General features: G+C 40.8%; 2 protein-coding genes across 3 annotated transcripts; one reads left to right on the top strand and one right to left on the bottom strand.

The window, feature by feature from the left end:
* Positions 1-29,411: 29,411 nt before the first annotated feature.
* Positions 29,412-46,557, bottom strand: ftcdnl1 (formiminotransferase cyclodeaminase N-terminal like 1). 2 transcript variants are annotated; one of them, XM_048535115.2, is made up of 6 exons: positions 45,572-46,454; positions 40,968-41,090; positions 40,782-40,877; positions 37,159-37,314; positions 36,260-36,451; positions 29,412-32,716 (listed from the first exon to the last, which is right to left on the bottom strand). In XM_048535115.2, exons 2-6 carry the CDS (start codon positions 41,080-41,082, stop codon positions 32,277-32,279), a joined length of 999 nt encoding a protein of 332 aa, XP_048391072.2. In that variant the 5' UTR covers positions 41,083-41,090; positions 45,572-46,454; the 3' UTR covers positions 29,412-32,276. The 2 variants fall into 2 exon arrangements, with proteins under 2 accessions (XP_048391072.2, XP_048391071.2); XM_048535114.2 differs by lacking the exon at positions 45,572-46,454 and adding an exon at positions 46,462-46,557 and having other exon boundaries at positions 29,413-32,716.
* A 7,927-nt stretch (positions 46,558-54,484) lies between these two features.
* c7h2orf69 (chromosome 7 C2orf69 homolog) lies at positions 54,485-57,235 on the top strand. Its single transcript, XM_048533711.2, has 2 exons — positions 54,485-54,800; positions 56,063-57,235. The coding sequence occupies exons 1-2, from the start codon at positions 54,615-54,617 to the stop codon at positions 56,930-56,932; spliced, it is 1,056 nt and encodes a 351-aa protein (XP_048389668.1). The 5' UTR covers positions 54,485-54,614; the 3' UTR covers positions 56,933-57,235.
* The last annotated feature ends 14,854 nt before the right edge of the window (positions 57,236-72,089 follow it).

The raw sequence follows: 72,089 nt of genomic DNA, 5'->3' as shown, positions 1-72,089 counted from the left end.
GTGAGCAAATGCAAGGTCTTGCACTTTGGAAAAAAGAATACAGGCATGGACTATTTTCTAAACGGTGAGAAAATTCATAAAGCCGAAGTACAAAGGGATCTGGGAGTGCTAGTCCAGGATTCTCTAAAGGTTAATTTGCAGGTTGAGTCCGTGATTAAGAAAGTGATTGTAATGCTGTCGTTTATCTCAAGCGGGTTGGAATATAAAAGCAGCGATGTGCTTCTGAGGCTTTATAAAGATCTAATTAGGCCCCATTTAGAATACTGTGTCCAATTTTGGGCCCCACACCTCAGGAAGGACATACTGGCGCTGGAGCGTGTCCGGCGAAGATTCACATGGATGATCCCTGGAATGGTAGGCCTAACATATGACGAATGGCTGAGGATCCTGGGATTGTATTAATTAGAGTTTAGAAGGTTGAGGGGAGACCTAACAGAAGCTTACAAGATAATGCATGGCTTAGAAAGGATGGACGCTGGGAAGCTGTTTCCGTTAAGCGGGGAGACTAGGGCCTGTGGGCACAAGCCTTAGATTTAGAGGGGGTCAATTTAGAACGGAAGTGAGGAGACATTTCTTCAGCCAGAGAGTGGTGGGCCTGTGGAATTCATTGCCACGGAGTGCAGTGGAGGCTGGGACGTTAAATGTCTTCAAGGCAGAGATTGATAAATTCTTGATCTCGCAAGGAATTAAGGGCTACGGGTACAGTGCGGGGAAGTGGAGTTGAAATGCCCTTCAGCCAAGATTAAATGGCGGAGTGGACTCAATGGGCTGAATGGCCTTACTTCCACTCCTGTGTCTTATGGTCTTATATGCTATTGGATATGTTAACAATGTGTATCATATCCCTTCATGAAATTCAATTATAACTGATCAGATCTTACTTCTGCACGCCAAAGCAGAATATTTTTGAGTTCATAGCAGCCAAACAGTGGTCTTTACCCGATCTTTGGAGGGTGCCAGGCAAAAGTAAGTTTCAAGTTTGTTACACAACTTTCTGTGAATCCCTTCCCAACACTATTAAAATGATGGCGCCAATTCCACCTCCCATGTGCCTCTAGTATCATGAGGGAATGATTATCATACTTTGAAATGTTCAATGACTCCTTCTATATACTATTCTTTTGAGATTGGAAATGTAGAACGCCCTATAGTTACGTGATAATTGCTTCACCAGCTGTTGTCACCTTCAAATTCAACTATTTCAATGCTCCCGTAGCTCCCTTAGCGAATTCCATAAACTTGAACTCACCTGAAACCCTGCTACTTACATTCACACTCGCATAAAATATCTTCAGCCCGTGTTCATTGACTCCATATTGGCCCTTCGTCTGGCAATACCTCAATTTTAAAATTTGTATTCTTGCAACGAACTCCCTCTGTTGCCTCACAGATCCCCACCTCTGCAATCTCCTCCAATCGTCTGTGACCTGTATGTCCAACTCTGGCAATTTGCTCAGCCTGAGGTTGATGCTTCACTCTGGCTAGTTGTGTCTTCAGCTGCACAATCACTAAGTTTTGGAATTCCTTCACTTATACTCTGTTTCGTCACTTTTCTTTCCACCTTTATGTCGCTACTTTAAAACCTCTCTCTTCAATTCAGCATTTGTCCTAATATCTCTGGATGTAGTTCAGAGTAAGTGCAAATTGTTGTTATTGCATGGAAATAAGCAAGCCATCATTTTGATTCATGAATAAGACGATCCTGGAAGAAGTGTCAAACCAGAAACATAACATTAGAGATAATAAAATGTGAAGCTGGATGAACACAGCAGGCCAAGCAGCATCTCAGGAGCATAAAAGCTGACATTTTGGGCATAGACGCTTCATCAGAAACAAAACATTAGCCCTGTTTCTTTCTCCACAGATGCTGCCACACTTGCTGAGTCTCTCCAGCATCTTCTGTTTTGTTTCCGTTACAGAACTTCAATTAGGAATTGCAATGCTGTGGCAAAGGAAGGCAAACAGATGACAGTGCACTCTCACCTTCGACAGCACATTGGAAAATCAGGTTAGAACATAACTCGGCCTGATTATTAAGGCCTTGGTCTAATACTGCCTGCCAAGTCATATACACGAAGCATGGTCAGTTGAGTCGCAGAAAGCTGGAAAACTAGTCCTCAGCAGAAGTCAGCACCTTCAGAAGAGGAGAGCAAGGGGATGAGATAAGGGAAAAGATGCAAGATTTTTGCTAAAACATTTCAGAACAAAGAACAAATCGCTCATAACAAAGATACAGTCTGGAGCAAGATGATGTTCTTCTGCTCCCTCGTGTGCCCATTGTTAGGCATTAGAAGTGTGTGTGGTGATGTACTAAAGACAACATGCTGGCTAGTTTTAAAATATCTATCGCATCAGGCACAGCACTGCTTGTTCTTAACATTTGGTGCTCCTGTCTTTTGAGCAAGGTAGCAATTGTTTCAAAGGGTCAACATAACGCTAATTGAAAATAATACCTGAGGAAATTCAAAGTAATATTCATCAAATGTGTGAATTATAAGTGTCTAAACATACCTAATCACCATAACAATTACACCTTTCAAAATAGAATATGAACATAAGCTGTATTGAATATCTCCTGCCATTGGGAACTATTGTCCTACAGTAACATACCTCAAATCCGGAAATCTCTAGACTGAGACCTTGCTGGATTTCAGAATTTGCCTGTTTCCTGGAAAATAACATGGGATCACTTTAATTCAAATCAAAAAGAGTCATATTTGTCTGTGAACGTCGTCAAACCAGAAGCTTCAACTTTCCTAGTATAAAGAAACATTTAAGATGAATGGCTCCTGGGCTTTGGGATTCCATTTGATTGTAATGTGTACATGTGTTTCTTTTTCTGTGTAATTCAGATAAAATAAGTGCGACTGCCAGAAAAAGTTTAACATTTGATGTCCAAGTTGCATTCAATACAATATGATTTTCTATGATCTGTTTAAAAACATTGCAAATCGACAGACTTTGTCGAGTCCTGTGTGGAATGCATCAGCATTATGAGCTTCTGTGAATTGCATTAAGGCCTCAAAGATGATTGAAAAGCTAAACTGCTGCTTTGTGGGTTTTGCTTTTGGTATCCATAACTCAGCAGCTTCTCCAACTTCCCTCAACTGAGTCTAGTAAAAGTTGGATACTGTAGTAATTGGAACAAAATCAGTCAGGTGGACTTCACAGAATATGAGTTCCCTGTTTGAGGTAGTTAATCAGGGAGCCCTGGCTGATGGATACACACAGGAGTGTTTGAGGTTCTGTTTCTGTAAGAAGTGGCTCTGAGGGAGCTGGACCAGCATCAAGTACTATGCACGTGTAAATAAAAGATGACTAAGTGACAGGATATCGGCCTACGTCGTGTTATTTCTGATGCAGCACAGACAACAGCAAAAATACTGTCCAGTTTCAGAAGAGTCCAGTTTATAGGGAGAGTATCTGGATTTGAGATACTCCACCTGTTTTAGTATAAACATTATTTTTAAGATGGCCACAAAATACAAAATTTCTTCCTTTTTGCAGTATTTGTCTGGATAAAATTTCAAGTGTCCTTAAACCTCTCACTTACACAATAAAACTTATAACATCCTGAAAGGGTTATTGCTGGGAAAACATTTCTCTGGGCTAGGGCGAACCTGGAGCTCAGGACCATAGTCACATAATTCGAAGTCAGGTCTTTAGGACTGAGGGTGACATTTTGTTTTTCACTCAGTGGGTTGTAAATCTTTGGAATTTTCTGTACCAAGGTGAGGTAAATGATCAATCATTGAGCACATTTAACTAGAGGTTGATCAATTCTTGAAGGTAATTAGAATTGCAGCTGCTGCAAGATGTTACCCAGGAACTTAGATAGAAGTATCTTTGAGGAAAGCCATACTGGATTCCAAATATTATCTCTGTTTCTCTCTCCACAAATGCTACCAGGCCTGCTGAGCCTCTCCAGCATTTTCTATGTTGGTGTCTGCTGAACATTTTGATCTTCATCCATCCTGCAACTAAGTTGACAATGATGGCCCATTTCTGTAAATATCTTAGCCTTGTATTTGTTCACATTCTTCACTTGGAGTTGGCATTGCAACAGATTGGTATTGCCTGAGGTGCGCCTAGCCCAGTGGTAGCTCATAGTGCAAATTTAAAGAACACACTGATCTGGATGGTGGGTGAGGCCTATTTTTAGAATAGCCCCTGTTCCAGTATGTGTGACATGAAGTTACAAAAGCAAGATCAATGAAATTTTATTATCTTTTAATTACTGGCAAGAAAAAACTGAGTGTTCTATTTGTACACATTATACCTAGCTGTGTGGGAAGAATCGACTGTAGTTTACTCGACTGTAGATATCAGAAGTTCTTCATGACTGACCTATTCAGCAGGACAACTCAACATTCTGCTATCAAACCAAATAGCTTCTTTCCCCAGGGTAGGAGTGACTAAAACTGGAGGCACAAGTTTAAGACGAAAGGAGAAAAATCTAAAAGGGACCTAAGGGGCAACTTTATCATGCAGAGTCGTAGTTGAAATGATATTTCATGTTCCCAAAAACAGAGGCATATTAGAAACATTTTCTTTGGGATCATAAGAATCAGAAAATCAAACTGTTTGGATGGCATTGGGTTGGTTAATGATGCATTTATCAAGTGATTTCTTGGAAAATGTCGAGTCAATGTTCTATGTTCTATGTTCAAGAACAACTGTTGAATTATTCCCTGCTTACTAAGAAAGCAAATCAATTTGAAAAAGAGAGACAATGCAGAGTTCATTGTGGCATTCAAAACTAGGGGGCATACGTTTAAGTTGAAATGTGAACGATTGGAAAGAGACCTAAGGGACACCTTTTCCACACAGACGGTGGTGCATTCATGGAATGAACTGCCAGAGGGAATGGTAAATGCAGGTATAGTTATAACATTTGAAAGACGTTCCGACAAGTGCCTGCATTGGAAAGGTTTAGAGGGTTCCAGCCTTAATACAGACAAATGGGACTAGCTTGGGAAGTTTGGTTGGCATGGATGAGTTGGGCCAAAGGGTCTGCTTCTGTTCTATATGACTCTATTTATGGACTTAATAACTTGACAAAGAGTGTGGCGCGTGTATGGAATGAACTGTAAAGTCAGTGGTGAAGGCTGGTACAATTACAACATTTATAAGGCATCTGGATGGGTACATGAATAGGAAGGGTTGAGAGGGATACAGGCCAAATGCTGGCAAATGGGACTAGACTAATTTAGGATATCTGGTCGGCATTGATGAGTTGGACTGAAGTGTCTGTTTCTGCGCTGTACAGCTCTTTGACTCTAAATGTGTGAGTGGATTGCCATTGCCCTTCTGACCTCAGCATAGATATACATAAATTCAAGTACACTTGTGTAATGATTACTGCTGTAGTGTTCCTGAAAATATGAGTTAAAATACTGCTCTGGCAGTTTGGAAAATTATAATTCTGTAAAAATGTGTGGAAATTGAAATTCAAAGCTGCAAGCAATATTCCTGACAAGAAACAAAAGTTGTTGTAGAAAACAAAAATTGTTCATTGATGTCTTAAGGGATGAATGAGCTGTTTTCACTTAGTCTGGCCTATATGTCTTTCAAGTCCCACACCATAGTAGTGAACCCTTCACTGCCTTCTCAATTGACCTCACAAACGATTCTGTTGTATCAAACCTCAACAAGCACGGATTGCAGTGGTTCAAGAAAGAGGCTTTCATCATCCAAAACCTTCTCAGCGGAATTGGGGACGTGTAATAAATGACTGCTTTGCCATCAACAACCATGTGTTGAAACAGCACCATGATGCAGAGATTTTAATTTTTAGAAATGTAGATCTTCAGCAGACGTCATTTAATTCCCTGCAGATCAATGATCCTTAAGAAGTAATTCTCAATAAATGATCACGCATTCTTCTCTCTATGTTGGAAGGACTTAGTCAGTGTAGATTGCATTAGGCTTACTGCCTAATGCTCTCACCCAATGACAAGTACTAAGGTAACCACTGAATTAGGTCCTTAAGTGATAGATTTAGATAAAGGCTAATGTCTAACGTGCCCTCCAGAGATCTTTTGGCCTACCTGTAGCTAGTTGATATGACTTGAGGCTCATCAGCACAAGAATCAGGGCTCTGGAGAAGAGTAGATCCTATGGCCAATTCCTTCTTTCAGTCACTGTTTTCATCTGGAAAAACGTAAAGGCATTAAACCATCATTTATGCACATTAGGCATGGCATTTTTTTTAGCAAAATGCAACAGGGAAGGCTTTCTTTATTTAATTGACTAATACTTATACCATTAAAATACTTTCAAAATTAAGTTGTAGGTTTTCATGAGGAGAGAAGAAAGAAATTGTTTGGAAATATTATCATAAAACACTGGAAATAAGAAATTCAATTCTTCTGCACCTAAAATTTTAGATGTAAATTTACAAAGCTGACAGAGATTCAGCTCTCTGATGAAGGGTCTAGGTCCGAAACGTCAGCTTTTGTGCTCCTGAGATGCTGCTGGGCCTGCTGTGTTCATCCAGCCTCACATTTTATTATCAGAGATTCAGGAACCTTCGGTTCTTATACATGCAGGCAGAACTGTGTGACTGATAATCTCATTTTGCTGAACCAATCGACTGAGGAAAGTTGAGCATGGTCCAAAAGCAGTCCTCTGTGTCTTATACCTGAAGATCTTTAATCTTTTGCATAGGAATTTGTGTAGCCTTCTTAAATCGGTTCTGTTACTCATGAAATCTTGGCAGTTGTTTATTCAAACTCATTTATCCATGTTGACAGATTATCCCTTAATTTACTTGGCTAGCAAAAAAAACTATGTATCTCAAACGTAAAATAAATCATTTGGGCTAGCATACACTGCTTTTCATTGGACAGAGTTCTACACGTAGATATATATTTCCTAACTCCTTTCCTGAATAACCTAATTCCGATTTTAAGCTAATGTTCCATCATCCTAGATATACTTGCCAGTGGGGAAAAGAAATTCACTCCACCTATCCTATCAAATTCCTGTCAAAATTCCTTTTAAATTGAATTTGTAAAATATATTCCAGGGAACACCAGTCTAATTTATGTAATCTCTTCTTGTATTCTAATCCTGGTGAGTTTTTACTATACGGGTAGAACATAGAACATAGAACATAGAACAGTACAGCACAGAACAGGCCTTTCAGCCCACGATGTTGTGCCGACCATTGATCCTCATGTATGCACCCTAAAATTTCTGTGACCATATGCATGTCCAGCAGTCTCTTAAATGACCCCAATGACCTTGCTTCCACAACTGCTGCTGGCAACGCATTCCATGCTCTCACAACTCTCTGTGTAAAGAACCCGCCTCTGACATGCCCTCTATACTTTCCTCCAACCAGCTTAAAACTATGACCCCTCGTGCTAGCCATTTCTGCCCTGGGAAATAGTCTCTGGCTATCAACTCTATCTATGCCTCTCATTATCTTGTATACCTCAATTAGGTCCCCTCTCCTCCTCCTTTTCTCCAATGAAAAAAGTCCGAGCTCAAAGGGTAGTTCTGCTATAATGCATGTTTCGTTAACACGAATTGGCTATAACGCAATCAATGAATAGCAGATGCTGTTTGGATAATGCAAACTTTCTGCCGTACAGATATCGTGATTTTCTATAGCAATGTCCCTATAATGTGATTTTCTATGGCGTGATATCCTATAGCGCGAGGTCACACAAAAGTGTAACTATCACGTGATAGGAGAACTACCTGTATGTGATCCAATTCCTAAGGTTCAATGTCAAGAACTATACACAGTATACCAAATCACATCTAACCAGGGCATGGCATAGCTGTTGCATTATTTCATCCCTTTTATGTTCTGGCACACGAGTTATAAAGATGATCATTCCATCAGGCTTTTGTCTGCAGGTGTGTTACGTTGAATGGGGAGGGATACTATCCCTTTGTCAGTCATGTAGGATGTCATTCATGATTACAGGAAGAACCATTTCAGTCATGTACCAAGGACTGGCTGGAGGAATTCTAGCATGTGTTCTAAGAAAGATGGGCAAGAATTTGGGAGCCTCAAATATTTCATACCTCAGTCAGAATCAATTCTGGCAGACTGTTAGCAACAGATCCAAACTGGTCTCTCATTGTACTCAATCAGAGATAGTAAGAACCGCAGATGCTGGAGTCAGAGATAACACAGTGTGGAGTTGGAGGAACACAGCAGGTCAGGCAGCATCAGAGGAGCAGGAAAGTTGATGATTCAGGTTAGGACCCATTTCTGAAGGAGGGTCCCAACCTGAAACGTCAGCCTGCTTCTCTGATGTTGCCTGGCCTATTGTGTTCCTCCAGCTCCACACTGCGTTATCTCATTTTTCCCAAATCAGTTATGAGCAGTTCTTAAAAATTCTTGATGAGTGCTATTCATGCCTGCTGCTCCACTATTAATTAGTTACATAAATCAGAGTGGAGTTCACTGGTTTGAAGCAAATCTCAACAGAGAATTGATAAGATGCCCGGGGTGTCTGACGCCAGCTGCTTTGCTCAGCTGGATACAGCATGCTAGTATTCAGTCCACATGTTCCATTCATGCTGAGCCTTTCGGCGTTAAATGGCTGTGAGTTAAGTCATTTCTTTGTTTCAGACTCGCATGCTGAGAAATAGACAATCTGGAGAGGAAATGCGAAAGTGGAGCTATAACAGATGGAGAAAGTCACATTATGTTATCCATTCCTCTGAGAGACTTGGGGTGCAACTTGCTTTTTTCCACATAGAACATAATTGTCCAGACAACTGGACAAAAAGGAGCTTCCAGCACCAGAAACCTGTATTCATTCAAATATTGCTTCTCTCTGCGCAACCCAATTTTATTGCATTATCACCTTCGGTAGAATCTCCTCAAAGAATGACCTGTAATGTCATAGAATGGCCTATTTATTCTAAAATCTGTTGATTTTAAAGGACATTTGTTTCTTCAATTGAAATAATGTAGTTATATTGTTTAGGGTGTTGCACGGATGTGAGTGAATGAAATTATTCTGAAGCGACAGCGCAGACAATTCTTCGCTCTGCATGTTATTGCATTCTGTTGTGGGTTTTTCTATATGTGTTATTTTAAGGGGCAGGATAATTTTCCACTTAAAATTAATTTTGAAGTACATATGATGATGTTACCTGAAGATATAGATTAAAGTAATTGAAATGGGTCTTTTACTTTCTAAGTATGGCTTTGAAACCAAAACCTTCAGACTTGCTGCTGTATCTTCTAGAAACAAACACTGTTGACTTGTAGTTAGGGCAAGGTGCTAACATCAATTTTCCTTTCTATTCTAAGTCTAACAGTCTATAGAACATAGAACATAGAACAGTATAGCACAGTAGAGAACCTTTGGCCCGTGATGTTGTGCCAAACTTTTACCCTAAACCTAAAGTCTATCTAACCTCCACCGCTACCTTATACTATCATCCATATGCCCATCTAACAGCCACTTAAATGCCCCTAATGAGGCCAACACCACTACCCTTTCCAGCAATGCATTCCACGCCCCTACCACTCTCTGAGTAAAGAACCTACCTCTGACGTCTCCCCAATATCTACCTCCACTCGCTTTAAAACTATATCCCCTCGTAAAAGCTACCTCCACCCGAGGAAAAAGTGCAATTATAGAAGATAAATAACTTTTGAGTTTAACAAGAAGCGACACTTGTCTTAACAACAATGTCAAAAACACGCAAGTAATAAATACAAATTATATTGACCAGTTAGGCATAATTACGAAAGTGGTTAGGAGCTAGGGACGATGGGTCTGTCTCCAACAAGGCCTCATGCTTGAATGCCACTTCTTGATCCAAAGACTGTGATAACATCAGATTGGGTGCAGTTTCAGCATAAACACTTTATTTTTAACTGAACAAATGTCTTACACAACATCTATTCTTCGTCCCCCTATCTGGCAAAGATATTCCTCTTTAAATAACATGAATGCATTCTGGTCAACTTCATTGACATTTACCACTACCTAATCTTCCCAAGTCTTTGTGTTCACAAATTCAGATGATTTGGAGATTTCAAAATTCTTTCAGAACACATTCTCTTCAGACTTGAAAACTTGGTCATCTTTGGCTTGAGAACGTCTGACCACGATTTTGATCCAAAAATCATTTATCTGCTGAAAGATATACATTTCTTTGATGTCCTTCATTGAGGATGTTGTCACTGCTAAAGGTGGTTTTTTGTCAATTGGTTTATGTAAAGGATCCTTGATCATCTGACTTCCCTTTGCAGAGGAGACCTTCCCTTCTACCACAGATAGTTGCCCCATACATTAATTAAGCTCATATGAACATGTACACAATGAAGAAGAGGGGGCCACTTGGCCCATCTCTCCTGCTTTGTAATTCAATCGGATCATGGCTGATCTGATTTTTTTCTATTCATTGGTGGGATGTGGGCGTCACTGGCTGGCCAGCATTTCTTGACCATCCCTAGTTGCCCTTTCTGTACAAAGTGAATAGGTTCTGCTGGGCTCCTTGTAGAATGATTGACCTTCTCCTTTCAGGATTTGCATATGAGCCTTTCAGTTTTCTGTTTCCAGTATGATTTTGAACAGCCTTTTCCATTGTCAATAAATCTGACAAAGACTTATCCATCATTCAAATGATTCTGTCTCATGAATTCTGATTCCAAAGCTCCATTGACACAATTTACTAATAATCTGAAGAGGTTATTAATTAAGTTATCTGCGCATTCCCCTGGATTCTGAACCCTTTTGTTAAATCTTACTCTTTCAAGGATCTGGTTTGTTCTCAGTTTAAGATAGTTATAAAAGCTGTTAGAACTGCTTAAAATGTGTCTATGCATTTTATATTTTGCCAATTTATGACATCATCTGCTGTGGAATTTTGTGAATGCATTACTAAGTTCCATGTTCAGCTTGAGATTTCATATTTAACTTTGAAGTAATTCTGTATATTAAGAACAGTTTTCTCCAAGATAGCCCATCTTTTGCATTGTTTGATCCATATCCGACATTAGATCTTGCTTGAAATAGTTTTTCTCCTGATATTTATTCTTAACATTGTTTTCTTATTATAACTTTAAAGCAGATATAAATCAATCGCATCTCAATGCATTTTGTGATATTTACCTAAAAAAGAGAGTGATTCATCAATAATTAAATGTGTGATGGCTGTAAAGCATATGAGCTTGCTTTATATCAACTATGGTTTTATTCTCCTATCTTAAAAGTCCCTTCAAATTTACACACTGAGCATAAGAGCAATGTTGCAGCATTTTTAAGTCTTCCAGATTTAAAACCCTATAGTAAGCAATGTATTCTAGTAATGCTTCAAATTTTGTAGCATCTAATCCTGCAGTGTTTTATTTCTTTTAAATTTCAAATTCACACACAGTGCATCTGCCCTGGTTACTGGGTATTTGTCTGTGTTTTTCTTTTTGATCAGATAGGCGGTGCCCTGCCACCTGCAGGTTTTCTTGCTTTCTGTAGCCACAATACAGGCTACTTGCTTCTTCACGGACAAAATGGATTATTTCCTGTCTTTTACAGTTGAAAGCACAATGCATGACCCCAAGAATATTTTTAAAGAATAGATCTCTGCACCTATTATCGTGATTGTAATGAGGTCAGCCAGGTGGACCTCACAGGATGAGTTCCCTGATTTGGGTTGTAAACCTGGTCCAAACAGGGAGCCCAGGCTTACGGATATAAACAGGAGTGTCAGAGGTTCTGTTCACACTGAGAACTGGCTCTAAGAGAGCTGGACTGTGTCAAGTACAATCCATGTGTAAATAAAAGGTAACTTGCTGATGGGATACCAGCTTCTGCAGAGTTATTTCCGCTATAGCTTTCATAAATCTTCTTACCAAAATGGTCACTTAAATTGGGAATTCTGGGAATTGTGCCCTATCATGATCTTATCTTTTTCGAATTTATTTTCTTTCATAGAATCCCTACCGTGTGGAAGCAGGCCATTTGGGGCACACTGATTCTCCGAAGTGTATGCCGTCCAGACCTCCCCTCCCTCCACACTATCCTGTCACCCTGCATTCCCCATAGCTAATCCACATAGCCTGCGATTTAGCATGGCCAATCCAACTAACCTGCACATCTTTGGACTGTGGGAGGAACCAAAGACACACACACACACACACACACACACACACACACACACACACACACACACACACACCCAACACACACACACACACACACACGCACACAGACACACACACACACACACAAATTATTTATAAAGTATTTCCCTGGCCCTTCTTATTTTTATTGTAGCTTTAACTGGTGGAGGCTGCTTAGTTTTATAGGCCAAGTATTCCTTTTTAACTTCTAACTTTTCCAACAATGTCTTTTACACTGATATCCTGAAATTTGCTCCTGCCTACCAGTAACAATGCTTATTAATACTCTCATAGATCCTCCTTCTCTTAGGACCCTGCTATTTCCCAGTGTGAATTGCTTTTACTCTCTTCCTTGCTCCACACTATTTTGTCTGTGCCTCCTACCAGTTCAGAGGTGAAAGCTTTCTTCTAGATTATTGTTTTAGCTTCCTGCTGCTGCTGATAGCACGCACATTAACAGGCTTAAAACAATTGATGTTCTTTGTCTTTGGTAAGCAGTAATGTTCTTAAAATGGTAAACTTCGCTTTCTTCTGAAAGTTTCACCATCTTGGATCAAATGGACATTTTTCACCATTGCTACTTTGATGTATTTGGGCAACAATCCCTATTGCTGATCACCATGCCATTTTTTTCCTTTTTATTTATGGAATGAGGATGTCACTGACCAGGCAGCATTTATTACCCATCCCTAATTTCGCAGAGGGCAGTTTAGAGTCAATCACATTGCTGTATGTCTTGAGTCACATGTAGCCAGACCAGATAAGGATGGCAGTTTCCTTCCCTAAGGGACATTAGTGAGCCAGATAGGTTCTTCCAACAATCAACAATGGGTTCTTAGTCATCATTCGATTCTCAATTCCAGATATTTTATTGGATTCAAATTCCACGATCTGCCATGGTGGGATTTGAACCTGGATCCCCAGATCATTATCTGGATCAACAGTTCAGCGATAATGTCACTAGGCCATTGCCTCCTGATTGTGGCATCAACCACTGGTGTCTTGTATTTGGTGTAGACTGCTACCAAAAAATCTCCTTTATACACAGAGTCTAACGGTCTTCCCATTATTGAGTCTAATGATAAGAGGCACTTGTCTTAAAAACAAGATGTAGTTAACTGCATGATAGCTACAGGTAGATAATACATTGACAGGTTAGGCATAGTTTTGAAGACTGTCATGAGCCATGAGATGACATATTTGGCTCGACCTGGACTGCATACTCAACTGCATTTTCTCTGTCCAAAGACTGCAGATTGGGTGGAGCTTATTGTAGCTTCTACATTAACTCTTTCAGAATCATTATGTTATGCAGTAAAAGCTATGACATATCCAAGGCTAATGGTTAGAAGCCTGAATTTGACCAGGAGACAATTAGATTTTTACCATGAACGTAGAAGCCTGCTATTTGAGGCCACATAACCTACTGCTTCATTTCAAAACCCAGTCTTCTGTTCTAGCTACAGTGAAGGATGGTGAACATGACCTCAGTCAGGAATTACTATTTTTAGCAATTATATAATTGATAATCATATGCAACATTGGCCTTCTCCATGATTGAGGCAAATCAAGATTTTCCTAGCCCAGGTAGAAAGCATCCTACGTGAATCTAAACTGCCTCAGATGTTACTTGCTTACGATGCCTTGGCTGATGACATTTGGAGCAGACCTTATCTCCTGTGTCAACACATCAAGACCTGCAGTAATGTTCCATTGGGCATAGCTCTAATTGTTTCAGAGTGGGACTTCTGCGGTGACCTTGGAAGCTGCCAGCCTATCTGATTGGCTGCCAACTCTGTCATCTCTGGAGTGCCTCGGAATGAGAGACGGCTGCTGCAGCTGCTTCAGGGACAGTATGAAGCCCCTGAAGAAGACTTGGGGAGACTGAGCTCAAACATAAGTGTAGAATTTTCATTTAGCTTGGCTGCCTGAGCCAAACTAAAGGGATGAAGAGGCAAAGGCCTGGCTTTGAGAGGCTGGGGAATGGAGCTAAAAGGGGGATATAATGTTGAGGGTGTGTTCCCAAAGGGTGCAGGAGCACCCTCCAACCCCCAATTCCCAAAAGAAGGTGGAAGCTGCTGAACTCCCTGCCTTGCCTTTGCTTTCCCTGCCACATAGAAAGTAGTGACCAAGGCGGAATGAGGCTTTAAAGTAGCCATGAACTGACCATGACATGGTCTCAAAAGCTCTAAGAGCAGACAGCTTTCTAATATCTTCTCTACCACCCTAATACAGGGGACGGGACAAAGGTTAGGCAGGAGAGTGATGAGAAGGCCACACAGGTTATGTTATGAGCACCTTCTCGAGGGAATAGGTAGGGATGGAAGTGGTTGCTGTAAAATCCAGCCAATGGTGCTGATAAATGATAACACAGTCAAGGACTTCAGACAGCAAAGGTAAGTTGGAGATAAGACAGTTTATGTGGCAGCAGGGCCAACAGTTTTATTTTGATTGAGAAGGGGTTTGTAAATGTGTACCAGGAGCGAAAGTTGAGCATGAATGCCGTTTAATGGGAATAGGTTGAGATACATGGAACAGGATTGAATAGATGAGATAAGCTCAATGTGGGTGTGAAGGGAGATAAGAGGGAAATAAAGGGTTTAGGTTTGCATGCGCACCAGCTTAGATAGTTCGATCAGTGGTGTCAGTAAATGTGGCCAACTTGTGCAGTAACTTTTTTATGTAATGCCTCATCAATGTCTTCTGGATTTCCAAATACACTATTGTACAGAAGACCAGCAAAATTAGACCACTCAGAATCATTTGTTTTGGGCTGATATGTTTCTCAAGCCTATTCTCAGTGTTCTCCCTGTAACCATTGATTCCCTTGCTAATTGAGATATGGCCACCACAGCCTTCTCTGGTAATGAATTCCACAGATTCACCACCCTCTGGCTGAACAAATTCCTCCTCTTCTCTGCTCTAAATGGTCATCCCTTCACTCTGAGGCTGTGCCCATGGGTCCTAGTATCTCCAACAAGTGGAAAAATCATCAGTACATCCACTCTATCCAGGTCTCTACATTCTTTAAATTCGAATGAGATCTCCTCCCGCCTCACCTTTTTCCAAACTCCAAGTACATACACAGAATCATCAACCGCTCCTTATATGACAAGACCTGTATTCCTGGGATTATTTAAATGTTCTCTGGACGCACTCCAATACCAGCTTACCCTTCCTTAGATACAAGGCCCAAAACAGCTCACAATATTCCACATGTGGTCTGATAACAGCCTTATCCAGCTTCAGCAGTACATCCTTGCTGTTGCATTCTAGCCCTTTAAAAATGAATACTAACATTAGATTTGCCTTTCAAACTGCCAGGTGAACCTGCATGTTAGCGTTAAGAGAATCCTGAACTATATGTCGCAGGTCACTTTGTGCTTCAGATTTCTGAAGCCTTTCTCCATTTAAGAAATAGTCTGTCTCTGTACTGTTCCTAAGTGCATAACCTGACCTTGTGATATTGCCATTCTCTGCTCACTTTCCTAGCCTGTCCAAGTCCTTCTGCAGCATCTCCACTTTTAGAATACTGCATATGATTCTGGTCACCTTGTTATAGGACGGATGTTATTAAATTGGAAAGAAAAAAGTTTACAAGTGTGTTGCCAGGACCGAAGAGTTTGAGTTATAACGAGAGGCTGGATAGGCTGGGACCTTTTTCTCTGGAATGTAAAAAGCTGAGGAATGGCCTTATAGAGGCTTATAAAATCACGAGGGCCGCAGATAAAGTGTATAGTCATTGACTTTTACCCAGCGTTGGGGAGGGATAGGTTTGAGGTGAGAGGGGAAAGATTTAAAATGGACCTGGGGAGCAACTTTTTCACTCAGAGGATGGTGCCTGTATGGAACAAGCTACCAGAGGTATTGATGGAGGTGAGTATAATCGCAACTTTTAAAGGCATTTGGACAGGTACTTGGATAGGAAAGGTTTAGAGGGGTAAGGGCCAAATGCAGGCAAATGGAACTAATTTGGTTTGGGAAACCTGGACAGCATGGATGAATTGGACCAAAGAGTCTGTTTCTGTGTTGCATGATCCTGTGAGGCTGTCAGTCTCAGCGTCGTGTATTCAAGTCCTATGCCAGATGCTACAGTTTAGGGCTCTTGTGGTATGGTGGTAATGTCCCTCCTTCTGAGCCAGATGTCCTGGGTTCAAATCCCACTTATTCCACAGGGATGTTATAACACATCTGCTCTTAGGGCAGGGAAAGCTTTAGAGGAAGTTTGCCGCAGTGGTTTGGAGGAGGACAAGAAGAGGCAAGTACATCAGTTTGGATGGTTAGAATCTCAAGTGCAATAAGCTCCTAGAGCTTGTTGGAGGTGGTTGGGGAAGAGACAGTAGAATGGGATAGAAGGAGACAATATGTGATGGAAATTCATATTCACAAGCATATCAAAGGTTGACGACCCTGTCTGAAAATCTGGGCAGCTGCTTGCACTTAGACCCAGAGGTTAACCAGTTCCTTTTGTTGGAATCTAATCTGGAATCCAACAGCTGCTGCAATGTTCAGGATGATTTCATGTTCTTTTATTGATGAGTCATGTGTCACAGGAATTGCAGAAATATCTGTGGAAGTCTAACGGACTCACTTGTTTACATTTTACTGGGTCTACAGAATTGACTAACCTTTGCTGCCTAAAAGCTGGCTGATGGACCTAACAGTTTAGGCCAAATCGACAGTTTAAAACCAGGGTACCACATGAACTGTGATGTAAAATTTTCAGATCCTGCAAAGTTCAAGCTTGCTTAACCCACGCCAGATTTAGTACTGGCTCCCATCCAGTCTCGTAACTACAAACAAACAAACTTTTCTCCCTGTCACATATGTTTAACTTTATACATGCTATTGTATTTAACATGAGACATATGTAATCACAAGATTGTTTGTGCAATTGCTCTGAGTATGTTGATTCTCGACATAATTAACATTTTGACTGAGATATATCATGTTTTAGTGACGCTGTTTCTGAGCCATTAGGTGTTTGGGATTTCAATTATAGTTGTTGATGTGCTTAATAAAAATCAATTTTAAAAGGATACCTTATCAGTCAGATTATGCAGTTGGTGAAAATACAAGAACATATCTGGAATGGAGAATTATACATTGACAGGTAAAGGGCCTAAAACATACAAGTAGAGAAAGAAAAGCTCCAAATTACAGGACCTTTCCCCTGTTACCTTTGTCAGCAGAAGGAAGAAATAAGACTGCCTCTTGTCACTGCAGTGATGCCAACATAGGACCAAAGGAGACCACAAGTGAATAAATTTATCCTGGCACAAAATATATATAAACGTTGGGCTTAATTACCTGGGGCATCTTGATCTCTTGTTCCCACCTCTCGGCCAATTGATAATTAATAGGCTGGAGGTGGATAGTCCCACCTCAGAGAGCTTCCAGCCAATCAGAGGTTGGCACTTCTTTAGTACTGTAGTACGAGTGGAAGAGGTGGTTGTTTCACTACTGCCCTCATGGCTTGTGGAAGTGGCTAGAAGTTTCTCGTTGATCCTTGAATGTGAAGAAGGTTCAAGTAGACCCAGAAGCTAGTTAAGGAAGGACCTCCTGCCTGCCACCCAACCAGGCAATCTGGCTGCTGGACATAGGACTTGCCAGCAACCAGTTATTTCTCAATGGCAATGAGATGAAGGCCTTGAGCGGGCTTGAGTTGCTGACTTAAGAGCCAAAGTTAGGCGATTGGTGGGCCGCCTATTGCCACTGCTACTGATAACATTGCAGTGGGGGAGGGCAGGCCTGCTGGATTTTACATGCCATTGTGCCTTTTGAATACATTGGTGGGTGAATGTAAAATCTAAAAGTTTCTTATATTCCAGAAAACCAGATGAAGACCGGGAAAGGATAGAACCAGAACTTGTTTTTGCACACTTTTGTAAGCACTTCTTTATACATATACACGTCTTTAAAAATGCAGCTGTCAATACAACAACCACTGTGGCAGTCAATTCCTATTCATAAAGATACAAATGAATTCCTATTTAATGCACACCATCTGTACACAATTAAATACAATGAAGAGTCATCTTCTCGATAGGGATTATTTTTCCAAGTTATAAGCTTTCAGAGCCGCTCAGGCTAAAAACTCAGATCACTGCATGCCTAATGAATTCTAATCCATCACTTAGACATTCATATTTCAATGGGAAGCTGCAAAATATCAGGAAATGGCACTAGTCTATTGTGGTTACCATACGTGTTAATTACAAAGGTACTGCTTAAAATATATTCAGCGTGTTAGCAATTTCAGGCAGTGCATTTCTCAAAATTTATTAGTGACTGTAATACAACAATAGTGCAATGTAAAATATTTATTTGGGATCAAATAGGGCTTCCACAAGGACTATTAAAACCCAATTTAAGAAGTTAAAGGTGACAGATAACCCAGAAGTTTCAGCAACTCTTCTCAATATGAATGAGTGTGGGCATGCTGAGAGGGGGTAGGGTGCAGTGGGTGTGGGGAGGTGGGAGCGGACATTGTGTGAGGTTACCAATTCCTGAGCAGTCCCTCCATTACATCTGGGATCTATTGAACATGTACTCAAAATTGATTTATAATGCTAGTGTAAATTATTTTTATCTATGATGCTATCATAAAAGTTTGATCATATTTCCAGTTGAAACGATCATTCCACTGACTTTATAACCAGAAAATACCAAGTGTGCATTCTGATTTCTATACTGATATGGTCCTTTTTGTATTTAATTATGGAATACAGTTTTTGCAAGAACAAAGGGAGCTGGAAAGAAACAAAATATTTTTCTTATGTATCTTCTAACTTAACTGTAACCAAATACCATTCCAAGAGGAAGGAGTACATATTCATTTACATACACAAATCAGGATGAAAATTATAACCATGGAAAGATAAAAATAGGCTTTCTTGGCTATGTATTCATCGTAGGCCGTAGTTGTGCTGATAAAAAAGTGTTGTTTTAAATGAATAGAATGTTTACCAACCAAAAAGTCAGTTTGCAATGAGGGTGTTGATCCTTCCTTGTTAAGTAAACATTTAGCTAATGGTGAGGAGGAGATGGATATTTTAAATAAACGGTTCATCAAAAGAAAAGAATGTAAAAAGCATAAACAGTGGAAATCTAAAATCAGAAATGTTGGAAGTACTCAGCAACAGTGTAGACAGAAACAATGATATTTTACATTTCGGGTTAATGATATTATATCATATGCAACAGTTTCCTGAAGAATCCAGTTCAGAAAAGAGCAAGAGGTTAAGTCAGGAAATCGTGTAACTGGGATCCCATCAGTGGACTGAGACTTTCCAACAGCTTCACGATTAATTTCCTCTCTCATGCCCCTATGCTGTCTTTGTCTGTTAATTCAATAATACTGATATACCGCTGGTGTCGACATTATTTCCACGTTGAGACAAAATTGTTTTGGATACACATCACACGTGTACATGTAGCAACAATGTTCTGATGCAAGTTCCACTCACTTTAAGATACACACAACTACCTCAAGTGATAAATTTATATCACTCAGAATTCACAAAGGCTGTCATTATTCCTTTTTAATCATTTCAGAACTTGTTCAATTAACATTGATTGTTATCAGGGCTAGGAGAGAACTTATCTCCCTAATATGTATGAATTTTCACAAGAATTTTCTGAACAGAAAGCAGTTTGGGGCAACCCTGTAACTTGTGACTGCTTACGTAGTAATTGAGCCTGTTTGAAGGGCTACTGGTTGAAGCGTCTGGCGAGAGCTTCTGACAGTTCGAATCATTTGAGTAAAATGAACTGGATTCAGTCAAAAAGTAATCCATATGGCCCATTGGATCTCGGCTTTTTCAAATTTACCAACTCTACGTTTTCCAATTAAACATCGAGCCAAATTAAGCATACTCACTGTTCCAACCACAATTACTATACCTGGCACAAAATCAGAACTTGCTGGAAAAGGTCAGCAGGTCTGGCAGCATCCATGGAGAGAAAGCAGATTTAACGTTTTGGGTGCAGAGATCCTTCTTCGGAACTATAACTTAGCAAACCATTCTACCTGGTAGAATCTTTTGTGTAAAGATTATTTCTTGGTCAGTGTCCCAAACATGCCACCACAACTTTGGACGTGTGTTTTCTTATTCCCTGTCATGGGATATCTGCAAGTGTTCTTCTGGTTTAATTAAGTATCTATCCCTATGTGTATCTTAGCTGCTTGTATTATAAAATGAATATTAAAAAGTGAAAAAAAAATGCAGGCTGTGAGATGTTCTTTTTTAGACTTCTTTATTGAAATCATTTCAATCAGTTTACAAAGCCAGTTAACATTCTTGATTTATTTTACTTTAATCTTTTGCCTTGTTTGGTATTGTAAGTGAAAGGTAAGAGCTTCAGGGTTATTTTCAATCCAGCCTAGTCCTAACTGACCAACAGGCTGTTCATAAGTTTGTTCGAAGTTAGCAGTCTGTTGGACAATGAGGTAGAGTAGAAGGCAAGATAAAGTTCTAAATGATGGGCCTTGCGTCAAAACAGAGATTGTATTTCTTAAAGTATCATTCAGCCTTTTAAAGCAAGGGCTTTTTGATGGCTTGAGTCTTGCAGGTAAAAGTCTGTTGTGGCGTAGGCTGGAAAACCAAGACATTTGGACACAGCCCAGAAGATTTTGATGAAACAAGCGAAGGCACAAAAGAAGACACCAAATTATTCATGACCAATTTGTGCTGATCAAGGTCCCACTAAGAGTATTGAAATAAATCACCAGAAAATGTTTTTCAGTGAAATAAAAGCAGGAATTGCTGAAAATAATAATAAACGGATTAGGCGCTATGTGTGGTTAAGAGAGAGAAAGTGAATTACATTTCAAGTCCTTGATTTTCCATTAATATTTTTAATTACCACTTAGTTAATGTTATCAGTGATATTTGTTCAGTGACATCCATCAGCCGGGCATATTTTGTAGCATTCTTGTGTTTTTCTTCAGGTGGTACCATGGGGTTTCTTAGTTCCCTTGAGAGGGCAGACACGGAATTTGGTTTCATCTGAAAAATGGTATTTCTGAAGGTGCAGTGCAATCATGCAATATTATCCTATTATGCAAGTCTAAATAAGGGGCTGAACTCTCTGGAGTGGTCCAGAACATATTCCATCACATCCAACTGGCCAAATTATTCCAAGCTAAACCAAATTGTTCACAATCCTATCTTGCACAGAGCATTTACAGTTTAGGAAGGAAAATGGGAGGAAGCTTCAATGGACCATTTACAATCATAGCAAAGAGAGAAAATACATTTTGGCAATAGTGGAGAAAAGTGTTGGAGCAAGAGTTGAGAGTGACTTTTTTGTTATGTCCAGGAGCATGAGAGAGATGCAAGAAGTACCACAGCATGCTACAAGATATAGTCTTTGGGTAAGTTGAGAGTTGCTCAAAGATGAAAAACACAGACCTTTCTGAATGTGCCATCAGTGCTGGAGGTAATAATGCAATTTCCATTCATTGTCAGACAAGAAAATGAGGCCAATAATATTCTTGGATGAAAGACTAAAGGCAGAATTGTCCATTTTGGTAGGCTGAGTGCATTGGCAAATGTGGAAATGGCAGTTACCTGTGCTTGGATTGGGTTGGGTCAGGTTGTCCTTGCAATTACAAGCTTCTCATTTCATGACATATGCATGTGTAAATCAAACAGCAAACCTTATTGAGCAGGAAGGCAGTGGGTTCTCCTCCTACCCTCTGCTGTTTCCTGCGGGATTTGAAAGTCCATTAAAGCACATTTAGAATGGTATTTGCTCACTGCAAATGAACATCAGTTCAGCCTGTGTTGTTCCCACCTCAGACGATGGAAAGATGAGACAGGCGTGACAGGAAGTTTCTTACAGTTAAGCAGTGCTCTGCTGCACCATAGCTAATGGAATTTCACTTTTCGCTGCTGCATGTGCATGCGGTGACAAATGTGAACAAATGTCAGGGATTGATTGGCTCAGCATTTTCTTTGCAGCTGCCCCTTGGGCACTAGCAGATGCCATTCATCTCAAGCTTCATTTCTGCTGCTCAATGACATGAGATTGCTGGGTCATAATACAGCTGTGTTACCCTTGGGGCTGATCTATAGAGAAGGGAACCCACCTGAGGATGGTTGTCAAGTGGTTGACTCACTCCCATGGGCCACTCCCAGATCCCACCTGCAAAGATCTTTCTTCCAATTCCACAGTTCACTATTAGTGAGGGACTACGTTCTGGCTTGAGAAAGCTGAAATGGTGTATATCACTTTCAGAAGACAATCCACCATTTTCTACCCTCACTCTGTCACCCATCAACTTCCCACCCCACCATTAAGCTTGACCATCCTCATGTCATCCTCTTCTCTATCATCATCAAGCCTCTCTTGTCACACTTGATCCTATTACAATAGATATCCTGAGTGTATCATCAGATGTGAAACTGGTATTTACATCTGCTTGGGTGGCGTGAGGGATGCTGTCAACCAAATGGGATGCCCATCCTGACCCTTAGCACTCGCATTTTTGAAGGCACCTATTTCAACTTTAGAGACCACACAACCTCACATCATCCACTTCCTACCCATGACCCTGCATGGCAAAGATGAATGCTCCCCAACAGGTCAAGGCAATGGCTATTCAATCCAAAGTTCAGGAAGATGGCTACCCCATCAGCTTTGTTATGAATCTCGAGGCATTTAGGTCATCTGCCTAGAACTTAGTCAGGAGGGGGACTGAACTCTGGTGAGCTGGCCTTTTAACATGCATGCATGCCTGAGATGCAAAAGCATGGAGAAGGATGTCCGGATGTTTGCTGTCAGGAACCATAATCCACTTTTAGGAACCTAACTGTAAAAATTTATTCCACCATCAGAATTGTAAATAATGGCCACTCGCACAAATACATTCCCTGCCTGGCCTTTCTCTTCATTCTAAGTGAGCCCGGAAGATTGTAAAGTATTTTAATTCTGAAGTTTATAAAGAAACTGAGGAATTAGATTTTCACAGGACTTCTTTTCTTCATGCATAATAATTCTAACAGAAGACCCCTTGAACACCCGGCGAAATGACTTAAACAGATTCCAGCTGCTACAGAAGCAATGGTTTTCCCACAATCATCAGCCAAGTGGACTTGCTTGAAAATGCGGTACAAACGTTTAATGTTAGACCAGATGAGGAAAATTGGGCTGAGTCATGGGAGTGTGACATGTACATGGAGAAGTGCAGTTCTAGTGGTAATTCCAGTCAAGGACAAAAATGTATTTCAACTTGGTTTGACTTCGAAAAAGGGATTAAATGAGTGACAGGCTTTTGTGATTCATGATAATGCGTTTTTTGCTTCCTTGGCATATTCTTCTACTTAAAATAATTCTACTAAGTCAGCTAGCTTCATAGTGAGATACAATCAACCACAGTGGTCAAAGTAGCAAGTCCTCTTTCTGCTGTTTGTTTAAAGAAATTATCCTTTATCTATGGTGGATTATCACTGCCCTTGCTTTACTCTGATACCTTGTTAACATGTCCACATCTAGTCTCAGAAGTAGCAAATTTGGCTTGCTTATACATGCGACTGCAGTCAACATTTGAAATTCTCTAATTTTATAGACATAGTTTAAAAAAATCACTACTGTAATGCCACTACAGTGTTGCCTCTATCTGGAGTTGTAAAGTGCATTTTTTAAAAGTGTTATGAGTGTTAATACCCTGTTTGATTGCTAGACAAGTTAGCATTGCAAAGATCCCTCCAGCAGTGTAAAGGTTTGAGGTAACTTCCATTGTTTATTTCTTCTTAAAGTCTTTGAGTGTCCTCAGGATGCATGGGGAAGTAGTTACAAGCCCTTGCTAATGTCCTGGACACAATTGATTTACTAATCCAAAGGAATGACAGAATTGCAGGAAAGTGAATACCACCACCATAGGACACAGAAGTATGAAGCAAATTACGGTACTGCCAAAGTGTTCAACTAATTATCAATAGTGTTTCTAATTGCAAAATGACTGAATTCCACGGAAACAAATAGAATTAAAACAAAGCAAGATGGACAAGGTTCTTTCAAAATTTATGTTTTTTATGGAAGGTTACAGATTGAAGGTAGATATGAAGCCACATGATGGCTGCACACACCATAAAATCAGTTAATTATTATAAACTTCAGGAAGTACTGTTAACCTTGATTTAATCCAGAATGTGCCCTATGCGTCTCTTAATGAGTTCAAGGGATAATCTATTTTGTAGGTTACCGAGGCTTAGAATTTTACAGTGAAGAACTATGCAATAAAAGTCCATTTATTAAGCCCAAAATATTTAGAGATTTAAGGAGTCATTAAAATTTATGATTGTAATGCCTGCTGAACGTAGAGTAGGGTCATGAAGCCTGATCCAACTGTTAATTCTGCATCACTGTCAGGACAGAAATATGAAGCTCACTGTATACATGTTGAAACCAATGTACAGAGCACCAATTAATGGCATCCAAATTATTACATCAGCAACGTGGTACCAACCCTCTACTAATGTTAAAAAGATGAAAGGTTAAGTTTGTTGTCAAACTGCAATGGATTTTAACACGAAGGGTGTGAGCTCATTCCCAGAATTTTCAACTTCTGCAAAACAGTTAATATCCAGACTTGAATATAGCCATACATCGACTTCAATGGCAGGAAAAAACATCTGAATGTTGTATAACTGTTATTCAATCCTCTATTGGACAATTTTAACCCGATCAAAGTTGAACTTTAGTTTTTTGACCTGTGTAAAAATACATGAATAATAATAAAAGTGATAGAATCTTGACAACACAATTGGTACCAGGCATAACTCTGTGGTAAGCACAAATGCTTCTGTAAGGAGATTGCGGTTTTTAGCCTCTCTCTAAAGACTTGATCACATAATCTAGGCTGAAATCCCAAAGCAATTCAAATTACATGGTGCATTGCTGGAGAAATGGCTCATCTACTTTTTGAACTGATGTAACAGAAGACGTCACGAGAGCAGATTGCTGTTTGTGGGATTTTGCTGTGCACATATTGGTTTGTTGTTTTCCTACATTTTCAACAACATTCCCAAAGCTCAAAACCATCGCGAACAAAGCCGCCTACTAATTGGCAGTCCATCACCACCTTCAGCTTTCACCCGCTCCACTCCTGATGCACAGTGGCAAGTGTATAATATATTCAAGATGCATTGCAGCAACTCGCCAAAGCTCCTTCAAAAGACATTTCAAACTCATGACCTATATGACCTAGAAGGACAAGATGCATGTGAATACCATACCAATCCAAAAGATACTGAATAAGCTACACACAACCTCTCCTTGGAAATATATCACCAATACTTCACTATCACTGGGTCAAACTTCAGGCAATTCCTAACAGCACTCTTACATTCTTTCTATTAACCACCTTAGTATAAATAACATGTAGCACAGTGCTAGACGCTATGCATGCTGGAATGTAATCTGAGTGCATCGTTGACTGGAGTCTTGTACAAAATGGTGCAGTGACAAATGTTATTGGTCATGTTACTAATCTATCACAAGCAATCCCAAAGTCATTGCTATAGTTAAGTTAACAAAGTGTGGAGCTGGATGAACACAGCAGGCCAAGCAGCATCTTAGGAGCACAAAAGCTGACATTTCGGGCCTAGACCCTTCATCAGAAAAGATTTTTCTGATGAAGAGTCTAGGCCCGAAACGTCAGCTTTTGTGCTCCTACGATGCTGCTTGGCCTGCTGTGTTCATCCAGCTCCACACTTTGCTATCTCGGATTCTCCAGCATCTGCAGTTCCCATTATCTCATTGCTATAGCTATACAGTTGTTAATCTTGATTGTTCTGCAAACACCAGAATGCAAACAGCATATCCAAATCAACAGGGCAGTCACAACCTTCACTGAAATCCAAAGATTCCTCGCATATAACATTCATGTGGAGAGAGGTGATGGCCGAGTGATATTGCGAGACTATTAATTCCGAGACCAAAGTAATGTTCTGGGAATCTGGGTTCGAATCCTGCCATGACAGATGGTGGAATTTGAAATTAATAAAAACACAGAAATAGGAGTCTAATGATGTCCATGAAACAGTTGCTGATTGTCAGAAAATCCCATCTGGTTCACTAATGTCCTTTCGGGAAGGAAACTGTCATCCTTACTGTCTGGACTACACACAACTCCAGGCCCACAGCAAAATGGTTGACTCTGAACTGCCCTCGAGGCAATTAGGGATGGGCCAGCCACAGCCATCCTGTGAATGAATAAGAAAACAAATGCTGTGGCTTCCTATCTCATAAATACACTGCATCAGTCAATTTCGAACAGGGCTATCGCGAAAAAGCCAATGTACACGTATTAGAAATCATATAAAGTGACTTTCTTTATTCATTTCTGGAATGACGCATTGTTGTCTAGGCCAGCATTTATTGCCCATCCCACATTGGGGAATCAGATGGTTTTTTTTCCTGACAATTGGCAATGATTCTCATTAGACCCTTAATTCCAGCTTTCTATTGAATTCAAATTCCACCACTTGATTTGATTTGATTTAATGTCATGTGTACCTAAGTACAGTGAAAAGCCTTGTTTGCAAGCAGTACGGGAAGATTGTAGTAAACAAGGGCATACAGGTCTTAGGATGAATAAAAAATTTGAACGGAATGAGGTGTACAGGATGTGCATGAGGCAAGATCAATATTATTTGAGGTTAGACAGTCCATTCATTCAGCTCATAACAGCCGGGGAGAAGCTGTTCCTGAACTTACTGGTGTGTATGTTCAGGTTGCTGTATCTTCTGCCAAATGGAAGAGGTTGTAGGAGAGTATTACTAGAGTGGGATGGGTCTCTGATGATGTTGGCAGCCTTTCCACAGCAACAAGAAGTGTAAATGGTGTCCATGGATGCAAGGTTGGCTTCAGTGATTGTCTGGGCTGTGCTCACAACCTTCTGTAGTTCCATACAGTCCTGGGCACAGCAGTTGCCATACCAGGTTGTTATGCACTCGGAGAGTATGCTTTCAATGGTGCATCTCTAAAGGCTGGTGCGGATCCTAATGGACATGCCAACTTTCATAAACCACCTGGGGAAAAACAGGCATTGTTGTGACTTCTTGACCATTGCATCTACATAGGAAGTCCAGGACAGCGTGTCGGTTATCTTCACTCCTTGAAACTTGACGCTGTCAATCCTCTCAACCTCAGCTCCATTCATGGAGATGGGGCTATTTTTCCCTCCTTTGTTTTTGAAGTCAATGAGCATTTCTTTAATCATGCCAACATTGAGAGAGAGGTTGTTTCATTGCACCATGTCACCAAACCCTCTGTCTCCCTTCTGTATTCTGATTCATCATTGCTTGATAGCTGTCCTACCACAATGGTATCATCAGCAAACTTGTAGATGGCATTCATTCAGAATTTGGCTACACCGGCGTGGGTGTACAGGGAGTATAGTAAGGGACTGAGAATGCATCCTTGGGTCGCTCCAGGGCTGAGTGCTTTTGTGGAGGAGGTGCAGTTACTATCTTCACCAATTGCAGTCTGTGGGTAAGAAAGCGGAGGATCCAGTTGCAGAGGATGGAGCCGAGACTAAGGTCATGGAGTTTTGAGATCAGTCAGGAGGGGATAGTGGCGTTGAAGACGGAACTGTAGTGCATGAGCAGGTTTCTGATGTGAGAGTCGTTGTTGCCCAGATATTCCAGGGATGAGTGCTGGGTTAGTGATATGAGATCTTTTGTGGACTTGTTACATCAGTATGCAAATTCGAGGGGATCGAGGCAGGTTGGGAGACTGTAGTTGATGAGGGCCATGACCAGCCTCTCAAAGCTCTTCATGATTATGGAGGTCAGGGCCACTGGGTGGTAGTCATTAAGGCACATTGCCATGGGTCCCCAGCACATTACCTTGGTCTCTGAATTAACGGTCAAAAGATAATATCACTAGGCCACTGCCTCGTCCATTGAACTATTCCAGTTAACTTGACCATTTTTGCTCAAAACGTTACAAACTTATTCAACAGCTGAGATTTAGCAATTTTGAATGAATTGTACAATGGCATTTTAACATTTTAATTTGAACGATTAAATAATTCCAATGATGTCAAATTAAGTTACCTGTCGACAGATTGCTTCTTGATAAACTGCACCATGAAGTAATAAGGAGGTAGCAAGAACTGCAGATGCTGGAGTCAGAGTCAACACATTGTGGAGCTGCAGGAACACAGCAGAAGGGTCCTGACCTGAAACATTGACTTTCCTATACCTCTGACACTGCCTGACCTGTTGTGTTCCTCTAGCTCCCGCACTGTGTTGAGATGGAGTGATAAGATGTAGGTTCGATCTTGCAATTCTCCACAATAATTCCTAAATTCATTAGTGGATGAGGTAAGTGAGTACAAGCTATGGAAACTCCCAGGTTCAATTCCTATTCTGCGCAAACATCTTTTGATCCCAAGTGGAACCCTACGATCAGTAACCATACGTTAAGTTTCTCCTGCCAGCTACCAGTGATCCTGTAGGAAGTGGGTTGGTGTCATGCAAGCACAGAATCAAGTTTGGTTGTGACACCTTAGAGAATTGTAATGTCTGCTGATGCTGTTTAAATTGGCATGAAGTATCAAAGGATTCCGGGGCATACTGCAATATGAGTCAGCATCTTTAGAAGAGGGAGGAGAAAACTGATATAAGGAAATTAATTAGACTGAATATTAATCTTAATCCAAATGCACAACAATGGTTCCCAATTATTTTTGCTGAATTAACAATCAGATTATACATTTATGGACAATTATTTATGATGCGAGTGAATTCAGTATCATTCCTAAAAAGATTATAATTACAAAATCAAATCATCTGCTTTCCCAAGGGCAAAAAGTCCACAAATTATTTTTCAATATCACTCCTGAATGGTGCAATCCAGAGACTGGAGATGTTTAATGCTAGTAAGTGGATTAGCCAATTAGATGATCCCCAATGAAATCACTGGAAGATCAGTTTTGTATCAGAATCCCTTAAAGCAAAAACTTGGCGTTTCTGGCTGCTGATCTTCAGAAACTCATAGTAAAAAGCACTCCAAAATAAAGCTAATGCTTTCATCAAGATGATGAGATCGGGGGACTCCTCCTGCATTGAAACTCTGACTGTGAAAGTACTGCCACTTCATTCACAATTGACTTTCCATGCACATTCACACGTCATTTTTTTGAAAAAAAATCGACGTAATCCTGTCAGCTAGCACGCAGATTATGAACATCACTCATTCAACCAAGAGGCCAACCAGTGATGAATTATGCAAATAGCAAGATGCAATTTGCGCACCGCATGCAAGCAATTAAATTGTCCTCATGTCTTCCACACCCTTTCCACGCATACATGCCACATTCACATTGCAAGTTATGAAACGTGAGCATTGAACCATTACATCATGAGGCAGGTTGGCTGGATAAGAATTTATTCGTAAATTAATCATTCACATGGCTGAAGCAAAATGAAAAATCAAATCATTTTGTCTGCAACAAACAGGTGCAAACACTGGGGAATGGATTTCTTTCCTTGCTATTTCATGGCATGGGTTTCATTCTCCTCGTCATTTGTTTTAAATCCTGTAACACATTTATGTCCTCTTCCCTGCTAAGTGGTGTACCTCAAAATTGAGAAGTTTATTCATCTCTGTCCTTCCAGATACTATGCATAATAGGTCACACATTATTACGTACAAGCTACAATGAAAGATATAAGTCCACAGTCCTATGAATAGTCAGATGGATTCTTACATACTGATGGGAATACTAACCATGAGTGACACTTCAAAGACGTTTCTGTATCCATTCTTATCCCATGAGCAAGCAAGAGGAAATAAGACTGTGCCTCAAGTAGTTCTGGCTCGTCTGATCAGCAAATGAGATTGTGGCAGGTACACAGCTTCACAAACAGTTAAACTGGGCGTCCTAAATCTCAGCTCAGCCTCTTTCTGTCCTTACCACAGCTGAACAGCACAGAGCAGACATCCTTATCTCTAGGTCTAGTAACATTAAGTGGCTCTCTTTCAAATGACATTTTTCCTGTGCCATAACCGAGGGGAACTACTTGGATGAACAACATTATTCCTCCTCTTTTCAAGAAAGCCTGGGTTTTCACTCCTTAAATTTTAATGGTGGATTATAGAATGCACCTGGCCATCTAATGGAAAGTTCTTAGATCACCGTAGTAACAACATACAGAAATAATATAACGTAAGTTTGTGTTCACTGGCAACAACAGTATGTGTATCTCCAGAGCTCTTAATTCTTACTGCGTCATCAGATATAAGCTCATCCAGAAAACGTGGGAAACAAGTTTTCCTATTAAGTAAACATTTTCCACAGAGTGATCCAGACAACGACAGGTTTAAATCCTGTGTGGCAGCTATAAATGACCTTAAGACTCCTGGAAAAAAGGAGGGTCATTCCTGCTCCTGATCAAAGCAGGACCCATGGCTGTGATTGGTTTCGGCTGTAAAATCTCAAATGGTTAGATAATCTGGCAACCCATCTAGCGTTTTGTCCATAAGGAGACAAGGCATGGCAGTGTAATTAGGCCATTCCAGCCATCAAATCTGTCCCACCATTTAATGAAATCATGATTGACCTGATAACCCTCAACTCCATTTTCCTGCCTTTTGCCCATAAACCTTAATTCCTTAATTAAAAATCTGTCTATTTCAGCCTTGCATATACTTCTTGGTCCACTTCAATAACACTCCGCAGCTGAGGAAAGAATTTCACAGATTCACCATCCATTGTGAGAAGAAATTTCTCCTCATCTCTGGGTATTTTCTGAGATTATATTTTGTGGTCCTAGACTCTCCCACAACATGGAACAACCTCTCTACATCTAACAATGTCTAATGTTCACAAATGCAGAATTCTCATTTGCTTGAGAAACCAGGAGTTTTCAATACCTGCAGATCAGTCACTGAGCATGAGTCAATGCCTTCAGTCAAAGTTCAGAAGTATGTCCTAAAAAAAGTAAGCCAATGAATAAACCTGTCAGAGATATCAAAAACTACAGATGCTGGAGTCAGAGACAACACTGCACACATCTGGGGGAACACAGAAGGTAGGCAGCATCCGAGGAACAGGAAAGTTGACGTTTCGGGTCGGGACCCTTCTTGTCTTCCTGGACCACTTTGATACAATCTCATGGACTAGCTTAACAGGGCCATTGGCAGATTCTGTGAAATCAACTGTTTGCCTACTATCTCACAGGAGCTTATTCCTGTTCCAATAATTTCTTTGTGGCCAATGTCATACATACCTAAGAATTTCTACCTATTCATCAGCAACAGATCATTACAAAGCACAAAATATTCATGATAGTGTGCAGGGTCTGTTTACGCAGTTAGAGATATTGGGCTGGATTTTATTGGAGTCAGGGATGTACTGCTCACCTCCTTGAAAAAAAGTTTGGTTCCAGACCAAATGACTTTAAATAAGGCCAGTCTGCAATCACATGTTCCAGCAGCCTCCGCAACGACATTTGGGGCCTCAATCAAGGGGAAATCTCACTCTCAAGAGCTCTGGTCAACAGGAGTGATCGGCAACTTTCACGTAGCCAATGGTACTGGAATTGAGGCGTGGGCAATGCTGAGCCTGCAAATAACCCCGGACAGAAAAACGACATTATTTCCAGCGAAAGAGATAGAGAGAAGAGAGTGAGACGGTAAGGAGGGTTTCCAAGCTGAGGTGGGGATGCCTGGGTTTCGGATTTTGGAGACCAGATGGGGCGGAACAAAGCAGGGTCACATTTTCTTGGATATATCCCCCACAGACAAAAGGGCACCTCTCAGATAATGTACCCCCTTCCTTCCCTCCTTTTCAACCAAGTTGCAAATGGCTTTTCACTCCTGCTGCCACCTGCCACTGTCAACTGCTTTATGGCAATGGAGGTGGATTAAAGGCCTAGAGTGGGCAATATTCAACGCTTAAGGTGCACATTGGGCCTAAGAGTGTATTGGCGAGTAGGCACCTTATCCAGACCGCCTCTGTCCCCATATTTTCAGAAATTGACCAGAGGTGGATGGGAAGGCAGTGGGCTGGTCACTTGATAGACTTTACATGACCATCCTGGTGAAAACATGTTGGGGGGGGGTGCGGTTGGAGCAGAGCCTAAAATCCAGCCCACAGTTATCTTAAGCATGATTCCTTAAAGGCATAAATCACACACCTATGCCTTCCCTACATTGTAATGGTCTGACGCGTCTTCCAGAATTCTCCACACCCTTTCAGTATAGCCTGTTCTGCCAAGCTTTTGCAGAGCTGAGGCGTGAACCCAACCAGAGCTGTACCAATGGTTGCAACTTCGTGGCTGGTAGCCAATTTTTTAATCTGCCTCTCTATGGATCTTGGAGAGAAGTACAAGTATTCTTTCCCCTGAATAAAGTAAGAAATACATTCCTTTCTTTCTGCTGCCAGAGATGATGAGGTCTCATCTGTAAAACTCTCGACATTGCAGGCTATCTCCACAGTGCCCTCATGAGGAAAGGCCATGGCCTGAACACCACATAGGCCTCCAACATTTGCTCCCCGGACTGCATTGGCAATCTGCTGCCCAAGGGTCAGATCCTGTGTGTCAATAGTCACGTTGCAGTTCATGACATATGGGCTGGCACCGATTCCTGAAAAAGAGCGGAAAGAAAACATCTTTCTAAACGTGTGGCAATTTTCAAAACCTGTCATCAGTTTGAAATTATTCTCACAAAATTACCTGTGTATGGGTTATTTAAAGTCAAGGCTACAGAAGCAGTCTACAAGTTAGTGTCATGGTAGTTACCTTACTGTTCTGCTGTCTTCTGAGTTCAAGTGAACACGAATGGAAAATCTGTTTGGTTTTCCAATGACAATAACTTGCATTTATTTAATGCACTGAAGTAAACTGTCACAAGGTGCCTTACAGGAGCATCAGCAGATTTTAAGCAACATGAGGATGTATGAGGACAAATCGTCAAATTACAAAGTAAATTGCAAGAATATAAGAACAAAAAATAGGAGCAGGAGTATGCAATTCAGTCCCTCAAACCTGATCTGCCATTTGATATGTTCATGGCTGCTCTCATCTTAGCCTTAACTACTTTTCTGCCTGCTCTCCAATAACCCTTCAACTCATTACTAAATAAAAATCCGTCTCTCTCTGCCTTAAACTCAATCAATCAGTGTCTCAGCATCCACCACACTCTGGGGTAGTGGATCCCACAGATTGATAATCCTTTGGGAGAAGTTATTTCTCATCATCTCTGCTACACCTGATCCTAAAATTATGATCACTCATTCCAGATTGCCCCATATGAGGAAATATCCTTTCTATATCGACTTTCTCAATCCCCTCTAGCACCTTATATACCTCAATTAGATCTCCTCCCATTCTTCTAAACTTCAGAGAGTATAAGCCTAAACTGCTCAATCTCTCTTCATAAAACAAACATCTCACCTCCAGAATTGATCTAGTGAACCTCTTTTGAACTGCCTCCAACTATACCCCTCCTCAAGAAAGGGGACCAAACTGTACGCAATATTCTGGATGCAGTCCCATTAATGCATTGAACAGTTTCAGAAATATTTCTCCACATTGAGATTTTTTTTAAGCAATAAATGCTAAAAATTTAAATTTCCTTCCTTGTTGCCTGCTGTACCTGGACACTACTATTCTGTGATTCATGCACAAGGACACCCAAATCCCTCTGCACCAAAGTGCTCTGAATTTTTTCTCCATTGAGATAATAAATTGCCTTTCTATTTCTTAGACCAAAATGGTTAACCTCATATCTATCCACATTAAACTCCATCTGCCAAATTTTGGACCATTCACCTAACGCATACATATCTATTTATAAATTTCTCATTTCTTCATTGCAACCTTTTTTTGTGTTATTTGCAAATTAAGGTCTAGCACTTTCTGTTCATATATGCAACTATCAATACAGATTGTAAATAGTTGAAGCTCAACAACCGAACCCTAGTGCACTCCAATAGTTACCAGAAAATGATCCACTTACCCCAATTCTCTACTTTCCATTGGTTAGACAATGGTCTATGCAAGCTAATAAATTATTTCCAACCCATGTGACCTTACCTTGTGGAGTAACCATTTGTGCAGGACCTTATCAAATACATTCTGGAAGTTCAGAAAGACTATATCTACAAAATTGCCATTATCTGCAACTGCATCAACTTATCCAAACATGATTTTCTCATCATAAAACCATGCTGACTCTGATGGATTGTATTTTAACTTTCCAAATGTCCTTTTATTATTCCTTAATAAATGGTTGTCAGTTTTAAGGAGCAGCATAAAGGAGAAAAGATAGGTGGAGAGATTTTGGCAGAGAATTCCGGAGTTTCCTGAAGGCCTAGATGCCAATGGTGCAGCTACTAATATTGAGGATTCCCTAGGTGTAAAATTCTGCAGTCCAAAAATCTGGAGGGTTAGAAGAGGATACACAGATAAGAAAGGGCAGGTCACACAGGGGATTTGAAAACAAGGAGAAGCAATTAAAAACCAGCATGTTACCAAGGTGCGAGTCAGCATAGGTCAGCAAGCACAGGGATGATTGGTGAATAGGTTTTGGCATGAGTTACGACATGTGCAACTGGGTTTTGGATGGCCGCAAGGTGATAGAGTGCAGAAAGTGAGGGGGCCACATAGTCTGGTGTTATAAAAGGTATGTGTATGAGGTTTTCAGTAACAGGTATGCTGAAGTAGGGATGGCAATCAGCAAAGTTACTGATAGGAAAGTAGGGAGTCTTGGTGAAGCAGCAGAGATGGGGCTGGAAGCTTATTTCAGGTCAAATATGACACTGAGGTTGTGACAAGCCTAATTCAATTGTCTAAGCCTCGTCTTTTTCAGTTTATTTCGGGTAAGGAAGTTAAAGCTTCAGTGACAAGATGAGCAAAAGTTGATAAAATTTTAAGTTCTCTTATCCACTGAGAATGTTAGAAATCAGAAACAAAAACAGAAATTGGTGGTGGAACTAAGCAGATCTGGCAACTTCTGTGGAGAGAGAAACGGAATTAATGTTTCGAGTCTGCTACAACCCTCATCAGCTGGATTCAGAGTCATTTTAGAAAAAGCTTCTCAACTAACTGGCAACTGTCCATGATGCAGCACAACATATAAAGCCCCAACGTTTCCACACTTAGATGTTATCAGAAGCTAGAGGTAAAACTGCAATCCACTTTGCACTGGAGTACTTTTGAACATAGAAGGCTCCAAGATAGGTGTCAGCAGGTGCTACAACCCAAGAAGGACCTTTCAACTTTGTGAAATGAATTAAAACTGCACGCTCTCTACAAAATGGCCCATTGAGTTTCTCAAGAGGAATGAATGTTCTGTGTGATTTTATGAATCAAAATATACAATGTGGACTGTCTGTTCTAATTGGAAGTTGGATAGATTGTAAAATACTTTCTTCCTTGGATTACTGGACTCTAAATAGATCACTGAGGTCAAATCCAGCATTGTCAGGCATTTAGTCTTACCTCTCTTTCCACAGAAGTGCTGGTTTTGACTGGGCTGCCAGACGAAACGCATAAAATAATATCCAATGCTATTGATCAGCTATTTTACATGAAAATAAAATAAACACCAATTTGAAAATACTGGAGATAATCCCTCATTCTTGTGATAAAAATTAAAGTTTTTTTAACCTTTATAAATCTGTGGGCTGGGTTTTGAGATTACTTCTTAAAATTTGCAATATGAGATGGTTTGTGAAGATTTAAAGGGAAATCCTGGTACATAGAAGCAATTATGCTGAAACAACTGAGTCCAATTACAATGAATATGGAGGATTTTGGGGCGGAGGGTAGGGTCCATACCTTGTGTCAGAAAGTTCAATTCCCACTTTTTCCAGAAATTTGTCACAATGTCTCTAAACAGGTTGAATAAAAGAATAATAATAATTTAAATGGCCTTGTGGTATAGTGGTAGTGGTGTCGCTACATCTGGACCAAAAGATCAGGGTTCAATTCCCACCTGCCCTGGAACAGTTTGATAACATGATTAAAATTAATTAAGGTCAGCATGCTCAGAAATAACACAAAAATGAACTGGCAGAAATGAACAGAGTGACAATGCATTTGAGAGCCTAAGTATTCTAACACAACCTATAGCCATGCATTAATTTCCATCAAATCGTTTTAGGGTATGTTACAGAACACCAACCTGTCAAACCATATCTAAGAGAAATCACAGCTCCAACATCTGGCTTTATTTCATTCACATTCAAACTGGTCCTCTTGTACCAGTTCACCTCCTTCCTGCGTTGGACTAGGTTTCGTTTGAGAGGTTGATCTGCATATCCAAAATAAAAGATACTGCAATCTGGTACATCTTGAGATAATTTCTCTGCAATGTCTGTAAGGAAGAGATGAAAGGGATTTTAAAAATCCTCAATTTACAGGGCATAAAGTTTCAAGTACTAGTTACCTATAAAGTAATATTTAGCCAATGTTGCATTTAGTTGTTTGTAACATGCATGAAATTTGAATAAAACAAAGAACTGCAGATGCTGGAAACCTGGATCAAAAACATAAATTACAGGTCTGACAGCATCTGTAGAAAGAAAGCAGAGTTAATCTTTGATGTCCTGTGACTCTTTGTCAGTTTTTCCAGCACTTACTGTTTTTGTTTCATCAAATTTGAAGTTGTACAATTCCTTTATGTCAGTCACTGGGAATTTAAATATCCTAGCATGTGACAGTCTCTATGAAGATTATAACAACAGCGCTTTCCTTGCCTAATTCCAGACTTTTTGGGCATCCTTAATTTTAATTGCAATTCATGATGACAATGCCTACAGCAGCGTAGGCCTTAAGTCTGGAATTCCTTCCTTGAACCTCACTGATGCTCTTTCATCCTTTAAGAGCTCTGTAAAACCTAGATATTTGAGAAAGCTTTTGATTATTTGCTCTGGTATCTCCTTAGGTAGCCCAGTATCAAATATTGTTTTGTAATGTTGCTATGAAGTGCTTTGGGATGTTTTATGCTAAAGGTACTACATAAACACAGGTAGTTGTTGTTCAAGCATGACTGAAGTGAAATGAATACTGCTGTTAACCTACCTCGAGCCACTCTGCCACATTCTTCCAGGCTAACAGACTCTGATAGGGGGTAAATGGGAACAAGATCCACGCTCCCAAGGCAAGGATGGATGCCATCATGGTGCTCCATATCAATCAAATCATATGCTTCAGTGCATGCTGTCACAACGGAATTACCTAAAAAAGGAAAATTCACTTAACCCGTTGCTATATAACATGCTATACAAAAAGTATAATGATTGAGCTCAGTGGATGAAATATTAACAGAAATCTACACTGCACATAAATATCTAACGTATTGTATTATATCATAGAATAAACCGTGTTATTTTTCTTTGAAAGTGGATTTTCTCTCAAGTATGGAAAAAACTGTGGAAACATAAAAGATTTCCACAGCTTCACAACAATGTGTGTGAAGTTATATGCAACCTTCCCTCTTTTGCCAGTTCCATGTCAGTTAAGATTTCTCCATATTGCAGTATTAATGAATACTTGGCAAAATGATCAGGCATTAGCCACAGGAGTAGATGTAGGCCCCGTAACCCATCGAGTTTGATCTGCCATTCAATAAGATCTGATAAGAGCTGATGTGATTTATCCTCAACAACACTTCTTTTTTTCGCTCCGCTAACCTCGATTCCCTAACGGATTAAAAATCTGACTCGCGTTGCCTTAGCTATCCTTAATGACCCAGCCTCAACGGCTCTCTGTGGTGAACAATTCCACAGTTTGACTACTCTACATGAGAAAAAAATAGTACTCACCCTCACTGGGTGACGCCTTTCTCTGAGGTCATGCCTTCTGGCTCTAGGGTGACCTACAGGGGAAAGCAATCACTCCATATCTACTCTGTCAAGCCCTCCAGGAATCAATATGTTTTCATAAGGACTCCTCTCATTATTCTAAACTCCAACCAGTACAAGCACAGCTACTCGATCTGTCATAAGAAAATCCTTCCATGTCTAAAATTAATTGAGTGAACCTTCTCTGGGCTATCTCCAATGCCACTACATTTTTCCTACCAAAAGGGGAACCAAAACTGTTCACAGCCATTCCAGGTGTTGTCTGACCAGATCTGAACCCCAAATTCCTGCGTCCTGCAGATTTCCATAGCCATTCCAATTTAAATAATATTCAGCTCTTTTATTCTCCCCGCCAGAGCTCCTAACCTCATGATTTCCCACATTATAGTCCATCTGCCAAGTTTTTGCCCTGACGGTGTCCCTCTGTAGACTTTTTGTGGTCATCCTCACTACTATCCCTCTCATTTATTTTTGTGTCATCTGCAAACTTTGTTGTAGTACATTCAATTTTGTTATCCGAGTCATTAATGCGTTACAAATATGTGTGGCCCCAGCACTGATCTCTGTGCCATTCTAGTAGTCACAGGTAGTTATCCTGAAAATGCCCCCTTTACCCTAGCTCTCTGTTTTCTATCAGTCGGTCAATCCTCTTTCCATCTTGACATACTACTCCCAACACTATGGGCTCTTATCTTATAATGTAACTTTGATACTATACATAAAGTTCATTAGCTGTCACACATTGAAATGCCAAAGCTGCGGAAATAAATGAACAAAAGATCATGTCTGTAACTTAAGCAATTTAACTTCCTCAGTCTCGAGTGGAATTATTCTTATAATAGAAAATAACACAACGCCATTTATTTCCCCACAATTAACAATTAGCGAATATAATTTCAGGAACCTGTGGCTAGTACCAATTCTACCATGTCATGTTTTGTATATTTTTTATCCCTTATTGGTTTGATGTCATATATTTCCTCTCCCCTGAGCTCACCTCAAATACCTTTGCATCAGCAAGATGACGAGTAAGCAATCTGTTCCCAACAGTGCTCTACAACTAATATTAAATAATGTTTGCACACATTAAATACAAGGAAATGACTATCACCAAAGAGGGAATCTAAAGACCTCCCTCGACGTTCAATGGTGTTATCATCATTGAGTCCTCCAACGTCAAAATACTGCAGGTCACTGCTGAACATAAACACAACAGAAATACAAGTAATACAAATATAGGAACACAGGAATTAGGAGTGGAAGTAGGTAATTCAGCCTTTGAGCCCATTCTGCAATTTAGCATGATCATAGCTGATCTTATCCTGGCCTCAACTCCACTTTCCTACCTGCTCCCCATATACCTTTAACCCACTTTTCATTAGAAACATATCTATTTCTTTCTTGACTCTTTCGATAGATTTTCCCAGTACTGCACTTTGGGCAGTGAGTTCTAGAGATTCACAACCTCCCAAAGAGAAATAGTTTCTCCTCAGCTCAGTTTTGAACCTACCTCCTCTCACTCTATATCTATGATGTCTTTTTCGAGACTGTCTCACAAGGGGGAACAGCTGTTCAACGTTCTGTTGACAAGATTGTCATGCGTTATAAATTATGTTCTGAATAAATCTCTCCCTGATGTCCCAAGGCTTTCCATTATCTACAAGACACACATTAGAAATGTGATGGAATGCTACTCACTTACTTGGATGAGTGTAACTCCAACATCACTCAAACTGGACACCATCTAGGACAAGCTGGCCACTTGATTGGCACCACATCTACCACCTTAAGCATTCACTGCCTCTGCCCCGGCGGCATACCATGAGCAAATTGTGTTGCAGCAATTCACCAGGCCTTCTCCAAACTAATTACCTTCATCACCTAGAAGATCAGCAGCTACATGAGAACATTAGCTACATGCAACCTTCCCTCCAAGTCATACCATCTGGACCTGAAGTGTATCACTGTTTCTTCAGTTTTGCTGTGTCAAAATTCTGGAACTTCAACCCTAATGTGATTTTGGTGCACCGACACTACATGGACTGAAGCAGTCTCCAGCACGCCTTTTCAAGATTAATTAAGGATGACCAATAAGTGCTGGCTTTGTCAGTGATGCACACATCCCATGATCATATTAAAAACAAGTTCTCAACTGGGGAATTCAGCTAGTCAGTGGCATGTTTGAACATTCTTATAATTTGATGTGATCATATAAGTCTAGATTTAAGATAGAAGGCATTTTCTCTTACTTATTTCTCAGTTTCAATTTATCGACATGTCATTTACAATTTGAAAATTTTTCAAGGAAGTTTCACTATGAGTGAAGCAGTGATTGCAGCAACAATCCAACACTATTCCATCTCCTGCATCATTCATCTCTATAACCAGCTAAGCATGGTTATGTTTATATTGAGTGGTGTGTGAAATGAGTTTGTCAAGACATTTACCTTGCTTTCCATGCTTACTCCCTTCAACACTTGTCCGAAACAGTCACACAAGGTGTGGGAATATGAATGTTCTCTCTTAGCTACATACCTCAGGGTCCTGCATCTGCAAGGCAGCTGAATCTGCCAGGCAGCTGAATCTGCCAAGTCTTTATTCTCTGCATCCCACCAACTCGATAAATTACCTCACAAGCATCTAACATTACACTCCATAGCCTATCATGTAAATACAAAGCACAGTAACTATTAAAAGGAACAGAAACTGAGATTCAGTCAAGCCTGAAGTTTGAACTTGGGCTCTAGGCAGACAGTCAAATATTGGCCTGTGGAGCAAGAAATTTTTCAAATGCTTTTCCAGTTGATACAAACTGTACTTTTAAGAGCAAACGCGTCTTACCTAAAGTCTCCACAGGAGCAGCAAGAGTTAAGACAGATCGGTTATAGTCATAATCTGAAAATATATTCAACACAGTTGTTTGTGTTTGTTTCTGACCTGCAATCAAAGCACAAAAATGTGTCACCAATATTTCAGGCAGTTACATTTTTTTTCCTCATGGTTTTAGCAATGAAAATTAACTCGTACCTGCTTTATCCCAGAGGGCAGCTTTAGCAATCCTTTCCACAATGTCTCGCTGTCTAGCTTCAGAAACATTCAGCAAACATACAGCCAAACGGAGACACAGTCTTGAGGATGCCATGTTTTAGCCTAAACAAGAAAATAAAAATTACTTTGTTCCCATCTCATTTCTTAATCCATTGTTAATAGAATTCCCCTTTTGGTGCTTTTAATAAACCAATCAAGAGAGAGTGACTGACTGGCAGCCCCCTTCAACTGATGGTCTACCACACAGTAAACATGCATCAAGTCGAGACTAATACAGATGCACCTACATATCCTGTTGCCATGCTTATTTTCAATAATGTGTAGATTAAACATAGCTATGCAGGCACTAATAAAATAAGCAATAGAGGTTTTGGGTGTAGCATTTTTCCATGAAGTTTGACAGTCACAAACTCTAGGGATACAAATGAAAACAATGCTGTAACACTCAGCAGATCAGGCAGCTACCGTAGAAAGGAATAGAGTTATTTCAGGTCAATGAGCTTTCATCAGAACTGAAGGATATAATCATTGCTGCTTGTAGTTTGTAAATCTGCCAATATTGCAACCAAGCAGTAACAAGCCCATATTTTTGAAGTAAACAGAAAATGTGAAGGCGCCACCTAATAAAACTTTGATTCTGCAGTATTGTAAAAGGCAGTTCGATAGTACTTTCACAGAAAAAAATTTAAAGACGGCACTACTCTATTTAGAAATATTAAAGTTACAATGACTCTAAAATTATAAATGTCATAGCTGTAAATTAATGATTAGATTTCTGACTTAACATAAAGGGTTGTTATGTTTTATGAGCACACAAACTTTTCACCTTGATTAACAGAGGCTTAAGTACAACCTTTGGAAAATCAAAACAAATACTTTAACAAGTTAGAAAGTCAATGAACAGACTCTTTATAATCTGTTTTCTTGTCTCCATGTAAATTAACAAACAGTCGAGTATAGTAGTAACGCAATGAAGGAAGTGCCGCCATGTTGTGAGGAAATCCATTTCCTGTGTGTTCAATTTGCCCGCAGAAGCCAGCATTCTTGAAGAGCTGTAACTTTCAGAACACACTCCGTTCCGAAATTTGCTAGGGGCAACGTTGTATTCCGGCAGCAGCAGGGGAAAGGCTCATTACGAGGTTTTCAATAGGTCATTCGGGATAAAGACGGAAGGGTGGGGGTGTTGTGGAACAGCACTTCCAAACATTACAGACAAGAACTGAAGGTCAGTGAGTTGTAAAGCAGACAAACGGTAAATTCCATGTTAGACTCCATGCGGATTTTCAGCTCTCCTGCAAGGAAGGCAACAGGATATGTGGGTTCTGTGAAAGACTCAGTGAGTTAATTCCCAAGAGCAGTTGAATATCTCTGTGCCATTAGTCCTCAGGCCACGCTCCAGGAGTTATTAGGCAGTTAGATGTTGCAGTCAGAGCTAAAGAAAAGTCTTGGAAGTTGTGGTGGTTCACAAGAAGCTGGTTGCCACTAGTGGTTCAGTATAGCTGTGAATGAGGTGGTTGAAAAGCCTAATAGTCGAATGTACGCCATACAACTGAGCAAGATTAAAGCTCAAGGAAAACCCAAGGACAGATCTAACTTGGTGAAGCTAGCTATCAGGGAAAAGCTGGTATTGTGCTGGTGAATACATTTTGGAGTGCAGTTTTCAGAACTAAGGGGAGTATAGATACAGACAGGATAGTAATTGACTAGAACAAGTGCTGTGACTGAAGCAGGCATGAAGAAGAGTCTTTGATAGGGATTTCCAAGGTCAGTTCAGCAAAAGTAAAGAGTTACAATTCATTGTGAAGTTTAATGGGATCTGATGACCCTCTGCAGCATTAACGTTCGGAAAGAGCTGTACAGTAAATTCTTGGGGACCTTTCTTGATTGCATTAGCTTTTTGAATGCATGATGGGGTGTTGAAAAAATATATGCCACATGTTTACTATGTTAGTTCAGGCTGTTAGAAATAATCTATACACATGTTGTAGATTGTGTTACTATTCTAACCGGTATAGCAAAGTCCTGGTGTTTGTTTGAAACCATCACATCTTGTGGCTTTACTATCTAAGCAAGTTTGCTTTAGCCAGATCATAACACAAAATTGGTGGTTCCACCTGGGATCATAATGATGTTCATTTGAAACTAAGGTTTGAGATGGAACCTAATGTTGTCAGTATTAATCTCCAAGCCATTGCTCATGGACACAGCAAGCCCTCTAGCGTGAAGGCTGAATACTGAACAACATGGCATCAAAATGTTCACGAGAATGGTCCCAGGATTGGAAAGCTTAACATATGAGGAACTTTTGAGGACGCTGGGTCTATACTTGATGGAGTTTAGAAGAACGAGGGGGTATCTAATTGAAACTTATAGAATACTGAATGGCCTGGACAGAGAGTGAATGTTGGGAAGATGTTTCCATTGGCAGGAGAGACTAGGACCCGAGGGCACCGCCTTACAGTAAAGGGAAGACCTTTTAGAACTGAGATAAGAAGAAATTTTGTTCAGCCAGAGAGTGGTGAATCTATGGAATTCACTGACACAGAAGGCTGTGAAAGCCAGGTCATTAAGTACACTTAAGACCTAGATAGATAGGTTCTTGATTATCAAGGGTTATGGGGAGAAAGCGGGAGAATGGAGTTGAGGGACATAATCAGCCATGATTGAATGGCAGAGCAGACTCGATCAGCTGAATGGCCTAATTTCTGCTCCTATGTCTTACGGTCTTAAAATTTGTAGAGAGGAAGAACTGCTGGTTTTTCATGTTTATCTCAGTGTTAGATGGAAGTGAGAGCTTGCCACTTGAGCATGACTGCTAACTTCTGACATCAGGCAGCCAAGCTAATCGAATGCTGTTGCCTCTCCAAACTTTGAAAGGCAGTATCTCAATATTCCCTGTGCTGGATTTTTGTCCTGGGGTCCATCATCCTAATGATAGAAGCTATCACAGTACAAACCATTTCATCACAGGTGGAGGACAGCATGCAGCAGCAGGCAGCATGATGTTAAGAATCTGTGCTTGGGCTACTCACAATTTTTGATGCTTTCTTCAAGGTTACTGCAGCAGAGAGAAATACTCCTCCTTTTCCCCAGCCAAATAGAACAGACCTAGCATGAGGTGATCTATGATGTGACTAGCCTTAGCCTAGAACCTGAGCTAAGTGTCACAAACACTTCGATGATATTCTTAGGTCTGGAAAAGTGAAATGCAGTGCCATGACATACACTAGTTCTTAAACCTGAGGGCACACAGCAATCCTAACATTGAAGATCTTTGTGCCCAGATGCATTGCTGAACCCTGAGCAAAACTCTCAAACTCAGTGGATTTCCAAAGATCTCGTGTGAATTCTACGCTGGCAGTGGTGAAGGAAAGCAACCTTGTCTTAACTCTGTTGACCTTTGCAGGAGAAAACAGCACACAAAATGAGAGAGGAAGCTCAGGTGGTAGAGTGCTCTAGCTTTCTATGTTTACATATGTGGAGGAGTGGGCTGTTGATTTCATGAGGATAACTGTACAAAGGAGTGGATGATAGAGAGTTGGGAATTCATCTAAGACGGTATAAAATGATCTCAAAAATATCCAGGGTCGAAACACAGTCCTCCCCAGCCAATACCATGCTATCACACCAATGTCCTGATTCAGCTTTGCTGAAGCATCTGGAATTGTGAGTCCTCATGTCTCTGTTCATGTGTCCCCCACAGGGCCAATGTCGAAGCACCAAAGCCTACTGTGTCACATTGATCAAGTGCATCGTCTACTCTGACTCAGCAGGCCCACAATCTGGTTTAGAACAGGTTCCACAGGTGTAAAGTGCACTACATGAGGAAGTAGGAGAGGAGGGAAATCAGGGCAGCTGCACCCCATTGGAGGCTGGGGGGTGGGGAAATGACACAGGCTTGGAGTCACAAGATGTCCAATGTAATGACCGACATTCTTCCATCCATGAAAAGGTGACAAATTCTCAGCAAACAAATCCATAAACCATACAGGGTAGATACTCCTCGGGAGAGATGTACACCCACTCCTCAGAATTCCATGAAGCATGTGGTACGATTCATTTCTCAGGGTTTTGAGCTCATGAGCTCTCCCACTAATAGCATTGCCAACTTCGAGGAGAACCATATGTGGCATCACTGAGTATAGGCAGGACCCGCATCCTAATATGTACATAAAGAATGCCATTCCTTGCAGCATTGGCTTGCCAATGCCACAAATTTACAAGCAGTGAATGCCTATTGCACCCTAACTGGCAGTTTTCTCAGATGTTTCAGGGGACCAGAAAAGGCATGAGGCAGTCACAGATGAAAAGGAGAGGGAGGGGCACTTCTATTGTAATCAACAGGAAACACCTTGATGCTTCTGACTTCAAAAACATAAATACAACAACTTGTGACACAGGCTGCCCTGCACTGACACCAGTGGAGCAGGATCCATATTGGCACCTCTAAAATGAGGATGACCACAACCAAAATCCCAGCCACCCATCAAACATAACAAGCACGTTAACTCATCCTATTCCTCGGTTATTAAAGGACAGGCCTCCCTGTCCTCAGTTCATAGTGTAGTTCCAACAAAACTCACCAGTAAATACAAAACACTGTGCATCACCTTCTGGTTGAGTACTTTATAGACCTCAGGATTTAAGGCAGAGTTGAAAATTTTTAAATCATATCCTCTGTTACATTTTCTTTTATATGTTTAATTCTTTCTCTTTTTGTATTTTTCTCCTGTTTGTGTTCAGGAGATGACAGTTGTTCATCATTCTGAGATTCGCTCCGTCTCTGGACACTTGTATGTCTTTAGTGCATATGGGCTTTGCACCACCAACTGTGTTATCATTCTTCTTCTCCTGTTTCCCATCCAGTCATAGACTTTCCCTTTTGTTAATTTCCCACCCGGTTTCCTGTCATTTGCTTAAAACCAAACTGTTTCCAATTCCGATGTCAGAGTCATGGTTCTTGAACATAAATTCAGTCTGAAAGACCTTGTTTGATGACAGTTCTCTAAGCAAGGGGCCATACGCCAGAAATGAACTGTCATTTTGGCAGATGTTAACTCACCCGCTGCGCATTCCCAGCATTTGGCGTTTCCAGCTCTTATTTAGGAAGAACTGGGGGGACACCTTGCTGCACTGAGAGGAATTGGGACTCTATTTCCACCAAGCGTTACAAAGGGGGGAATCCCGTGACATCACAGAGCCACAGTCGCCACTGGAAACGGGTCAGCTCGCGCAGGGGTCGGCTGTCAATCAAACCCCACTAGCCCCAGTCTCGCTGTCAATCAAACTCCTCTGTCGATTACATGTTTTTCACAACTGCTCTTCGGTCACAGGAATATTTCGCTCTAAATTTTTCTAACATGCCGCGTTCCCTGCTGATTGTAAAGTGCCGTGCATTCTGCTCCAAACGGGTAATTCCTTGCAGACAGCACATTGTTCCCGTGGGCTCTAGAAGAGTTTGCTGTAGACTCACCTCTCGGTTCAGAAAGGCCTCATCAGCTATTGCAACTTAGTGGAGTGCGGAGTGATCGCTGACTGGACCTTTGAACATACGAACTGGACTCTGCCTATGGCAAGCTGCTCGGTCCAAAATTTGTCGAATAGTGCCCTCGTCTGGCATTCACAAAGTACTACCTCTCGAAATTCCGGAGCTGAGCGAATAAATACACTCAAGAATGAGACGTGAGTGAACCCGAGAGCATCCAGATTTTTATGGCTCAATATCACATCAGGCAGTACTTTTACACAATTTAACTGGTGCATTCATAGTTTTATTTCATTATTTTCTTATCAGTTATAGTGAATCACAAAAAGTTCTTTCAAGTTGTTTGGACAATGCTTTTAAGTATTTCTTTAACGCAGCCCGTGTCATAGTGAGCAGGACCCCACTGCAGCTGCAGACACTTTTCTTAATTGCTGGAGATTTTCTTTACTGACTCGAGAACCATAGCACAAATTTTAAAATGAAAATGGAAATACTCCGCAGATAGTGACCTAGAATGAACAATCTCCAGCTGCTTTGTCAAAGACCTTCCACGAAAAAATCAGACGTGAAGATGTTTGCTAGTGATTGCACAGCATTTAGTACTATTTGCAACTCCTGATATAATAGGGTAGTACTGGTCACGTGCACCAAAACTTGGACAGTAGTCCGGCTGGTCTGGTAAGTAACTGGTAACATTGTGCCACGCGTGCGAGAAAATGGCCAGCAAAACAGAATTCAGCCATCTCCCGTTAACCTACATGTCGTCATTGAATTCCCTCACTATTATCGTGGGGGTTACCATCGACTGGAAACTGAACTGGATCAACCATATAAATGGTGTGTTTACAAAGAGTAGGTCAGAGAGGTTGGGAATTCTGCACAGAGTAGTCCCCCAAACCTGTTAATCATCTACAAATTACTAATCAGAAACGTGACAGAACACCCTCAATTGCTGAGATAATTACAAACTGTAGCAACACCCAAGAAGCTCAACACCATCCACCTTAACGTTTGCTCCTTCCACCACTGACACACACAAGTGACAGCTTTATTTTGCTATTTACAGATGGACAGCACCAATTCATCAAAACACCTTGCAAAGCAGCGACCTCTACCATCCAGGAGCAGCAGATGTGTACCCTGTTCTGCAGCATGAGACGGTTACCCATTCCTGCACACAAAGTGGGCTGGCAGCAGCTTTACAATGCAAAGTGTCAGTGCACTCCAAAGTGCAGCATTAAAGTAGATAACTGCATTCTAAATGAGTTGGAAATCATGTCATTATGATGTGATGAGGTAGATGCTTGTTTGGTACCAACATCTATGGATGGTCAGTGCCCATGGTGCTTAGAATCTTAGAATCCCTACAGAGTGGAAACAAGCCCTTCAGCCCAACAAGTCCACATTGACCCTCGGAGGATCCCGCACAGATGCGTTCCCCTATAACCCACTTAATCTACACATCCCTGAACACTATGGACAATCTTAGCATGGCCAATCCACCTAGCCGGCACATCTTTGGACTGTGGGAGGAAACCGGAGCACCCGGAGGAAATCTACACAGACACGGGGAGAATGTGCAAACTCCACACAGACAGTCGCCCAAGATTGGAGTCAAACTCGGGTCCCTGGTGCTGTGAGGCAGCAGCGCTGACCACTGAGCCACCGTGCCACCTTGTTCTGAACTATTAGGGACTGCTAGCCAAAAGGGAGCTTAAAGGAGCAAGAGGTGAGCTTGAGCTGCCGGGGTGCCCGCTCTGACTTTCGTGTCGGTGATTGATGTTGTCTAGTTTCTCTCCATCATGTCGGAAAACAGTAAACTACATACAACATGAATAATGTTGTGAAACTTGCAAAGGGTTCAGAAAAGATTTACAAGGATGTGACCAGGGTTGGAGGATTTAAGCTATAGAGAGAGGCAGAGTAGGCTAGGGTTATTTTCCTGAAATGTCAAAGGCTGCGGGGTGATCTTATAGAGGTTTACAAAATCACGAGAGGCATGGAGAGGGTAAATGGACAAGCTTTTTCCTGGGGGTGGGGGAATCAAAACTAGAGGGCATAGGTTTAAGGTGAGAGGAGAAAGATTTAAAAGAGACCTAAAGGGCAATTTTTCCACACAGACAGTGTTGTGTGTATGGAATGAGCTATTAGAGGAAGTGATGGAGGTTAGTACAATCACAACACTTAAAAGGCATCTGGATGGGTATATGAATAGGAAGGATTTAGAGGGATATGGGCCAAATGCTGAAAAATGGGACTAGATTTACCGAGTAAATCTGGTCAGCATGGACGAGTTGGACCAAAGGGTCTGTTTCCGTGATGCATATCACTGTGACTTTAAATGAGTTGAGAATAGATACGAATGAAATGCTAATGTGTGCAAATAGGGTTCTCAAGCCAGTTTCTTGTCCTGCTGTACAAACCTTGGGTGAAAACTCAGATTTATTTCTTGCTATCGAGAATCAAACTTTTCCAATCTCGCCGTATTTTTCCAGCTGATTTGCCGTTTCCCAGGTCATTCAGGCACTGGGAGAATTTCACCCAAAGTTTCTATCTCCTAAAAATGAAGGAATTGCAGCCTTTTACTAACAGGAGTTTGTGCGAACATCATAAGAATGTTCATCAATGCAATTTTCATTAGAAAGATGGGCTTGGAAATTTAGAAATAAAAAGAAATGACTAGTAGGACATACAAATCTGCAAGATTTTTAACAATGCAAATATTCTGACAGGTTACCATGAGCTCTTAACTGAAAACAGACACAGAAGGGCTTTTAGATCCAAGCTAAATCACTGATAGTACATTTGCCTGCTGTTCAAATCTGTTTGTTGCATTTGGCTGTTTATGCATCACTGTCTTTTCAACAGGCACCTTACCCACCAGCCATTACAGTTAGCCACCTTATCCTCCAGTGAAAAGAAAAATGAAGGGTAAAAGAAAAAGAGGGTGAACCTAGCATAAGAACAAGTTAAGCAAGTTTATTTAGCAACAATGCATCCCTGTGCATTTAAGTAAGGAAACAACTACTAATGTTCTCAGCTATAAGTAAGTGCACTGATACTCATTCATTGTTTTAATAAGTGTATTTTAGTAATATCTACAATTCACTTAGTAACTGTAAACAAAGTGTAAAATGCCAGCATTTGGAATGGAAAATGCAATCAAAAGTTTATATTACAAAAGCATTACACTTATCCTGAAAAAATATTTTACCCTTGGTTAAGTTTTCTGGAGAGAAATCTGTTCAGAACAGGTCACCTCTTAGTTCACCAAATCACACCTGTGAATGAACTGCAGTCACACTGACAAATACAAGACAGACAAGGGAAATGGCTGACTCTGAACACTAAAAGGACTGCTATTTATTTATTTTAACATACACTTACGTTCCTTTCAGTGTAATTCTTTGACATTCATTTGGTTCTGCCAAATGTACTGGTATATTACTGAAGTAATCTCCAACATGGTTGCTGAGAATTTAAAACCAAGACAAAGCTCACATCCTTAATTGAGGAGGTTGGTACATAATTTCATGGTTCAGGACTAGGGTATCTATTATTACCATTCACCGAAACCTTTATATTAGAGGAAAAAAAGATGCTATATTTAATGCCAGATGTGAAATTCCTAGTTTGAGTAAATTCAATCTGTAGCAGCATTTACTGCAGAAACATGGAGAATATTTTGAGTTGCTATAAATAAAACCTTGATCTAAATTACCAACAGGAGTCTTTTGAACAAAAAAATCTAAACTTGCATCTCTTTTTGAAAGTTATCATGTTTCAACACTGAAGTCCTTTTGCATGCTAACAACTTTGTCAAATTTGTTACTTCTGTTTCCATCAATGATATTGTGAATTCTGATCCAGAGTCCCTGTATTAACTTCAATAATCCCCAATCCCCATTTTTCACACCACTGCAATTTCCCATAGAAGCACAGCAGATGTGATACCTGTCCTTTGACCACTTCCCTTCCACTGTTTCCAACCCCAAACATTCCCTCTAAGTGCAACAAAAATTTGCTTACTGTTCTTTCAGTTTAGTGCACAGCATTCGCTGTCCCTTTACAGTGGGAGAAACATTCACAGATTGAATGAGGGTTCAAGAGGATAGAGGAAGAGGGGTAAGTAATTCTTCTAATCGAGTCTGCTCTGCCATTCAATATAATCATGGCTGACTATTTCCCCATGCTATCCCCTGTCTCTTTCTGTCATTAGTCTTTAGAAATCTGTCACTCTCTACTTTAAACATACTCTGTGAGTTTTGATAGCTACCTGGGGTAATGAATTCCAAAGATTCACAATGCTGTGAGGGAAAAAAAACTCTCCTTATTTCAGTCCTAAATGGCTTCTCTCTTATTTTGATACTGTGTCTTTTTCAGTTCATTTTCATTCTGTTTGCAAGCATAACATTGAGCTTCTGGTCGTTGTAATTTTAATTGTCTGTCCCATTTCCATCCCAGCCTCTTTGTCTTCAGCCTGCAACACTTCACTCCAATTAAACTCAATATAATTTCAAAGAAAGGCAACTCCTTTTTGGATTAACCATTTTACAGCCTTCCAGACTCAACACTGAGTCCAGTAAATTAACAATGAAACCATTGGTCTCATTTTTTGGGCAACAGCTGCTGGTAATGAGATAACAAGATGTAGAGCTGGATGAACACAGCAAGCCAAGCAACATCAGAGGAGCAGGAAGGATGACGTTTCAGGCCTAGACCCTTCATCAGAAATGGGGGAGGGGAAGGGGGTTCTGAAATAATTAGAGAGAGAGGGGGAGGCGGATAGAAGATGAATAGAGAAGAAGATAGGTGGAGAGGCGACAGACAGGTCAAAGAGGTGGAGATGGAGCCAGTAAAGGTGAGTGTAGGTGACGCAGTGGGGAGGAGATAGGTCGATTCAAGAAGGACGGGCACATCAAGGGAGCGAGATGAGGGTAGTAGATAGGAAATGGGGGTGGGGCTAGAGGTGGGAGGAGGGGATATGTGGGAGGAAGGACAGGTTCGGGAGGCGGGGACGAGCTGGGCTGGTTTTGGTATGTGGTAGGGGGAGGGGAGATTTTGATTCTGTTCTCATCATTTTCAGCTCCTGATTTACTTCTCCGTGTCTTACTTGTCTTATTACCTCCACTTTTTGTCTTACATCGTATCTTCTTGTGGCTCTTTCCTCCTGAAGTTGCTCCCTTGCACCATAACCTCCTTCTCTTAAAATCTTTTCTAATTTCTCCCAGTTATAATTAATGTTCAGCAATTTGAAACATTAGCTCTCGCTGTCTCTCCATAGATATTGTTGGCCAGCCAAATGTTACTTTTGTACACTTTCTGTTTTCATTTCAGGGTTCTAGCATCCACAATATTTCACTTTTGGCCATGACGTTTAAAATATTGCTTCATACAGTGCGTCTGCACATACAAAAGAACAGAGTCATGATAGCACTCGGGTACTGCAGGTTTCATACCCAATTTTCAGATTGAATCATTGCTTCTCTCGTATGCTGTACGACTTGCTCAATATTTCCAGTTTTTATTTCAGATATCCACCATCCACAGTATTTTACTTTTGTCTGAATGAATAAACATTAAATATGTACTGTTAATCCAGATCCCTCACAGACTTGGATTTCATTTATTTGTTCAAAAGTGTCTGCTTGAAGACAGGAACAATCACAAACAAGAATCTTCATTTTAAAACAAACCAACTATATAGGTACAAGGGGAGGGCTTGCTAAGGTTTCCTGATGTAACTAGACTGAAAGATATAGCAGTAAGTAAGCAATGGAAAACATTTAAAGAAACAATTCAGAATTTTCAAAAAAAATACACTGCATTGAAAAACAACACACAGCAAGAAAACTCCATCTATACTTTACTGAGGGTGTTAAGAATAGCATTGCATAAAAATAAGAAGCTTCTAATATTGCAAAGAATAGTAATTGTGAAAATTGTGAATGTTTTAAAGATAAGAAAAGGGTCATGCAAAATTTGATTTAACAAAGGCAAAATAGAGTATGAGTGTTGAAAAATAGATGGGAAGAGTTTTTGTAAATTTTTAAGAAGAATGCCAGAAGTAATTATTTTGGGCAATGAAGAAATCACAGCGACATTGAACAAATATCTTGTGTCCAGCTTTCACAGTTGAAGAGACAGGATACATGTCAGAAATAAAGGGTAAGCTAAGGGTTAACAAGAGTGAGGAAATTAAGGTAATCAATATCAAGAGAAAAAATATTGTAGAAACTCAAAGTATTTGATAAGGTGTCGCTAAAAGGCTAATACACAAGATAGGGTCTTATAGAGTTGAGGTGAAACATTAGCATGGATTGTGGATTGGTTAGTGGGCAGGAAACAAAGAATAGGGATATATAGAGACATTTTCAAGTTAGCAGGCTGTGATCCACTGTGATTAGTGCTAGGTCTTCAGATATTTGCAATATGACTTCAACAAAGAGACAGAAGGCAATATATCTAAGTTTGCCAATGATACAGAGCTAGGTGGGAATGCAAAGAGCACACAAAAGCTGCAAAGAGGTAAAGAAAAGTTGTCAGTGGATGACAAAGTGGCAGATGGAACATAATGTGAAAAAATATCAGGTTATTTGATCATTGAAAGGCAGAATACTTCTGAAAAGGCATGAAAGTTGTGAGATTTCTGAGAGATTTGAGTGTGGTCATATAAAAAGATAGCAGAAACAAAATCAGAAATTGCTGGATTAACTCAGTAGGTCCAGCAGCATCTGTGGAGAGAAAGCCGAGTTCATTTTTGGGTCCAGCGACCCTCCTTCAGAATGACAGAAAGATTGCTTGCTGTAGCTACATCCTATCAGGACAGGAAATGGCATGTTAGTTTTAATATAAGGATAATGGAGTGCAAGAATGAAGACATCCTGCCACCACTGTCTAAGCCTTTGGTGAGATCACATCTAAAATACTGTTTCAATATTTAAGGAATAATAAAATGCATTGAATGCAGTACAACAATGGTTCACCAGAGCAGTATAAAACAAAAAACTGCGGATGCTACAAATCTGAAACAAAATCAGAAATGCTGGAGAAACTTAGCATGTCTGGCAGCGTCTGTGAAGAGGAAAACAAAGTTAACATTTCAGGTCTAGTGACGTTTCTTCAAAACTCTTAAGATGGGTTCTGAAGAAGGGTCACTGGACTAAAAATGTTAACTCTGCTTTCTATCCACAGATCCTGCCAGACCTGTTAAGTTTCCTGATCAATATCTGTTTAGTTCCACTAAATTAGATGCTGGGTTGACAGGGTTGTACAATGATGTGAGGCTGGGTAATCTAGGTCCACATTCTCAGCAGTTTAGAAGAATGGGAGGTGATCTCATTGAAATATTCAAGAATGTGAAGGGGCACAACAGCATAGGTACTGTGACAAAATAAAAACTGAAAGAATTGCAGGTGCTACAAGTCAAAAACAAACGCAGAAATTGCTGGAAAAGCCAACCAAGTCTGGCAGTATGTGTGGAAAGAAATCAGAGTTAATGTTTCAGGTCCAGTGACCCTTCCTCAGAAACGATCGTAGCTAGGAAAATGGAACTTGTGGATTGGTTAGTGGGTAGGAATTTCCATCCTTCTTTCCCCCAGTATCCTCAATGCGCGCCTCATTGGATTCTGGTGCCTCCTCCGGTTGACTCAAATGCTTTGTGGAGAGTAGGCATGGACTTGCTGGACTTGAACACCGTCCTTCTGTAGCACTAATGACTTGATTCATTACAGCAAGCCTTTGGAGCACCTCTTTATCATTGTTAGTCCACTATGTGTCTCAGTTGCTGTTTCTGATGAGAAGGCGATGACCTGAAACCTGACTGTCTTCCCACACTCCTGCACACATAACGTCGCAGCTGCTTATCTTTTCTCGCATGGTCGAGCTTCGTTTAACATCGGTACCTTTTTGGCTTCGGTCCTGGAGGGTCTGGGATCTGAACATGCGCAATCTGCAGCTGTGGGGGTGGGGAATACCCGCAGTGGGGAACAGGTGCCGCCAGGAGGCGCGGTGAGTGGGAGTCGCAGATCGGGGCCCGGGTTTCTAGGCCGAACCCCGGTGGGGGGGGGCGGAATGTTGCGGCCGTTGTCCCTTTTCTTTGCGCCGTGCCCCCGTTACTGTTGCTGCTGGGCCCCGCCGCGATGACAGGGTCCGGCTGGGTACCGGCGGCCGCACGGCTTTGGAAGGTGCCGGGCTTCGAGGTGCTGCGGTTCAGCGGGGTCTCGGGCTGGGGGCCGGGCCACAAGAACGACCTGGTGCTGGGGCTCGGCGACAGCTCCCGGGCCCCGAGCCGGCAACATGTCATCTACTTCCCGGGGGACGTGCAGGTAAGTGCGGGGACGGGGAGGCAGCCTTTTAACGTCTCTCACTTGACGCCCCCTTTCACCCCCCATTGCCCATCCCCGCCCCAACTGCAATGACTAGAAATCTGAGGGTTGATAGAAATCTGAAATAAAAAGCATAGAATGATCAGCTTTTAGAGTCATAGAGTTATACAGCACGGAAACGGTGCTTTGGCCTAACTGACCAAAGATGTCCTAAACTGACCTCGACCCCTTTGCCAGCATGTGACCCATATCTCTTTCCCCCCCCCCCCCCAATCCTTCCTAATCATGTACCCGTCCAGGTGCCCATTAAATATTGTACTTGTACCTGCCTCCTCTGACGGGTCGTCCCATGCCATGTACCACCCCCTGTGTGAAAATGTTGCCCCCTCAGGTGGCATGGTGGCTCAGTGGTTAGCACCGTTGCCTCACTGCAACCAGGAACCCGGGTCCAACTGTCTGTTGGAGTGTGCACATTCTCCCCATGTCTGCGTGGGTCCCCCACCCCACTGCCGAAAGATATGCAGGTTAGCTGGATTGACCATGCTAAATTGCCCATAGTGTTGAGGGATTTGTAGATTAGGTGGGTTGTCAGGGGGGTGGACCTGGGTCTGAGGGTCGGTGTGCACTTTTTGGCCCAAAAGGCCTGTTTCCACACAGTAGGGATTCTATAATCTATGGTAGTAAATCTTCCCCCTCTCACCTTAAACCTGTGCCCTCTAGTTTTGGATTCCCCTACCCTGGGAAAAAGACTTTGGTGACTGACCCTATCCTTCCTCCACATGATTTTATATACCTCTGCAAGGTCACTTCTCAGCCTTTGATGCTCTAGAGAAAAAAAGCTGCAGCCTATTCACCCCCCTGTCTATCGCTTATGGTTGCCAGTCTTGTGGAGAGAATAACAGTTGCTGTTTCGGAGGGATCACAGACCTGAAATGTTATTGTGCTTTCTGTTCCCCAGATGCTGCTAGACCAGCTGATTGTTTGCACCTTTATGGTTTACAGTGAATCAAATTAAAACTTAAATATTTTGTCAAAACAAGTGCTCTTGAAATACCTGTTGAATGTGTATGGTAACTGTTTGCTATTGATTGTAACTCAGTTCCCTCTATTTCTGTTTTTAAAAAAACTAATACCTGTGCAAAATATATTCATCCACATAATTCAAGGTGGAACAAAGAACTATCACAAGTATCTCAAAATGAAATCTGAAAGCTTCTCACTGTATGATGTTCATTAATGTATTTATTTGCTTGTTCTTTTAGAACTACCATGACGAGATGATACGACATCCAGAAAACAAGCGTTGGCAGCAGTGGAGCCTGGAAGGAGTTGCTGCTTTGCTGATCCATCGTTTTCCTAATAGTCACATCTGGATTGTAAAAGCTTCCCGGATTCACCTGCATAAGTTCAGTTGCTATGACAACTTTGTGAAGAGCAATCTGTTTGGTGTGCCTGAACATAGCTCAGACTGTCGGGCTTTCAAGCACCTTCATGCACTCTTGACCAATGTTTTCAAGCAGGCACATAGTATCCTTCATTCACGGAAAAAACCTTGTGAAAATGCTCATAGTTCATTTACTTTTGCACATGACGACGGCTCCAGTACACATTGTGAAACTGCAAATGGTTTTGCAGCTAAACATGACCTAGATACTACAGGTCGGCAGTTGTCTTCTGGAGCACAAAGAGAGTATGAAGACTTGAAATGTACCGATCCTTCATTGAAATTTATATTAATTGGTTTCAGCAAAGGCTGTGTGGTTCTAAATCAGCTGCTATATGCATTGTCTGAAGCAAAGAAAGATAAGGAACTATCTGCCTTCATTAATAACATCAAAGAGATGTATTGGTTGGATGGTGGTCATGCTGGGGGAAACAACACCTGGGTCACCAATCCTGAAGTCTTGAAGGGATTTTCACAGACAGGTATTCCTGTGTACGCACACGTTACACCTTATCAAGTGCGAGACGAAATGAGAGCTTGGATTGGAAAAGAACACAAGAAATTTATCCGGCTCCTTAGCGAATATGGTGTAAAAGTGACAAACCAACTTCATTTTGAGAATGAAACCCCTTCTGTGGATAATCACTTCAGGGTGCTTCAAGTGTTCAAAGATGCTTTGGATCCATAGTGACAAAATGATTCCACAATGGTCAGTTTCAGATGTTGCTAGTGAATCAGTATTGAAAAAAAATGCTGAGAAGTAATATTGACTCTCAAATGCATTTAATAGCTTGAGGGTGGAGTAATTACATGTAATTTTGCCTCCCATGAATCTCTAATAGAGACTAATCTGTTCTATGTACGTTGAAGTACTGTCCTCATTGCATTTGTTTTACATTCCTTTCTGTTGCATTTGTTGTCATGCTGTAATAAAAAAAGGATGCATTTTGTCAACTTCTCAAAACAATTAAAACTTTAGTTTCAAGCAAAATGTGGGACAACTGAATTTTTCAATAATACCCAACTTTATCCTATTATGGGTGTTCTAACACTTATTGGACTTGCCCTCGCAAATTGATCCTCCAAAACGTGCCGCAAAAATAATGGGATGTTAAACTAAGGTCCCAAAATAACAAAGGAAGATCATTGGTACAAATTTCAAAGTGTAAATGTAAGTGGTTTGATTATTATATTCAAAATCTTTTCATTTATTGTTGCCTGTCATGGTTTAATGACTGCTGAGCTGAAAATACCTTAAATGGTGAGGCAATCGGGCATTGAAGGGAGATTTGAATTGCTGCTAATCAGATGCATCATAGTTTTGGGCTTTATGTTAGATCTCATTGGTCATTCCTAGATGTAGACCTTGGATCCTCCACAAATTGTTGCCTGATACTTTAGTAAATTATTGACAAGACTTGCAAATTGTTACAGAATACTCAACAACAGCATATCGTCTGCAATCATGTAATTCTCTTCTGGAAAGGGAGAAAGAAGTATATTTGCACAAGACAGTTCTGTTCTGAACCTATGAAGGACTTATTTTAAATAGCTGAGATAAATGAACTGTATATCTGATCAAGAAGTATCTTTTCATGAATGATATGTCCTCGGTTTGTAGGCAACTCAGTATATTTGAAGCATTGCTAATATTTTAATGAGATAGGTACCCTGAGAAAAAAGGCTTTGGCTACTGACCCTAACCATGCCCCTCATGATTTTATACATAAGTTCTATAAGGTCACTCCTCAGCCTCCAACGCTCCAGGGAAGGAAAAAGTCCTAGCCTATTCGGTCTCTTCATATAGCTCCAATCCTGTTAACCTCCTGGAAACCCTTTCAAGTTTAACAATACCTTTCCTATGGCAGGGAGACCAGGATTAAACACAGTATTCTAAAAGTGGCCTCACCAATGTCCTGTACAGCTGCAACATGCCATCCTAACTCCTATACACAACGTTCTGACTTAACGAAGGCGAGCGTGCCAAACACTGCCTACACCATCCTGTCTACCTCTTACTCCACTTCCAAGGAACAATGCATCTGTACCACTTAGTATCTTTGTTCGGCAATACTTCTCAGGTCCCTATTGTTAACTGTACAACTGTCCTGGTTTGCTGTACCAAAATGCAACACCTCACATTTATCTAAATTAAATAAGAAGCATACATAACCAGGAGCATTTTTGAACGTTGATTTACTTCTTACTTCTGGCCTGTTGTTGAAAATGATTGTGCAACTAATTCAAAGCTAAATGAAAGAAATCAGTGATAAATTTTGTTCGGTGCAAGTCATTCATGATCCTCTTAAATATCACTAGTGGGGAATCTTTTGTGCTGCTGCACGTGAACATGCACGTCACTGATAGCATTTTAGTATTGTAACAACACCATTATATCAAAATGTTAGGTATCAGAAAGCAGGAGCCTAATTTTGCGGTCAGTGTTTCAAAACAAGAGAGCTAGAAAAGACAAAATAATAATTTGAAAGAGAGAAATTGTAGTTGTGGATCATTGCTCAGAAAAGTGGATGGTCTAATCCGTTAAATCAGCATTACTTGTAATATGATGAATCATTTATCTGAAGCTGGAACCAGGTATGTTGAAGGAAGGTTGGAAGGGCTTTGATGCTTTCAGTAATCCTGCCTTCGGTGAAATTCTTGGTACTAAACTGTGATTCAATGCCTATGCCCCAAAAGAGACAATAGATTGGGTCAAAGAGGCATTTTACAACAGGTTTAGCAGGATCAGCAAGGAGTACTACACCAGGAAAAATTCATCATTCTTGGCAATTTCAATGACTGTGTACACACTGAAGTACGTGCACGCATTACTGTGACAACATCTGAGTAGAGAAAGCAGAGTTAATACTTTGAACCTGTCCTGAAGAACTGTCCCTGGACCTGAAATGTTAACTCTACTTTCTCTCTACAGTTGCTACTAAAGCTGTTGAGTTTCCACAGCAGTTTGTGGAGTCAGCTGGACTACTAATTAGGAATTTGTATTTAAATAGCTTGCTGGAATTTCTTTTTGAGGTCTTTATAAAACGGGCCTGATGAGAAAATTGGGTGAGTAATAGGAAATAGATAGTAATGTTCAATGGATATTTTTTGATCTGGAGGAAAGTTTATCTTATTTTATTTTAAGTTGGTGACTTACCGGTGGTGTATGAAAAATACCATGGGCTATTTGGAAAAGCTATTTGATTGTGTGTGGAAGTACTTCCAGATATACAAAAGAGAAAGGAAAAAAGGTAGTAAAAGGATTATACTCACATTAACCCACATGTTAATGACAGTGCGCAGAATACAGAAATCATGGGATTCCTGTGGTATAGTGATCGTAGAATAAATATTTCTTCATGATTTAGGAATCAAGCATGTTACTTACTAAAAGAACAAGACGCAAACAAATGAGGGAATGCTTAAAACAAATGAATTGTGCAGTTTCCCATCTGGTTCACTAATGTCCTCTAAGGAAGGAAACTGCTATCCTTAACTGGTGTGGTCTACCTGTGACCCCTTAACTGCCCTGGGCAGTTAGGGTTGGGTAATAAGTGCTGGCTGAGACAGCGACACCCACATCCCATGAATGAACAATAAAGAAAGGTTGCACAACATAATTGCAGTAAAATGGGACATCTTTCCAAGCATAATATTTTGCATTAAGGACAAATCCATTTTCCAAACCACCAAACACAAGACTAAACAAATATGATCCTAATTGGATTAACAAATTAAGTGTAAAATTCTGCAAGGGAAACAGAAAAGGGGCTTTCTGGGATGAAAGTACAAGGCTCTGTGGAAATAGGTAAGTATCATCACAGGAGAATGCCGGATTAAAATACAAAGCAGTAAAGGCGAAACACATCACCAAAAAGCTTCCACTGCTACAGCAGTAACATAGTAGTAAGCTCAGGAAAGACGCAAATAGGCTTTTAACAAAGGATAAATGTAAAATTGCAAATACTCTGAAGATCTGGTTACTCCAAAAACTGAAAAGTGAAAGCATAGACAGCACTGTTCCAAACAGGTATAATCTGAGCAAATCACATCAACAGCATTACTCACAATATGGCTAGCAATTACAGACACATCAGTGTTGGGGAACCTTGTAGAGACAATTATTTGGGATAAAATTAATAGTTATGTTGAGAAAGGTGGGTTGGTGATGAAAAAGCATGGATATCTAAAGAAGAAATTGTGTTTAAGAAACTTGCTGGAATTGTTTTGAGGTGTGTACAAAAAGAGTTGATGAGAAAATTGGCTGAGTAACAGAAAACAGAGAGTAATGGTCAATGGATATTTTTTGGTCTGCAGGAAGGTTTATCGTGGACATCCCAAAGGTTGGTTTTGGGAGTCTTGCTTTCCTCATTTACGTTAATAATCTAGATCTTGGTTTGCAGATGACAATTCCAAAATTGGCAAGTGATATGAAACTTGAAAGAATTGTGGAACTCCATTATTACATTGAAAAATTGGTGGAATTGATATGTGGCAGGTGAGATTCAGTTCAGAGAAGTATGAATTGATGCACTTTGGTCAGAAGAACACTGAAGACAATATAAAATAGGAACTACAATTCTAAACAGGTTCAGGAGCAGAGGGACCTGGATGTATATATGCATAGATCAAAAAAGGTGGCAGTAAGGGTTAAGAGAGCAATTAACAAAGCATACAGTGCTTTCACGTGTATTAACAGTGACCTAGAGTACCAGAGAAAGGAGGTCATGTTGAACTTGTCCAAGACACTACTCAGCTGAAGTATTGTGTACAGTTCTGGGCATCATTGTTGTCTCTACTTTGCACACATTGACTAGTTTCTGTATTAGAAACACTTTACCCAGGCACTCTTGTCAGTGAGGTAGACAAAGAAACACAGAATTCAATTTGCAGTTCAATTTGATTCTATTAACAAAATATTCCAGATTAAAAAGACCATGTGAACATTTCTTAAATTCTCATCATATTTACTCTCTACCTAGTTCTATCCATTTGAGTAAGTATATTAACCACAGTGATCCATGTGTTGGAGCTTGGCCTTTGGAATCTCCTTTCTCTCTGACGTAGGATTGGCTCCCTTCCTTGAAGATGGGTCTTACAGGTCAGGGCAGATCTTCTCTCTCTCCCTCCCTCCCTCCAGGTGATTGGAGCTCCACTGCTGGGAAAGGTGAAGTTTTCTCTGAGAGCCTTCACTGAGGCAGTGGCTTCCAGATGTGTTTTTTTTATCCCCCATCACCCTGGACCTTCCAGGAAGTTCTGTGGCATTTGGCCAGTGGGATTCAAAGCATGCAATGAGGTCTTGCCAATATTTTTCACTGTTATTCTGCCATTAAGGAGTAAAGTGCTCATCTTCAGGCACCAGCTGGAAGTCAAGGTGCCAGAAAGTCTGATCAATACTTCTCCGATACACAACCCTTGGGCTGGTTGTAACTGGTTCCCCCAAACCTCTTTGACTTACTTGATTGTTGTTTTTTTTCTGTTCTCAACAGGCGATAGTTGATGGCTGCTGTTATATTTAGTTTGGCCTGATTTCTCTGGATGTACATCAATTCAGAATGTCCAATTTTGTGCCTCTGGTCATTTAACCACATCATATTATAGGAAGATGTGAATGTGTTGTGGACAGTGCAGAAGCAATTTACAAGGGTATTTCCAGGCATAAGAAACTTCAGTTATGAGGATAGATTGAAGAAGTTGAGATTGTTCTCCTTGGAGAGAAATAGGCTACAAGCAGATCTCATGGCGGTTTTCAAAATCATGAGCAGACTGGATAAAGTGCGTAGAAAGAAACTGTTCCTGCTTGTAAAGGGAGCAAGAATCAAAGGGCTCAAATTTAAGGTGTTTTGCAAAGGGAGCAAGTGTAATGTGTGAAAAACTTTTTCATGCAGCAAACAGTTAGGGTATGGAATGCAGTGCCTGGAAGCGTAATGGAAGCAAGTTTAATTGAAGCATTTAAGAGGGCAGTGGGATGATTATTTGGAAACAAACAATGCTCAAAGGTATGGGAAGAAAGTAGGAGATTGGCACAAGGTAATGATGCTTGTTTGGAGTGATGTTGCAGCACAATGGACTGTTTGGCCTCCTATACCATAACAGTTGTGTGATTCTATGAAATCGATGATGACTAGAAATGAAGTTAGAAGTGCCAGACAGAATAATAGGATCTAAAACAAATAAGACACTATGACTAGGCAAAATTTGTACAAAGAGATGAGAGAAGTTTTGTTACTAATATTTCTACCCAAACAGATTTAAAGTGAGCCAGGGTAAAACCAATATGCAAAATCGGAAATGTAACAGGCACAAAAACCACAAACTTATCAGTCTTACTCGCATTTCATTTTAGTTAACAGAATGAATTATTCAGAACATAAATTGAGAATTATCTGTTCGATTACAACTGATCAAAGATTAAAGCATTCAGAAAGAGAAGATTTTGTCTGATGGATATTTGTGAAATCTTCAAGTCACCATCCAGAACAAAACCACACACTTGATTGGTAACATATCCACAAGTTTCCACTCCCAACAACAACACTTAGTAGCAGCATGTGTACTAACTACAGCTTGCACTCCAGAAATTCACTAAAGATGCGTAAAGAGTGGGGATGAATGGGTGTATTTCCGGCTGGCTATCAGTGGCTAGTGGCGTGCCTCAGGGAGCGATGTTGGGACTGCAATTGTTTACAACTTAGATAGATGACTTAGAGTTGGAGACCAAGTTCAGTATGCCAAAGATCGCAGGTGACACTAAAATGAGCGGTCGAGGAAAGTGGACAGAGGACAGTAAGTCTGCAGAGGGATTTAGATAGATTAAGTGAATGGGCAAGGCTCTGGCTGTTGGAGCACAATGTTGGTAAATGTGAGGACATCCGTTTTGGTAGGAATAACAGCAAAATGGATGATTATTTAAATGGTGGAAAATTGCAGCACGCTGCTGTGCAGAAGGACTTGGGAAAAAAGATGGTGGTGCTGGTAATTAAGAAAGCAAATGGAATACTGTCCTTCGTTACTAGAGGGATGGGGTTTAAAAATAAGGAGGTAATGCTGCAGCTGTAAAGAGTGCTGGTGAGGGCACACCTGGAGTACTGTGTACAGTTTTGGTTTCCTTACTTGAGAAAGGAGGTATTGGCACTGAAGAGGGTGCAGAGGAGTTTCACTAGGTTGATACTGGAGTTGTGAGGGTTGGCGTATGCCACATCTGATTATTTCTAACATGTTCGTTGTTATTTCCAGCAATCAGGATATTTTGCTTTTGAAAATAAAATACAGTTGGATTTTGAAGTTGGGTAAATTTAGGATTTTCTCAGTGAGTAGCCTAAGACTGGTCAAATGATCTTCTCATTTGCGACTAACTTGTGAAACACAAGATCATTTCCTGGCTTTGCAGCAGAACCTGTAATTTGAAAACTAACCAAGCTCTTTTGCTAATTTGCACAGGCAATAAAACACAGAACATTTACTAATGCCTGGAAAACTAAAACTAACTTTCTTAAATAAAACAAGCTTTCCCATGCACAAAAAATTCCAACCCTATTGGGACTATACAGAAACAAAAGGTAATAGATGACTGTTTCTCATAAATGAACTGATATTCACAGAAGGTTTCAGTTCTTTATTGATATTGGATATATAACCACTCTTTAACAATGGTTAAGAAGATTGAATGTAATGATATCAGTCACTTGAACAACTAAACATTTTACACATCCATGCTTTTTCAGGTAGCTCACAATTTGTGAAGTCGTCTATTCACAGGCAGCTGGTCTCTTGAGCTGATGTTTCCTTTGAGAAATACCCCAGATGGCTTTGCATGGTAACTTCTTAAATGCAACTTTTACAATATGATAATCAACATTTTTAAATATCCACAACATCTGTGGAGCCAAAGGTAGTCTGCAATTCTGTTTCTACTTGGTGGTGTGATTAAGTTTATAAAAATTAACACAGTCCATTGCCACACCTGAATGTGAACATTTACTGCATGTGCCAATCTGCAGTTAACTCACCAATAACAAATTGCTCCTAATTCGCACAAGTACTGAGTATTTTGACTTAAATAAACCTGATAAAACACATCTGCAGTACTGCTGCATAATAGTGCTTGACATTATTACACAGTCTATTCTTCATATTGCATCATCTGATTCACTGTTACCTAACATTATGTGAGATCTACTAATATTTAAGAAATATTGCACCAATAATATTCTATCAATAATTCATATTTTCATCAGTATAATCTGTTATCCCAATAGGTTTAACAATCTTGATAAAGGCACCTCAAAAACTGAAAGAAAGATGCAGGTAATTTGCAATATTTAGCTATTCCTGGAAGAAAAGAATTCTCCATGGAAGTTGAACGATTTAGAGAATCCGTTGAGATACAACTTCTGTATAGACAAGTTATACAGCAAGATGGCTCATGGTTAAGTAACATTTTATGGTACAATATGGTATGATTCTGTTTTAAGGGCTGGTTTTAATCAGGCTGCCCACTGCTAACAGAAACTGAAATGACTCACGTTTCAGCTGTAGGCCTTGCTACACTATCATGGAGTACGTAATACTCTTCTATTATGAGCATTTGGTTGGTAATCGCATTCCAATAACATTAGTGAACAAAAGCAGCTTTGTGGCTTTGCTATTTAATTGGTCTGGAATTGATTGCACAAAATGGTTTCACATGTAAAATTAATTCTAAAATACAGTGGTTTTGAACTGGAAAACATTAGTTAATTCTAAGAATTATCCTCCACTAACTAAACCATTCCACCAATCACACGTTATTGAAATAGGTAAAATGGAAAAAATCCTCTCATAAAATAGGTTGGCACAATGGCTCAGTGGTTAATGCTGCTGCCTCACTGCAAGAGGACCTAGGTTGGATTCCACCCTTGGGTGACTGGCTGTATGGAGTTTGCATATTCTCCCCATACCAGTATGGTTTTCCTCCCATAGTCCAAAGATGTGCAGGTTAAGTGGATTAGCCACACTAATTTGCCCATAGTGACTTCTACATCGCCGAGGCCAGACGCCAACTCTCCGACACCACCTCCTACCGCCCCCTCGATCATGACCCCACACCCGGGCACCAAACCATCATCTCCAACACCATTCATGACCTCATCATCTCAGGGGACCTCCCACCCACAGCCTCCAACCTCATTGTTCCCCAACCCCGCATGGCCCGTTTCTATCTCCTTCCCAAAATCCACAAACCTGCCTGCCCTGGTCGACCCATCGTCTCAGCCTGCTCGTGCCCCACCAAACTCATCTCCACCTATCTGGACTCCATTTTCTCTCCTTTGGTCCAGGAACTCCCCACTTACGTCCGTGACACCACCCATGCCCTCCACCTCCTCCAGGACTTCCAATTCCCTGGCTCCCAACACCTCATTTTCACCATGGAGGTCCAGTCCCTATACACCTGCATTCCGCATGCAGATGGCCTCAAGGCCCTCCTCTTCCTCCTGTCCCGCAGGCCCAACCAGTCCCCCTGCACCAACACCCTCATCCGCCTAGCCGAACTCGTCCTCACCCTCAACAACGTCTCTTTCGATTCCTCCCACTTCCTACAGACTAAGGGGGTGGCCATTGGCACCCGCATGGGCCCCAGCTATGCCTGCCTCTTTGTAGGTTACGTGGAACAGTCCCTCTTCCGCACCTACACAGGCCCCAAACCCCACCTCTTCCTCCGTTACATTGATGACTGTATCTGCGCCGCCTCTTGTTCCCCAGAGGAGCTCGAACAGTTCATCCACTTCCCCAACACCTTCCACCCCAACCTGCAGTTCACCTGGGCCATCTCCAGCACATCCCTCACCTTCCTGGATCTCTCAGTCTCCATCTCAGGCAACCAGCTTGTAACTGATGTCCATTTCAAGCCCACCGACTCCCACAGCTACCTAGAATACACCTCCTCCCACCCACCCTCCTGCAAAAATTCCATCCCATATTCCCAATTCCTCCGCCTCCGCCGCATCTGCTCCCACGATGAGGCATTCCACTCCCGCACATCCCAGGTGTCCAAGTTCTTCAAGGACCGCAACTTTCCCCCCACAGTGGTCGAGAACCGCCCTTGACCACGTCTCCAGCATTTCCCGCAACACATCCCTCACACCCCGCCCCCACCACAACTGCCCAGAGAGGATCCCCCTCGTTCTCACACACCAACCCACCAACCTCCGTATACAACGCATCATCCTCCGACACTTCCGCCATCTACAATCCGACCCCACCACCCAAGACATTTTTCCATCCCCACCCCTGTCTGCTTTTCGGAGAGACCACTCTCTCCGTGACTCCCTTGTTCGCTCCACACTGCCCTCTAACCCCACCACACCTGGCACCTTCCCCTGCAACCGCAGGAAATGCTCCACTTGCCCCCACACCTCCTCCCTCACCCCCATCCCAGGCCCCAAGATGACTTTCCACATTAAGCAGAGGTTCACCTGCACATCTGCCAATGTGGTATACTGCATCCACTGTACCTGGTGTGGCTTCCTCTACATTGGGGAAACCAAGCGGAGGCTTGGGGACCGCTTTGCAGAACACCTCCGCTCGGTTCGCAATAAACAACTGCACCTCCCAGTTGCATACCATTTCCACTCCCCCTCCCATTCTTTAGATGACATGTCCATCATGGGCCTCCTGCAGTGCCACAATGATGCCACCCAAAGGTTGCAGGAACAGCAACTCATATTCCGCTTGGGAACCCTGCAGCCCAATGGTATCAATGTGGACTTCACCAGCTTCAAAATCTCCCCTTCCCCCACCGCATCCCAAAACCAGCCCAGTTCATCCCTTCCCCCCACTGCACCACACAACCAGCCCAGCTCTTCCCCTCCACCCACTGCATCCCAAAACCAGTCCAACCTGTCTCTGCCTCCCTAACCTGTTCTTCCTCTCACCCATCCCTTCCTCCCACCCCAAGCCGCACCCCCATCTACCTACTAACCTCATCCCACCTCCTTGACCTGTCCGTCTTCCCTGGACTGACCTATCCCCTCCCTACCTCCCCACCTATACTCTCCTCTCCACCTATCTTCTTTTCTCTCCATCTTCGGTCCGCCTCCCCCTCTCTCCCTATTTATTCCAGAACCCTCACCCCATCCCCCTCTCTGATGAAGGGTCTATGCCCGAAACATCAGCTTTTGTGCTCCTGAGATGCTGCTTGGCCTGCTGTGTTCATCCAGCCTCACATTTTATTATCTGGGATATGTAGGTTCGGCATGGAAAATGGAAGGATAGTCTGGGTCGGATGGTCTTTGAAGGATCAGTGTGGACTTGATGGGCCAAATAGCCTGCTTCCACACTCTAGGGGTTCTTTGAAACATCACGTTATTATTTTGTTTCTGGCTGCACTATTTGCTTACAAAGTTATGATGGCCAACATACATGCTCTGCTTTGCTAATAATTTGCTACTCAGTCTAGTACAAGTCTGAAATGAAGGACTAGTCTGAACTTGAGTTCCATTTTCACATATTACAAAATGAGTTTGGACCAGTTCCATCATTTTTATGTGTTACTGTGTTTCCTTCTATTCAGATATATAATTGACTTTCATAATCTTGCTAATTCTTTAATCTAAAATGCTAAATCTATCTGCAACAGATTTAGTATTGTCTTCTGACAATCCTCACTAAACTTTATCATTTTAAGAATGTTGCTCTTTCAAGAGACTGTTCCAGTTCTCATGCCCTGGGCATTCCTGGATAATCAAGAAAGAAGCCCAAATAAGCAGCATCAAATTTGAACTAACAGTGTTTGATTACAAATAAAAGAAACTTCACTAAATTTAGTATTGATTATCAGCAGTCTGTGAACCTCCACACCTGATGTCGGGTAACAGCAATATTAAATTTTACCTCATTTCCAAAGAAGGTATATTTGACTTGAAACATTGGCTATGTTTCTCTCTCCATGGATACTGCCAGATCTGCTAAGTTTTTCCAGCACTTTCTGCTTAATTTTATTTCAGATCTCCAGTATCTATATAATTTTGCTTTTGTTATAATATTAAATTGTTGCTAAAAATTAAAGATTTCCAAGATCTATTCAGGAGCTCTGAAGTGAGAAAAAGCTTAGCATTGCCTTTTCAAGTATCCAACTTAATATTGACGTTAATGAACTATTTGAATACAAACCACAATACCAGCCCTTGAGATCTATATTGTATGGCTGTTCCCATAAAATAGGATCTAGTAATGGTTGCATATTTAATACAGAGCATTTTCAAGGATGAGTTGATCCAAAAAGCACTTAAATCAGTATTTGTGATTTGTTTAATGGTGTACTTAAGTGAATGGGTGTATTAGCTTTAGGTGATCAGAACTAAGAGGTATTAGTTCCATTCTGTATTGCAAAATGATACCCTTGTACCACTGAGTCAGTATTAAGTTTAAATATGGCCCGCCTAATACATCACTGTTTAGTGTTCACTTTGAAATATATATATAACCTACTTAATTGATCAATATTCATATGGCAAACACCCTTGCATCACTCAGTCAATATTAAGTTTAAATCTGGCCCTATCAATAGATCACTGTGCAGTGATCAAAGTTCATGGCATTCAAAGTAGAAATAACTATCTAAAATCACCAAGATAATATTACTAGGTTTGTTATAGAAACAGTGCAGATTTGGGTAGCAAGGCTTCTGACAAACATTCCTATTCTAAGAGAGATGACTAAAAAAGAATCAAATGAAGTGTTTAAAATTCATTCATTTTATCATTCACTGTTTGTGCTGGCATGACATCAATCTACCCTTGCTTCCTCTTATTTTTCTCACCTGTTGCTCCCCATCTTGCACTGAGAGATTCCTCACAATTTGTCCTTCGACTTTTGTCTTAAATTGTGCTCTTTGCCATAATTGACTTCTTTAACTTTCTCAACTCTCTCACTCTCAACATCTGCTATTCTATGACACCCTGGATCTTAATATGATTAGCTTCACACCCTCTCTGACCTTGTACATTTTTCTTCTATACATTGTCACATCTTTCCGAGAACAATTAACTGTCAGTTTTTAAAATAACTACATAATTCCTCAAGGCTGGGTGCCTCACATCCTGAACTCTGGCCTACCACTTAGTATGACAATAATACTTCTTTAAATCTTCCTCACAGGTGTTCACCTGCTTTTTCAACACCTTTGTCTCCATGGGTTTCAGGGAAGTCTCTCAGCTTCATCTCTCTCACCCATTCAACGCCACCTGATTGTGCTTTGATATACTAGCCAACAACTTGCCTCCACTTGGTGATTGTTCTTCACCAAGTACCTTGATCTTAAATTTCCCATTACTGCTTTTCCAGATCAAAGTATTTATATTGTACTAAGATTATCCTCAAAAGCTGATGTAATTCCAAACTTCCCAACTCTTAACTACTTCAACTTAACCTTTTAATCTGCACCATGTAAGTGTATGTCTTACATTGAATCCAAGGACCTCATCCAGGTTGAGGATATATTGTGTTCAATATTCAGACTGTCCAATCTGCTGACTGTCTTTCCTTGGATGCTACTTCTCCCCAGACATCCCCTTTGCTCAATTCCCATTCAATGGTTTGTCAGTCTTACTCTCCTCCTCCTGCCACCACCATGCCCTCCCTTCCAAAACCTGCATCCCTAAATATATTTGTTCTCCTGCATCTGATCATATCATTGGCAGATGGTGGAATTTTCTGCTTCATTACCATATTGGTTGACATTATGAAATTGTCTCTTTCCCCTCAAATGTGGCCATCAACAACTCCTTTTTAAGAAAACAGTCAACTGTTCAATTCTTTCTTATAGTTGTTTCACCTCCAGCTACATGTTGTAATTAATATTGTGGAACATTCCACCTCATAATAGTCGCACTTCGATCCATTCATTGCTCTTCAATATAGCTTTCAATTTGACTCACAGTACTGAGACCTCATTGGTGAAATTCACCAATAACGTTTGATGTGATTGTAAGTGCATCATAACTTCCCAGCATTGCCTGGTCAATCATTCCGTCCACCCGAAATGCCTTCCCTCTGCAGTTCACCTTTGTGGCATTATCCTACTCCTATTTATCATCCCGCACTCACCATTGTTTTCAATGGCTTGTCCTCTTGGCTTCTAGTTCTAGCCATTGATTCCCACTTTGATGTTAGACCCCACAGCTTCAACGTTGTATGTAAATCTTCAATTATCTCACACAGAAGCATTGGATTCATTTTTGCTTGTTCATTGGCAATGTTCAGCTTCACCTCTCAATTTGGGAGTTGATGGGAAGCTCTCCTAAGATCTTCAAGGGTATTGCCACTTTCTACATTAAGATCTGCAGGAGCCAATGCTTCCAACCACAAAATATTAGTAAAACAGAAGCCATTTTCTTCAGTCATGCAAGTATCTTCAAAGTCTTCAGCTCCAGCCTCACCAATCTGATGGGCTGTAGCCTTAGATCATCCACAGGAGTGAAGAATGTTAGCTTCCTGCTTGATACTAACTTCTGCTCTTTATTCATGTCCATTACATTGACAAGATTGCTTCCCTCACCTTTAATACATTACCTGCCTCCAACCATCCATTTTCACCTTAACCACCAAAACCCTAATCCATGCATTTATCACTCTGAGGCTGAATTCTAATCAATCCTTTAGTTGGTGACCTTGCCATCTTCATCTTCCATAAGTTATAAGACATTCACAATGACCCCAATCTGCAACAGCTCTATCTTTATCCTTTAGCTCCCCATCCCCCAGAACATTTGCTTCTAAATTTTTATCTATTCTTCCAAATTGTCCACAGGTTCACACTTCCCTATCTACACACTTTTCTCCAGTCATATGTGCGTTCACTTTGTCTAAGTTTTATTTCTTGCTCCATTTCATAACAAGAAGCCACTCATTCCCAGCACTATCCCCGCCTCCCATTCCCCCAACCCCCACCCCCAACCCATCGTTCTGAATCATCTACCACATCATCAATGCCTTGTCACCTCTTTAACTGATTTCTAGTCTTCCTCAAGACTTCCCTTTGAATATTTGGCTTTGAGTTATTCCTCCATCCCAATCTATCTGTGCTTCCTCTCATTCCTGTTCAATATTGAATCTTTGACACTGCTCTGTTGTCACTGTCCTATAAAACACTAGAGAAATAGCTCTAATTATGAAGACCACTATAGAAATGTAAATTGCTCATGGAGAAAGTAAATTTCTTTGCCAGAGAGAGTTTAACTGCTTTATTTGTAGTCTTCATTTTACATTAATTGGACATTGGGTCAATAATAGTTTGCAGTTATGAATGTTGGAGTGCTTCAATAGGCCATCAAACAAGTGGATTATCAAACCTGAGTTTTGATTTACATAATGATTGACTACATTATAACTATTATTAAGTACAGAGTAACTCTCCTAATTTAGGATACACTTGGAAGATTGGAAAATCCTGGAAAATACTGAAAAGTTTTTATTGTTTACTGTCAATATTCCCTAATACATCAGTTAAATTGTAGCTTAATCAAATACAAAATGCAATATACAAAAAAGAACAGATCAAAGCTTAATTTTAAGTTCTCATTAAATGATCAATAGTGGGCAAGTGATAGCCTAGTGGTATTATTGCTGGCTGTTAATCCAGAGACCCAGACAATGTTCTGGGGACCCACGTTTGAATCCTGTCATGGCAGATGATGGAATTTGAATTCAACAAATATCTGGAATTAAGAAATTAATGATGACCATGAATCAAATGTCAATTGTCAGAAAAGCCCACCTTGTTCACTAATGTTCTTTAGGTAAGGAAAGTGCCATTCTTATCTGGTCTGCCCTACATGTGAGTCTAGGCCCACAGCAATGTGGTTGAC

Source organism: Stegostoma tigrinum, chromosome 7 (assembly GCF_030684315.1).
Source record: "Stegostoma tigrinum isolate sSteTig4 chromosome 7, sSteTig4.hap1, whole genome shotgun sequence".
Lineage (NCBI taxonomy): Eukaryota > Metazoa > Chordata > Chondrichthyes > Orectolobiformes > Stegostomatidae > Stegostoma > Stegostoma tigrinum.
Note: the sequence above shows the minus strand (reverse complement) of the source record. Positions and strands in the feature narration are given on the sequence as shown.

What these genes read in the sequence shown, in the direction of transcription:
- ftcdnl1 (XM_048535114.2), bottom strand. Translation starts at nt 41,082, where the DNA reads ATGGCATCCTCAAGACTGTGTCTCCGTTTGGCTGTATGTTTGCTGAAT. An exon ending in TGCCCTCTGGGATAAAGCAG is followed by an intron (nt 40,878 to 40,967) that starts GTACGAGTTAAT and finishes CTTTGATTGCAG; the next exon opens with GTCAGAAACAAACACAAACA. An exon ending in TCTTAGATATGGTTTGACAG is followed by an intron (nt 32,717 to 36,259) that starts GTTGGTGTTCTG and finishes GCTCTTTTTCAG; the next exon opens with GAATCGGTGCCAGCCCATAT.
- c7h2orf69 (XM_048533711.2), top strand. Translation starts at nt 54,615, where the DNA reads ATGACAGGGTCCGGCTGGGTACCGGCGGCCGCACGGCTTTGGAAGGTG. An exon ending in ACTTCCCGGGGGACGTGCAG is followed by an intron (nt 54,801 to 56,062) that starts GTAAGTGCGGGG and finishes TTGTTCTTTTAG; the next exon opens with AACTACCATGACGAGATGAT.